A 72,089-nucleotide genomic window follows, 5' to 3' on the forward strand; every position below is an offset into this window, starting at 1 on the left:
TGGGTCCCTCATCATTCTCCTACCCAGAATCCACTGCAAACCTCAAATTTTGCAAAACAATTCGCTTTTTTCTCAAATTTCTGTGTGGTAAAGTTGTGGAATCTGCGTGGATCCTCAAATTTCCTCCCATCCAGCGTTCCCCCAGGTCTCCCGATAAAAATGGTACCTCACTTGTGTGGGTAGGCATAGTGGCTGCAACTGGAAAAGGCCCAAATCTTACGGTGGAGACTTAAAAATTACCTATAGCAAAACGACCTTATTTTTTGGGGGGGGCACCTGAGTTTTTTGCCCCGGGCTCGGCGGCCATCTTGGGAAACTACCAAACCCAAACAGTTCTGAAAACTAGACACCAGGGGGAGTCCAGCGAGGTATGGCATGCGTGGTTCCCCCAACGTTTCCCTACCCAGAATTCCCTGCAAACCTTAAATTTAGGTTAAAAAAACACTTTTCCATACATTTTTGCGTGGGATCTACGTGCCGACACAAATGTCCTACCACCCAGCGTTCCCCTTGTTCTCCCGAGTAAAATGATACCTCACTCGGGTAGGAGAATGATAAAGGAACCCACGCAAGCCATACCTTGCTGGACTCCTCCGGGTCTCTAGTTTCCAGAAATGTATGGGTTAGGTACGTTTCCCTACATGGCCGCCGAGCCCCAGGCCAAAAACTCATGGGAACCCCCTTGCAAAACCAGGTTGGTTTGTGATAGGTAATTTGGATGTCGCCTCATTAGGTTTTGGGCCCTTGCCTGTTGCGGGTCCTTGACCCACCCACATGAGTGAGGTATCATTTTTATCGGGAGACCTGGGGGAATGCTGGGTGGGATGAAATTTGTGGATCCATGTAGATTCCAGAACTTTCCCACATGGAAATTTGAGAAAAGAGTGATTTTTCAGCTAAATTTGAGGTTTGCAGGGGATTCTGGGTAGGAAAACATTAGGGGACCCACGCAAGTCATACCTCTCTGGACTCACCCGGGTGTCTAGTTTTCAGAAATGTGTGGGTTTGGTACGTTTCCCTGGATGGCCGCCAAGCCTGGGGCCAAAAACTCATGGGACCCCCCTTGTAAAACCAGGTTGTTTTGTGTTAGGTAATTTTGATGTCGCCTCAATAGGTTTTTGGCCCTTGCCTGTCGTGGGCACTAGGCCTACCCACACAAGTGAGGTACCATTTTTCTCGGAAGGCTTTGGGAACCATGGAGTGGGTGGAATTTTGTGGATCCACGCAGATTCCAGAACTTTCCAACACAGAAATGTGAGGAACATTTGTTTTTTTTGACATATTTTTAGGTTTGCAAGGGATTCTAGGTAAGAGAACCTGGTGATAGTCACCCCATTCTGGATTTTCCTCTGTGTCTAGTTTTAAAAAATGTACAGGTTTGCTAGGTTTCCCTATGTGGCGGCTGCACTAGGGCCTAAAATCCACAGGTAGGCATGTTGCTAAGAACAAATACGTACCTAGTCGGCTTTCTGCTGCCCTGGGGGGAAGATTTTGGGTGTGGGGTTGCCTCGATATGCCCCCAAGGGGGGCAGAAACATTATGTCTATATTTATGGGGGGTGGGGGCATTGGTATGCCCATTCTGGGCAGCCCCCACCCCCACACATAAAAAAGCCAGTGTAATTGTTGGCGTCAAGTGGGCTTCTTGCCCCCCCGGGGGGGGGCAGATTGTGGGCTACTGCCCTTATCCTCCCTCCAGGGGGGGCAGAAAAGCTGTCATTGTTGCGGGTGGGGGGTGGGGGCACTGGCAGGCCCGTTTTGGGCAGCCCCCAACCTAAGAAAAATGTGCCCAAAAATCCAGTGTGTCTGGTGGGTTTTTTGCCCGGGGGGGGGGTATATTGGGGCTAGTGCCCCATCTGTCCCCGGGAGGGGCAGGAAGGCTGTCATTTTAGTGGGGGAGGGGGTGGGGCATGGGCATGCCAGTTTTGGGCAGCCCCACCCTATTTCAAATGTGCCCCCCAAAAAAATCCCTGGCATCTAGTGGGCTTTTTGCCCCCCCGGCGGGGCAGATTGGGGGTAATGCACCCATCTGCCCCCAGGGGGTCAGAAAGTCCACTAGACGCCAGGGAGTTTTTTGGGCAAATTTTGATTAGGGTGGGGTCTGCCCAAAACGGGCATGCCAATGCCCCCACCCTAATAAAAATTTGCCAAAAAAAATCCGTGGTGTCTAGTGGGCTTTTTGCCCCCTCGGGGGGCAGATTGGAGGCTACTGCCCCATCTGCCCCCCCGGGGGGACAGGAAGGCTGTAATTGTTGAGGGGGTGGGGGCATGGGAATGCCCATTTTGGGCAGCCCCACCCTATTTCAAATTTGTCCCCCCAAAAAATCCCTGGCGTCTAGGGGGCTGTTTGCCCCCCCCGGCAGGGCAGATGGGGGGTAATGCCCCCATCTGCCCCCCAGGTGGGGCAGAAAGTCCTCTAGACGCCAGGGAGTTTTAATTAGGTTGGGGTCTGCCCAAAAAGGGCATGCCAATGCCACACCCTAATAAAAATTTGCCTAAAAAAATCCCTGGTATCTAGTGGGCATTACATTCCCCAATGTAGCTTAGATTGACGGGGGAATGTTAAATATGTTCCAAATAAGGTCCCTCACTTTCCCCAATGTACCTTAGAATGGAGCGGAAATACCAAGTCTTCTGCCTTCAATGTCCATCACTTTCTCCAATGTGCCAGAGGGCCTTATTATGAGTTTGGCAGTGCAGGTGCAAAATCGCCCTTACCCACACCTGCACGTCAATCCCATGTTTGAACTGCCTGCCAGATTATGAGTTTTCTCCCGTCTGGCGAGCTGTTCCTTGGTGTTCCCAGGGCATTGCATATGAAATAAGCACCACAATGGGAACATCAAAGTCAAAGTCAGTGCCTGCACGGCATGGACTTGTGCAGTCCATGTGGTGTAGGTACTGGTGTGCATGCACACCCCCTGTGTTTATGCACATGGCATGAGGCACACGGTGGCCCTGTAGGGCTGACTTTGATTCCTCACCGCCACACTTTTCATGGTGGTTGCACTGCCATAAAAAGTGTGTAGTGGAAACCTTGTTGCGGCCTCAGGACTGCCACGCAACTGCCAGGGAACGGCGGTACCCTGGTAGTTGCGGTGGTCCCAGGGCAACCCGACCACCCTAGATATAACAGAGCAGTTGGGAGACCACCACCGTGAGTCTGGTTGTCTGTGGACTGCCAGACTCATCATAAGGCCCTTAGACTGGGGTGGGAATACTAAATCTAGCCTCTTCAATAATCAATACCTTCCTCAATGTAGCTTAGATGGGAGTGGGAATAGTAGATCTAACCCCTTCGATATCAGGTGCTTTCCTCAATGTACCTTAGATTGGAGTGGAAATAGTAAATGACACCTCCTTGTGGCATAAAACTTTTATCTAAGTAGAGTAGGATGCAGTGTTGTTGTATTATCTAAAATGATTGTGCTGCAATTTTTTTACAGTAGAACTACATTTTTTTCACAAAACATTTTTTTACCATTTTAAGAAACACTAATTTTTAATATATTACTAAGTGCTGTAAATTAATACATATAATAATGTCAGTACATTTAATATTTTTTCTTAACTTTAGTACTTTTTAAACAATTTTTATAACATTTTCAAACATTTTTATTAAAAAAATGATAGCATAAAGTCTTTTAATGTTCATTTAGTGGCCATTTTTTTAATTGCCGTCTTTATTTCTTAGTCTGTTAACCTCATTTTGAGTTGTTTCATCTTCTCACGGTTCCCTGTTGCTGCTTTACTGATCAGATAAGAGCAATTTTAAGTTACTGTTTATGGATTTTGTAGCTGAGGAGTGTTTTTAGGGTTAGTATAAATAATAAACAGTGTTTTGTTGTAGTTTTAGTTTTGGTTGTGTACTGTAGTAGGTTTTAATGTATTATGTACGTTTTAATTTATTGTTTTCTGAAAGTATATTATATGTGAGTTATTTTACAATTCGTAGTATCTGATTTGTTCTTTTGAGGATTTTTTTTGTGCTGTGCCGGTTGATATTTTGTGATTTTAATAGTTTTTTTTGTCAGACTCATGGGTCTTTCCCAGTGTTTGGATTTCTTGTCATGAAGGAAATAAGATTGGTTATTTGAGATCAAAAATTATGTTAACTTTCCTTAATTCTTTTGTTTTTTCTGGAGAAGTTTTTATACGGAATGTTTTGGGATTAGTTTTTTTTGTGGATGTATTTTTGGGTGGATTACTTTGAGATCATGGATATCAATTAATAAACTGTAAGGGATATATTATTTTTATTTGAACGGGTGGGACATGTTAATTTCTTTGATAGTTGTTTCTCTCATTATAATGGTTTATGTATTTAATTTAGTTCTTGCTAATTGCTTTTCAGTCTTTTTGGAGTTTGTTCTTCGTAAATGTAAAAAAAGAGTAGTGTTCTTGCTATTGATTCTAGGTATGGTAGGCCTTCATCATTAGGAAATGTTTGCAATTTGCATTATAGTATTACATGCATTTGTTTGTTTTGTTTTGATACTTTAGGCTTTAGTTGGATTGTAGATTGTTCTCGTCTAAGTTCTTGGTAGCTTTGTTCTTATTCTAATACTTCTAGAAATTGGCAACGTGTAGGGTGCCTTTAGCCTCATGTCCCTTGGAAAGGATTGTGCCATGCTTCCATTTCGATGTTTGTTTAGGCTTTTTGTGCCATGGTATTGTCATATACTTTCCACCATCGTGTATGATACTTGGGTTGGCATCTGTGACCGGAACAGTGCAGTCTGTCAACCCAAGCATCTTCAAATAGTCCATTAGGGGTCATAGTTTGCCTTTGTGTGTTTAATAGTAAGGTGATTCAATTAATGTTACTCCACACTTAGGGCCTGATGTAGGTAATCTCATTTTACAGGTTCATAAATAACGAATCATACCGAATCGGTATTTATGAACCGGAAAACTGTATGTAGCTAAAAACTCGGTAAAAAATACTGAATCGGTAACATTCGGAATCCTGACTCGGTAAATACCGAATCGGTAATCTCCGAATCGGTAATCACCGAATCGGTATCACCCATTCAACCCTATGGGCCTCCTGGCCCATAGGAATGAATGGGAGATACCGAATCGGAGAATACAGAATCGGTAAATACCGCTTCGGTAAATACCGAATCGGTAAATACCGATCTCGAAAATTCGAATGGAAGACATGTCAGCCAGTCAACCAATCAGGGACACCAACCACACCCCACAACCAAGCAACTGTGAAATCAACCAATCAGATGCAAGTACCACACCCAGTACCTGGAGTTGGCCACACCCATACAGGTGCAGAGCCACAGATCTGTGTGGGGAGCTGGAGGGGAGACAGAGTAGCAGGCTGCACTGAGCCCAGAAGAGCATCACCATGGAGTCCCAGGAAGGCCAGAAGGATGGTGTGGACAGAAAAAGGGAGCTGAAATTCAGCACAACTGAGCTCCAGGGGCTGGTGGAGGAGGTAGTGCAGCATTACAGCCAGCTTTTTGGGAGCCAGTCCCTGCAAGTTGCAGAGTCTGTAAAGAGAAACACCTGGCTGGCAATCCAGAGCAAAGTAAATGCCCTAGGAGTCACACATCGTGAAATTGAGGACATCAAGAAAAGGTGGTATGATCTGAGGATCGCCACCAAGAAAAAGATCGCCACCCAGAGGAAGGAATCTGCAGCCACAGGTGGGGGAAAGAGCCGTGCACCAAGCCTCACTGAACTGGAGCAGCTTGTGGAATCCACCATGGAGCCTGAGAGCATACACGGGATTGGGGAAGCTGACAGCTCAGCCAGAGCTGCAAGAAAGAAAGGTAAGATGCAGGGACATGTACCCCACCCATTCCCTGGCCCCTTCCTCAATGTGGGTGACTCACTCACAATCCAGAACACATGACAGTAGTCACCAGCAATGCATCATGGTAGTCGAAGTCATAGGAAAATTCATCAAAGCAGCCAACACTGAACACTGCATGCCATGCCACACTCCCCATACACAAGCTGTTGATGCATATAAAAATGTGTGTTAGTAATTTGTGTGAAGAAAACACACAGCTGATCATTGTCCATGTCTGCCCACAGGAGAGTCATCGGGCAGTGCAGCGCAGGGAGGGGAGTCAAGTGCACCAACAACGGCTGCGAAGGAGAAGCCCACAGACACAGCAGGACCTAGCACTGTCCCTGAGGACACTTCCACAACGCACGCACCCACAGCAATGGAGCAAGACACCACTGCAAAGCCACTGTCACCCCTGCTGTTTAAGACACAGACTCCGGCAGCACCTGCAGGTGCCACAACACCAAGCTCAGGGTCCTCTGTGCATGTGCGGCCAAGGAGGCAGGACGTACCACCATTCAGGATCCTGGAAAGCTCTGATGAGAAAGAGGTGGAGGCTCACAGACCTAGCACTCCACCACTGGCTGGCAACGCAGGGCAACAGGGGTCATTAGCATCTGGCCGTGCAAGTGACCGTGGCCGTAGGGCACGTGAGCAAGACGAGGGGCAGAATAGGCAGGGGGTCTTTGCTGGTTTGGAAACCACTATGGTTAAGATCCAGCGCATGCAGGCCAAAGGGATCATGGCAGTGCACAGACAGGTGCGCATCCTGAACAGCAGGATGTCAAACATTGACCGGGGGATATGCGCCATGGCAAAAGGAATGGAGTCCATGGCCAAAGGAATGGAGTCCATGGCAGAGGGGGTGAGGGACATGGGTGTGCACATGGGTTCCCTCTGTGACAGGCTGGAGAGTGACCAGACAGAAAGGCGCAGGAATAGGCATGAAGTCAAGCAGCTGAATCAGTCAATCAACCGTCTGGCAACTGCAACCACACTGCTATGCTGTCAGTCAGTGAACATGCAGACTGACATTGTGCACTGCTGCAGTGACTTGTCCAGGGGGATGGGGAGGGTGACCTCTGCTATGAAGGTACTGCTGACACAGCAGACAGCCACTGCTGGTAACACGTGTGTTGGGGACACAAAGGAGTCCACAAGCAGGAGTGGTTCCAGCACGCCTGTACAGGACGTTCATCGGAGCAGCAGACTCCATGCAGATGACACTGGCAACACTGCGCAGGTTGACCCCCTGCCCCGTGGCTCCCAAAACATTATGCGTAAGCGCAAACATTAAAAAATCATCAAGAACACAGGACAGGTCAGAGTGAAGTGAACTTTGGCCACCCAGTGTGAAAAGTGAAATTTATTTAGTTGATGTGGTTTTGATCAGTGCAGTAGTGCATATTAAAGTGAGTGCTTCAAGAACTGAACATGCCTGTGTTTCATCACTCTATTAAAAGTATCTGTTAGTGATTTCTGCGCGTCGCAGTCTACCATCTGTTGCTGGCGCTGCTCCTGCTGCATTGTGATCGGCTTGTCCTGTCCCATCATCTATGTCCTCATGATATGTGAGTTCTATCTCTGTGCCCTCCTTGGTGGCAAGATTGTGCAGCATGGCGCAGGTCGCAATAATCTTGCAACAGATAATTGGCGTGTATTGCCGTGCACCTCCACTATTATGGAGGCACCTAAATCTACTTTTCAGCAGTCCAAAAGTGCGTTCCACCACGCAACTTGTTGTTCTGTGTGCCACGTTGTAACGCCTTTCGCTCCTGGTGGATGGATTCAGGTAGGGGGTGAGCACAAATGAACGCAGGGCATATGCACTGTCACCTGGGTGGAAAATGACATTTTGATTAGTCACATACTCATGATTGCTCCTTCTGCATAGACTATCAGGGTGTCTCACACATACTCACCTAGCAGGTTTCCATCACCAAAATCACCAGCCACAAGGCGTCTGTATATCCCACTGTTCTGGAATATGTAGGAGTCGTGGGTACTCCCAGGAAATTTGGCTACAATGTCCGTAATGATGTTGCCAGCATTGCAGATCACCTGCACATTGATTGAATGTGTGGACTTCCGGTTTCTATATATGTGTTCCGTTGCTGCAGGTGGGCATAGTGGGATGTGCGTCCCATCGATACAGCCTATGATGTGCGGGAACTGTGCAAGTTGGTAGAAATCGGTTTTAGTCTTTGCTAGTTCAGCAGGTGTGTCAGGGAACTCAATGTAGTGTTCCATCCTCTGCATCATGGCGTCAAGAAATTTTCTGAAAAACCGTGACAGGCAGCTCTGGGACGCCCCACCTACTGTAGCTTTCACATGCTGGTAGCTCCCAGAAGCAAGAAGGTGTAGACAGGACAACACCTGCACGTGGGGTGGGATGGCGTGTGTTGGGTGTTCCAGATATGGGTGGAGGTCCCTGATCAAGTCCAGGATGCTTCTGGTTTGGAGTCGGTACCTTTGCAGGATCTCAGCTTCAGTCAGTTGGAAGAGGGTGATCCTCTGCCTATACACCTGCTCCTCCCTTAGCCAGACCCTCTCTCCTGCTGCCTGTATCCATAGCCGCCTTGCCATAATGTAGAAAACCGCCATTGTGGTTGCACTGTTGCATTTTGGGGCCTTCTTTCATATCCTGTTCCTGGTTTTCACCTGCTTCCATTCCATGGTAAATACCGACTCTTAAATACCGAATTTCATGGTATTCGGTATTTTTTGGATTTGCTACATCTCGACAAGCCATTTTTACCATTTCTTATTTACAGACTCGGTAAATATGAATTCGGTATTTTCCGATTTGGAAAAATACAATTTCTTAACTACCGATTCGGTAATTATGAATTCGGTATATTCCGATTCGTGTAATACCGATTCGGTATTTTACCGACTAGTATTTCCCGATTCGGTAACTTTTTAGTCACATACATCTCGATGCTCTTATACCGGTCGGTAACGGCCGAAATTACCGATTTTTGGGCGTTACTGTCCGGTATTTGGCTACCTACATCGGACCCCTAGTACAGATTTTTGGAAATGTCATCATACATGCTAGTTAAAATTGTAGAAATAGTTCTGTTTAGCTGTATTTGAAAATATGTTTAAAAGGAAAGTGATCATAGCTCGTTCAAAGTCAATGTTTAATTATTAGGGATAGTAGTTGTTTTGGATTTTATTTGAGTTAGTAGTTTGTGGCATGTCGCACTTTATTTGTTAGTCAAAAGTGTGCAAGCTAAATGAATGTTTATGTTGTGGTATTCACCGTGAATTGTGTCTATTTGTCTAAATCGTGACGGGAACTATTTAACGGTGCCATTCATTATCCATGTGCTGCTTTATGTTAGCATTAGGAGTTTGTTTCCTTTAGTATAAATTCTTCTTCTTCTTCTTTCACTATTAGTGTTGTGATACATAAGGAAGAGTTCCTCGCTAAGTGCTCTAGTTAACTTATCAGGGATATTTAGGTCTTCATATTTTTTAGGGGAAGCGTTGCTTTCAGTTGTGGCATTTTTGGCCCTGGCTATGAGTCTTTCACGTTTGAGTCACCTGAGTGTTGTCCAATAATAAAGTCAGGCGTCTTTGGTATGATATTTTTTAACATAGTTCTGTAGGTTCTTGTGAACTGTTAGTTTTCCTAGGGTCTTGTAACATATTACTAACATTGATTTCTGCAACTTAGGTGGGTAACTATCGACTATAACATTTTGTACAATTTTGCTTCGTAACCCTCCCATAACATCCATTCAAATATTACTTGTAAAGTTACAATGTGTTTTATTTAGTGTATGATGATCAGGGCCAGGCTGGGAACCCAAAGCATTCTTGGCAATTTCGTTGAACCGGGACGCCCCCCACCCCCGGGGGCTCAATTGTCAAGCACTGCTACTTAACAAAACCAGCCCCAGCACTGCTGCTTTTGGTACTGGAGGCCAATATTGCAGCACCCCTGCAAAATTGACCCCAGGAACAAAACTGGCCCCCACCCTATGAGCCATCCAGGCAAACGCACAATGCCCGCTATGGCCAGTCTGGCCCTGATGATGATTTTATTTCTCTGAGCGTAAATACACATTGCATATGCAAAGGCAACTACAACAACTAGAATCAGACAGAGAGTAATAGTTTGACACATTGTAGAAAATTTGAATGCGTGGAAAATGCACTCACGTTCCATTGAAATTCAGTATTTAAACATGCAGCTAGGCATCAGAGAGGGTGGCCTATTAAATATACTACTGGTTTATGCAAAACATAATAGTCCCTTAGCTCCCAATTATCAGTCATAACAGATCTTGGAATAATAACCATATGGCCAAACCCGGAGAGTTGGATTGTAACATGTGTAGTACTGCATTAACTGAACTCTTAATTAATGCGATTGCTATTCGATTATGTTATCCAGGGCTGGGTGCATGGGAGGTCTGGTAGAATACATACGATATGTGTTTGTGTATTTGAGTAAATAGACAACACATCATTGCTCTTCACATTAATGGTTTCAAGATAAGTTCAAATTAAACCAACAAATGCTGGTTAGTGAATGTAATCATTAGTACACAAGTACCATTAAATAGTACCACATTTACAAGGTCTTTACTAATAATTAATCTAGGGCTTTGGTTTGAATAAAAAAGTATCAAACAGTTTAGAACAATTTAAGAACATGTTGGGTTCAGGAAAGTGGTCAACAATTTCAAGATATGTAGGAATTCTTATTTTGCCAACACTAGAGACTTGGAGAGTTTTGTGTAAAGAAATCTTATCTAAACATGGGTGCTAGTGGATTTAAATGAGTGCCCCTCAGGCTGATATTGTGACTCACATTTGTTCTCTGGAATAGTTATTTTGCCATTTACAGGAGAGAGTGAACTACTAGGTTGCAGGGGAGATACCTCTTGCGATGGAGCACCTCTGTAGGTAACTTATTTCTTAGAGTTCTGGATTCAAGATCACTAGGACTGTTTTGTTATAGATCTAATTTGGATGAGTTTTTCCTTCCCAGGACCACATGATTGGATTCCTGATTAGCTTGCTTAAATATTGGAAGAAACTCATAGTTATCAGAAATCAAAGCTTCATGTATGGCCGCTGAGGTGGATTTTCGCTATGCTTAGAATGTCTGTCACTGTCATCAAAGACCTGTCTAAGAGCATAGATTGGATCTTTCTTTTCAGTTTTTTTTACTAGTCCTCTTATTCTAGTTTTAGTTCAATACCTGAGAGTATAAGCATCAAAACAGCAGAGCACAGCAAGAGAAGATAGCACCGGCATGCTCACACTCGACCCAAGTATTGGGTTGGACTCAGCAGCCTCAAGGCGGTCCACAATCAAGGGCCACATTATGATGTTGGTAGGAGTTGCCTCCAACCAACATCGCCATAGATGCGGAACCGACCTCCGGTCGGCAGTCCCAACACCGCAATTATGATGCGACCACACATGGTGCCGTCGCAAATTTCCATTTTACAATGGGAGCCTGTGAGGAGTTCCGAAACCGGCCGCAGTACAATCTCCCATTGTAAAATAGGAGTTTTTGCACATCCTGCACCGTGTGGCAGGCACCTCACGGTGCCTGCTACATGGTGCAGGTATGTGAAGGGGCACCATGGGTGCCCCCCAGGACCACAACTGTCGTCCGTGGAGGAATGGGGCCCTGCTAGGGGCCCCCAAAGTCACTTTACGACAACCTTTCCATGTTGGAAAGGCCGACATGGAAAGACTGTCAGAAACTGACATCATAATCCCAACTCTGAAAGCGGCGTCCATAAGGGATTATGTGCGACTCCGACTGGCTGATGGGCTTCATGAGCCCGTAAGAACCCAGTCATTTTGACCGGCCTATTAACACTATGAACGCCGACATTGTAATTAGGCGTTCGGAATGTTAACCTACCATTTTAGTTGGTAACCCTCCGACGAGCGGTCGGAGGCTTACTGACAGACATCATAATGTGGCCCTGAATGTAAGACTGGAGCATTATAGGCTGACAAAATGGACTGTGTGTTGGTGGTGTGCAATTTGTAGGGTGAGGAGGAAAGGGGCTGAATAAGACTAGAACAGGGTGTCTTAAACAAATTCTGTAATAAGAGCTACATATTTTAAATGAAATTCCTCGAGAGCTACTAATATTATCAGTGTTGTTAATTGTGACCACATCAGACAAAATTACGTTTATGGACACTATATGCAAGATTACTAAAGCGATCACCTCAGTGCATAGTTGCCAGCAGTAATGTAAAAAAGGCTTTTTCAATATGAATTGCCTTTACATAGGTAATACATAGCAGGCATAGCTGCAACCCCCCTGACACCAAGGTAATAACATTTGAAAGAATTCTCTCCAATGCCACATAATTTATCTCTCAAATGTCAGCTTTAAATATATTTTGGAAATTCAGCAAGTTTTATCTAAACATCAGCTTATGAGTACTGAAAATAAACACATTTTGATCTCTAATATGCGCTTCTCATTTTTCGTATACCTATATTTATTTAACCAAAGAAAAGCTTTTAATTTTTTAGACTAGCCTGCACTAAAGGATTGACTACGAGGGATTGGAAGAGGTTCAGGAGAGGTCGAGTGAGCGGCCCAGGCATCTTCATTTGCTGGGTTGGTTTTCAAGGGACGTTTGTGTGGGTAATTGAAGGTTTTTGCCTTAAATGTTTCACGATGAACGGCTGGCCTCCTCATGGTCTATTGGCAATCACGTTTGCCAGAATAACAGACATGCAGCCGAAGGTTCGACTACCTGCCCTCTTCTCCTTTGGCCAATCGATTTGGGCCAACCTCGAAATCAACAGAAAATCGAAATACTGACATGAATTATCATAACTGAAGTGACTCTAAAGGCTTTGTGAACTTCAACAATCCGCGGTATTTTGTTAAAAAAAAAACTATTTTGTTCCAACCCACTGGAACAAACATATACATACACCCTTTATCGTTAATGACACGATATAATAAAATCCGAGAAAAGCAAGTCAACTTTTCTAATGAAACCACTAGATGGCAGGATATGCACATCAAGTGAGTCTGTTGCACAGTTAGACTACAAATCCTGGACGCGAGCGCTACAGCGCAGCAAAAATACACCGAGCAACATGTTTCTGAATTCTGTTCAGAGAGCAAATGAGGACAGGCGTTCATTTTCGTCCAGAGAAGGAAAAGAAGAACAAAGGGACATATTACCAACAACTAGCGATATTTATCGCTAAATGCGCTTAGAGACTTTTTTTTTTATCGCTGCCTATCGCTGGATATTTTAGCGGAGAAAACATGCTATTAGCAACGTTTTTCTCCATAGCGCTAAAATACCCAGCGATAGCGGCGTAATGCGAGAATATCGCTGAGAATATAGCGATATTCTCGCATTAGCGACGAATTGCTCTTAGCCATGTTATCCACCTCCCATTGGATGACATGGCTAAGAACTGGTCAGAGCAGGCGTTAGTTTTTGGAGATAGCGGGAATATTTCCTTCGCTACGCCAGCCTTGTGAATAGGCGATAGCGACGTTATCGACTGCTTTCAGTCGCTAACGGGTTGGGTACGCCCACTTTGCATGTCATTAGCGATAAATATCGCTGACATGCAAAGCGGGCCCCAAACCGCTCGTTATCACCTTCAAGCTGTCGCTAACTGCTGTTAGCGACAGCTTGATAATAGGGCGATAGAATTTTCGGCGCTTAGCGGCCGAAAACGGCCGCTAAACCGGCGAAAACTGCCTATCGCCCCCTTAATAATATGCCCCAAAGTAATTTACCCGTAGAGCACTCTCTGTCACCCTTTCTATAATAAAGTCACAAATCTCCCCTTGTCAAGCTGGGAAGCCCTCCATAAAAACACATCATATTTGAAGAGTCCTTAGAGCTATTTTTGCGTTCAATTTAGCTTATATTCGGCCACACAGCCCTACTTTAAGCACTGAGGGGCATATTATCAAGGACAAGTGATAAAATTATCACCGTTTTATCGGCAGGAAACTGCCGATAAAACGGCGATAATGGGCTTGATAATACGCCCTTGTTAATTCTCATAGAAGCCCAGGTTAACACCATAACATGGGCTTCTATGGGAATTAACAAGGGCGTATTATCAAGCCCATTTTTGCCGTTCTATCGTCAGTTTCCTGCCGATAAAACAGCAATAATTTTATCACTTGTCCTTGATAATATGCCCCTATATTTAGTCAGAGTCTGAGCGCATAAAAAACACCTCGTGGGAATGTATGAGATGCATTTCTAACCGGTATTGCAGCCAGAGAAAGTGGCAGAGAGTGCGGTACAAAAGATGATTTAAACAGTTTTCAACACTGTCGGGCCCAGTAGGGCTTCTCCGTTTGGCCTCAAAATCAATAATATTTTTTTGCACATGTACATTAAAAACCATGGGCCTGATTGGCAAAGGAAAAGTTACACTTTTTTAGGGAAAACTTTCTTTAATGGTTTTACAAAGGTACATTATAGCACATCCAGAACGGGCCCCTGTTTGTATGTGATACATAGTATCTATTATTAGTTTCAGTTGCTGCTTTCCTAGGAACTCTCATTTTACACTCCGTAAGCATGTGCTATGCTCTGTAAAGAAGTATAGCATAAACGTGCCTGTACCCCAGTACCCTCCTCCCCTCACCCTCACCCACAAATACACAGGTGGTGCACGGGTATAACATCTGGTGAATACGGGGAATGGTATCAGATAATATGTCGCTGAAGACGGTAGGGGTTATGTAAGTAGACGGGGTTCATCACCTCTCGGGTCTCAAATAGAGAAAATCCCTCAAAACTAGAAAAGGAGGAGTGCTCTTATGCGCGTTGGGCATGCCAGCATCGGAAGTCCCCTGGAGAGATACGTTACCAACAGGCACCAGATAGATTCAAAATTCTTAAAGTTGTTGCTAAAGCTACCTGCCATACGCTCTATCATGAGGGCCTGCCACAATCTAGCATGCCCTTGAGTTATGGAAGGGGCTTCCTTCTTCTTCAAGGTGAGTGCTACCGCCATCTTGGAAGCCTCCAGACATAACCAGAGTATGGAGCAGCCCCCCACAGTTTGATATTTAAGGGAGTCATCTCGGAGCTCTAGAAGCATAAATCCAGGAGGGTCTGGTATGGGATATCCCGGGATATCTTTAATCTGGGAAGATATCAACCATATACAACCTTATAGTGAGCCTCCTGGATTCCCATGGAATGGTTAAACCTAGGAATGTCCCACCAAAGCTTTCTCCATTGCATCTCCGGGATATGGATGCCTAGTATATCTTCCCAGAAAGCACATGTCGTGGTTGAGGAGATGTAATTGTTGAGAGCCGTATGGAATACAGAAAAGAAACATATCCCTTTGAACCTGCACCACTCCTGACAAAGTATTCATTGAGTCGTAGATTCCTAGTAGCGGCTTCCCGCATCCCCCTGTCTAAGTTGGGTGTAGTGAAAGTGCTTCGACACTGTAGGTGGAAGTCCCTCTGGCAATTCTCGAATGTTAAGATGTCTCGATTGTGAAAGAGGTCTGACACCGTGAGGCATCCTCCCTCCCTCCATGCGTTGAAGGGGCCTGAATGTAAAGCTGGGGGGAACGCTGGCTTAAAATAAATCAGTGTGAAGGGGAAGGAAATGCTGTCCACTCTGCCCTTCCAGTAACTGTATCCCATAGCCGCAGAGTAGTCCTGGTGGGAGTACTGAGATACACATTTTGCGGACGATCTGCTTTGGGTTTCCAAAGAAGGTCCCAAATGTACCTGCCCAACACTGCTCTGTCCATATGGAGCCAATGTTTGTCAAACTCCTGTGCTGACCACTCCGCAATTTCTCTTAACTGGGCCACTTTGTAGTAAAGCTCTAGGTCCGGCAGTGTTAGCCCTGCAGCGCTCCTCAGGAGTCAGAGTTGTCTATAAGGAAGACAAGCTCTCTTCCTCTGCTAGATGGAGCATATAATCAGAGATCAAAAAGCGAAAGAAGGTATCCACGGTCCAAGTCAATTGGTAGCCCTTGGAAGAGATACAATAATATGGGTAAGACATTTATTTTAATGACCTTTTTATGCCCTAACAATGTGATATACATGGAGGCCCATCTGTAAAGATCCTCCTTGAATCTTTGGAGGAGTGGTGGGTAATTAGACCTAAAGAGATTCGAAATTCGCAGTGTAATCTTGATGCCAAGATAAGGTATTTTCTTCTTGGCTCTACTGAAGGGTGTGGATGCCATTAGGGAGTCCATCTCCCCCCTCTGCAGAGTGAAGTTAAGGAGGTAAGATTTGGATAGATTGACTCAGAAGCCTGACACCCCCTTGAAGGCATGAAGATCTGATTGTACCACGACTAGGGTCGAGGTAGTGGAGTTGAACGTCATTAGCACATGGCCTGCAAACATGGAGATCTTGTAGTCATCCGTGCCAAAAGGAATGCCCTGGATGGATGGGGACGCGCCCACCTTAACTGCAAAATGTTCAATATTAAGGGCAAACAATAAGGGTGAGAGGGGGGAACCCTGTCTCATTCCTATTCCCAAGCGGATGGATTCCAAGCCCACTCCGCACACCAAGACACGGGCGAGAGACTGTGCATAGTTGGCTTTAATCATGGCTATAAATGTATTGAAAAAACACAAAATGTTGTAAAGTGTGGAATAAGAAATCCCAGTCCACCTGGTTGAATGCTTTTTCTGCATCTAACGCAAGCAGAACTGATGAAACAGATTTTTTTAACTGCCTTTACGACCAGGAGGACTACATTCCGTAGATTTGTCATGGGTTTGCCTGCCACTTATAAAGCCCGAATGGTCCGGGTGGATCAGTTTGGGCATAAGGACGATATGATCCACGTTGTTGTGGGTCCTTTCCCGGTTTGTGTATCACTGAAATAAGAACCTCACTCATTAAGAACATTGATACTTGTGTAAATTTATGACTGTTTGTTATTCACAAAGGGATTTTACAATTAGGGTCTTTACAACTACAGGGTCTCTGCACATAAAAAGATAGGACTATCCTATATATTTATGTGCGGAGACTACACAGTCGTAAAGATACTTTTACTAAAATATATTTATGAATAGCAAGCAATCGTAAACTTACACAAAAGGATACGTTTACCCTTGTGAATCAGGCCCACTGTTGGTGCCTTATAGGTTAAATTAGTTTCTCTCCCATGAGAAAATACATCAGCTGGACATTTAGGACCTGAGTTATTGTTTGGCGAACGGGTTACCCTTATAACATGATGGATTTTCCGTGCCTCAATACAAGCTCAATAGGATAATTTAGCGCTCCCAGTTTTATGGTATTTATATTTTTTTAACATTTCCGTCTGTATTTATCCATATTTATTTTTGGGCCAACTTGTTGGCTTTTATCCATATTTATTTTGTGTTTTGAGAATAAATGGAGCCATAAAATGGTATATTTCCATGTTTATTTAACTTTTGAACGTGCACTCATATCTTGATGTCTGTCATGATTTAGCAATTAGGCAGCCACGCATAACAAAACACTACACTCACAGGTACATCTTAGCGATATACTACAAATATATGTTAACATTTGCCTGTATTTAAAGAAATCACATTCTGTTTTTTAACTCTCCTTGCTGTCTATCTGCTTAGCTGTTGCCTGGAATTCATGAAAGACAGCGTGAAGAGTCTCTCACAACAAGCCTCATTTTCAGTATTTTTCCGCTTTTAAAAATGAATACAGACAGGAAACACATTGTTTTCTGTCTGTATTTAACTGTAAAAATCAGTGAAAATGGAAAACCGGAAGTCTTTGATAGAGTGGACAGATATCCATCATGTTAAGTAAGTCCCTTAACATTTTATGTTTGTCATATTTCTGATATCCAATTGATGAGTCTCTGTTAGTGATAGTGGCCACTACTTGGAATCAATGTAATTGAATTAATGGAACTTTAGACAGGGCATACTTGTTGGTTTTGAGAGCTAACGGAGAGGGTTCCGGTCTGCAGAAGGAGACTGCAAAATGTGTGTGACTACCAGATTTTCTATGGTGCCCCCATCAAAAAGTTTTTCCGAATCTACTTGAAAGGAGCAGGGATGGGGCAAGATGGCCGCTGATGAGTTGTGCTGAGAGGTCGCACATCTCCCTCTCTCCAGCATAAGCCGATTACAGGACTTGTATGCTGTGAATAGCTATATGGCTAGATGGATGGTCTCCACTGGTGTAAGATAAGCATAAAAGAATATACCCGCTGATAAGGTGGCTAGCTGGATATAAGTGGACTTGGACCCGATATTGGCCAGAAGTGAAGTGGCCGCGCTGGTTCAGTGGATTGGAGTACAGACGCCTGGGCTCGCTCTCCAAGATGCCCCTACGGAGTGACAAACCAGATAAAAAAAAGGAAACGCCGGCTCAGACGGTGACAGCGATGAAGAAAACGGCCCTCCCGGACACCCCAAGTGTAGATCCTGGCATGGGCAAAACTGGGAGATCGACAGGGGCGACATGGAAGAATCCGGTACCCCCACCTCCCGCTGTCAGAAGAAAGATGGAGTTACGGGAGAAACCGGGAGTGACAGCGGGAAGCGCGGCTTCGAAGACCGCTGAAATCCGTGCTCAGAAAGGGGCCAGAGCTGAAAACGCCATGAAGGGAGCAGAAACCCAGAAGGGTAAAGATCCAACAATGCGGCAACCTACCTTAAACAAGGTCTTCTCTGCGAAAGTCTCTGAGCAGATTGTAGACGCGAAGATCCAGCAGGCACAGCAGAAGGTAGCGTGAGCGCCCTCGAGGACGCAGCGCTGAACGCCGAGAGTTTGGTTGCTAGGTGGTGCTCGAGTCCCGAGCAAGGCGAGCAAGGCGAGCAGCGAGGCGCAGAGAGCAACCAGCCGCCCAAGCAGCCGCCTAACGAAGGTAATGGACAAGATCTAGCCTCCGAGGGGGTGCCAGAAGTACTAATTGTAGTTCCAGAGAAGTATACTGGAGTCCCAAGAACCGAAGTGAGTGAATTGGGAGAGGGTGGCAGTAATATGGCGCCAGGCTGTAAAGAACAGGGAAACAATGACATGCTGGAAGCGCTACTATCAGTTGAAGCTGAAATGAATATGGAAAAGCGTACACTTCAGATGAACAATACAGGGCGGAGCAGAGATAGCCTGAGCATTAAAGAAGGGGGTGAATGCGTTTCCTTGGAGGGTGAGTGCTTTTTTTCCGTGAATGAAGGTTCAGAGACAGAGTCAGAGCCAGAGTCGGTAGTATCAGAGAGGCCAGAGGAGGAGGAGGAGGATGGCTCAGGCTCTGGGTCAGATACTTCTGGAAAAGACTCCACCCAAAGGAAAAAAATCCCTAGATTAAGAAGACGTGGTACGGGGTCCTCCTTTCAGACTGAAAGACGCTTGGAGTGGGACTATACAGCTACCTCGCAGGAATATCAGGAGGATGGTGGAACAGGAGTAGCAGGGGGGTCCGCCCATAGCGATTCTTTTGGGATTTTATTCTCAACACTAAAACAAATGCAAGCTGAAGCGAGGGCCGATAGTCGCAGAGCAAGGCAGGACACAAAGAAAATTCAAGGGTCCCTTAGGAAAATCAATAAACAGTATAAAGAAGTAGTGGACAGAGTGACGGAGGTGGAAGAACGCACTGGGAAGCTGGAGGATGATGTCGGGACATGGCAATCCTTTAAAACCGAGCATGAGAAAATGACGGAAGACCTACGCTGGAAAATGGAAGACTTTGAGAATAGACAGAGACGGAATAATGTCAGAATTTTGGGTGTGGCTGAAGGGTTGGAAGGGCAGGATATAAGACAATTTGTGGTGGACTTTATTAAAGGGGGCCTTTCCAGAATCCCAGTGGCAGTGGGAAAGAGAGGTCCAGAGGGCGCACCGGTTCCCGTTCACTATAAGGAAAAGACAGGCTAATGAAGCAAGAGAGGTCTTACCTAGGGCAATTCTAGTCAACATCGGGAACTATTTGTTAAGACAGGAACTCATAGACAAAGCAAGGCCCAACAAAAAACGCTCATTCAAAGATGTTACTTTCTTTACAAGACCTGATTTTTGCCACATGACGGTTTTTATTTATTTTATTTTAGTAATTTATAAAGCGCGCAGCTACCTTCGACGGAGGTGTCCCGGCGCTGAAGACATTAATCTCAGAAGGGGTCGAGGGGAAGAGAGGGTGGATAAGGTCTAGATCTGGGAGAAAAGCCAGGTCTTTACTTTTTTTCTGAAGAGGGGTTCTGAAGTCATGAATCTCAACTCTGTGGGTAGGTCGTTCCAGAGTTTAGAGGTGACCACTGCGAGAGCCCTTCCTCCTGTACGTGCAAGACGAAACCGAGGGGATATCATTAGGCGTAGATGATTGGATCTGAGGTTACGTTGCGACTGTGAGAACCTCATTCTGCGGTGGAGATATGTCGGACCTCGGTCATTAAGGGCTCTGAAAGCCAAGGTCAAGGCTTTAAATTGGATCCGTAGTTTTATTGGGAGCCAGTGGAGTTTGATAAGATGAGGAGAGATGGAGTGACGGAAAGGGATATTGTTGATTAACCTGGCAGCCGCGTTCTGAACTCTCTGTAGCTGGTTAATAAGATAGGATGGGGCACCTACATATAGGCTATTCGCGTAGTCTAGGTGGGAGGTTATTAGGGCATGGACTACTGTTTTCCGGGAGTCAGGCGGTAGGTAGGGAATGATTTTTTTTAGCATGCGTAATTTCCCAAAGCAAGCGGAGGTGACTTTGCTGATTTGGGATTTACAGGAGAGGGCGGTGTCAAATTGAAATCCTAGGTTTCGGGCAGTTAGGACAGGCACTGGGGGAGGGTGTAGTTCGGTGGGCCACCAGATATTAGGAGGAGGGGGAGATTTCTGATTAAAGAATAAGACTTCTGTCTTATCAGTGTTGAGTTTTAAGTTGTTCTCAGACATCCATGAGGCGATCTTTAGCATGCAATGGCGAAAGTTGTCAAAGGTTTTTTCAGCGTGGTCTTTGAAGGAGAACACCAGCTGGGTGTCGTCGGCATAGAAAGTCACTTTGACGCCACATGATTCGACAATCTTTGCCAATGGTTTGAGATACACGTTGAAGAGAAGCGGGCTTAGGGCAGAGCCCTGTGGGACACCCCAAGTCAGTGGCTTTTTAGCAGAGAGAAAGGATTCTAGCATCACTTGTTGAGTTCTGTTTTTTAGAAATGATTTTATACACAGGAGGGGAGGACCGCTGATCCCTACCTCTTGTACGCGAGTAATTAGTTTGTCGTGCGAGATGGTATCGAATGCAGCGGACAGGTCGAGGAGGACCAGCATGGCCTCCTCTCCCCTATCCGTGCATTCTCTAATTGATTCGGAAACTTCAAGTAGTGCTGATTCAGTACTAAAGTCCGGTCTGAAGCCAGACTGGGTGTCATGGAACAAGAAGTTGGATTCCAGATAGCTTGATAGTTGTAGTTGGACAGCTTTCTCAAGTACTTTAGCGGGTTTGGGTAGGAGTGAAATTGGGCGGTAATTACTTAGACAGAGTGGGTCTATGCCAGCTTTTTTTTGGATTGGGATAAGTAATGCATGTTTCCAGGCATCAGGGACAACACTGGTGGATAAGGAGGAGTTCCAGATTTCAAGTAGGGAGTTGATGATTAGGGGGGCAATATCATTTAGGATTAAGGCTGGGGCAGGGTCTAAAGGTGAGCCTGATTTACAATCCAGAAATAATTTCGTAGCTTGTTCCTTGGTAAGAGGTTGAAAGGCTGTAAAGGCAGGGTTATGGTTTGTATCGGGGACTTCATTATTGACGATACCGCTTTGATGGATAGATGCTGTGATCTTAATAATTTTCTCTTCAAAGAAATTTGATAAATTGTTGCACAATGTTTGAGACATGGGGATTGGGGCAGCAAGTACTTTGGGCTGCGTGAAGTCTTTCACTATATTGAAGAGAGTCTTAGAGGAGTTCTTTGCTTTTGCAATGGTGTCAGAGAAACAGGTGCTCATGTAATGGTGTTTAAGTTTACGAAACTCTTTAAGGCCTTGTCTGTAGAGGGCCTTGGCTGCAGGGTCATAGTTCAGTCTCCAAAGTCGCTCTAACTTTTTACACTTACTTCTATGTGCCCTGAGTTCTTGTGTGAACCATGGAGCAGAAGGTTTTTGTCTGTGGGAGGTGAGAGGATGCAATGGGGCGATTTTTTCTATTGCAGAAGTGAGGTCATTGTTCAGTGTGCATACTGCTGTGTTCAGGTCGTCGGGAAGTGGGTTGAGCCTGTTGAGATAAGTTTGCTCTAAGGCAGTTAGAGAGAGTTTATGCCAGTTTCTGCCTTGAGTTCTTATGGTGGATTCTTGTTTTTTGATTTGAGATAGGAAAATCTCAAAAGGTATAAAATAGTGATCCGACCATGTAAGGGGTAAAAGGGGGAGGATTTTAAGATTCTCATGATTTGAGAATATGAGGTCGAGGGTGTGCCCAGCGGTATGAGTGGGGCCTGTTACCCTTTGTGATAGATTTAGGTTTTGCATAGATTCCAGGAGTTGGGCAGCGCGGTTGCAGCTGCTAACATCCACATGGTGATTAAAGTCTCCCAATACCATAAAGTTAGGGTGTTTTAGGGATAGATCTGCTGTCACTGCCAGTAGCTCTTGAGTGGCAGAATGGGGAGAGTTAGGGGGAACGTAGGTCAGCATCCCGGAGAAGACGGCTGTGTTGGAGTCTAGGATAGAGAAATATAAGGCTTCGATAGGTTTGATGTTGGTAATTTTTCTGGTGGTAATTTTTAGGTGCTTCCTTAGGATTACCCCTATTCCTCCTCCTGATTTGGAGCCTTCGCGGTTAAGGCCGGTAAATGTATAACCTGTAGGGATAGCTAGGGCGATGTCAGGGTTGGAGGAGACTTTGATCCAGGTCTCCGTTAGGAATACTATGTCCCAGGGTGAAGAGGACAGTAGAAGCCAGATGTCATTGGCGTGGCTGGGTAGTGAGCGGCAATTCACTAGTCCCAGGGAGTAGGTTTTTGGGGGAGGGGGATTGATGTTAACGGGTTTGTGAGGGCAAGCCCAGACGGGGAGAAGCGAGAAAGAGCAGTTAGGGCATTTGTGCGAGAAGGGGATGGGCAAGGGAAGGCAACCGGGCAGAGGTGACGAGCAGGATGCCTTACCAATGTCCATGAGTTGAGATCTGGTCCAAGTTAGTCTCTGGGCAGTAGGAGGGCTAACAGCATGGCGGGCCCTAGGCACGGAGCTGGCGCGGACGGGCGCAGACGGGCTTGCCTTAGGCGCGCCCGCTGCGCCCGTCCGCTGCGCGTACGGTAAATGCACATACTGATAAGAGAGTGGAGAGGGTGGGGGGCGTGGCCTCAGAGTGGGCGTGGCCTCTCGGATCGCCAGAGATGGCGGCGGGAAAAGTTTGTTTAGCTGGGGTCCACGAGCAGCGTTTACTCGGCTATGCGGTGTGCAAGGTCCTGATCAGTAAGTGCTTTTAAAATCAGCAAATAATTTTGTGACAAGTAAATTTTAAAATTAAACAACAGAAAAAACTCCCGGCTGCGCCTCAGGAGACAATGTGCATCTAATCGTGGCGCTGAAGGTCTGCGCTTTAAATAGATTCAGGGTGGGGGGCGTGGCCTCGGAGTGGGCGTGGCCTCTCGGATCGCCAGAGATGGCGGCGGGAAAAGTTTGTTTAGCTGGGGTCCGCGAGCAGCGTTTACTCGGCTGTGCGGTGTGCAAGGTCCTGATCAGTAAGTGCTTTTAAAATCAGCAAATAATTTTGTGACAAGTAAATTTTAAAATTAAACAACAGAAAAAACTCCCGGCTGCGCCTCAGGAGACAATGTGCATCTAATCGTGGCGCTGAAGGTCTGCGCTTTAAATAGATTCAGGGCGGGGGGCGTGGCCTCAGAGTGGGCGTGGCCTCTCGGATCGCCAGAGATGGCGGCGGGAAAAGTTTGTTTAGCTGGGGTCCGCGAGCAGCGTTTACTCGGCTGTGCGGTGTGCAAGGTCCTGATCAGTAAGTGCTTTTAAAATCAGCAAATAATTTTGTGACAAGTAAATTTTAAAATTAAACAACAGAAAAAACTCCCGGCTGCGCCTCAGGAGACAATGTGCATGTGTGACGGTACAGCGCAGATGGAAATTGAGGCAGATGATAGCTCCATTCCAGGCTCTAGGGCCAGAAGCATATCTTCTTTATCCCTCTAGACTCAAGGTGGTGATAAAATGGAAAGTCTGGATGTTCGATTCAGAGATTAAAGCCCAGCATTTCTTGGAACAACTGAAGGATAAGAAAGTAGACTAGAGAAAGGGGTTGATGTAATTGACTCAATAATTGGTTATGTATGGTTATTAATGATATGAAAGACGGATCAGTCGCAACCTCTTAGGGAATTCTTTTTGTTTTGGGCGGCTTGCAAGGGGGGAATTTAAGTTTAAGTTTAAGCTAAAGCAGCATAGCATGAGGATAGTAGGAATAAGCTGGAGGGGGAGGCGACGAGCAGAACTCAACGCGGTCACATATAGGTCGGACGACCTATTTGCCTGTAAAGGGGGGGAAGGGAGGGGGAGAGATAAAGGGGGAGGGAGGGAAGGATAGGGGGGGTAAAGGGGGGAAGAAAAGAGGCACGAAGGTTGGAAGTTTCAAATTTGGCACAGCACACTGGGACAGGAGGAGGTATGATGAAATACATGTATGACATACAAGTTGAACAAAATATACATAATACACAGATATACTCAACAGTTATAAGTGCAGCATTTCCACGGTTAAGCAAAGATATAGAGGTACTCACTGGGAATCGTAATGAAACTAAACTCCAATGTCATGTAGGATAGTCTCAATAAATGTTTGTGGGTTGAATGACATAAATAAAAGACACAGAGTAGCTGCACTATTAAATACTTTGAAATTAGATCTGGTTTGTTTTCAAGAAACACACATAGAAGGCAAAAATGCCCCACTCATGGAACAGCTGGGGTTTGCGGTGTTGGCAAAAACTAATCAAGGGACACAAACTAGAGGGGTGGTAGTGATGGGCAGAAAGAAGGACACAGAGGTAAAGAGGAAAAAGGAAGATCAATGGGGGAGATGGGTAATCTTGGAGCTAGCATTTAAAGGGGAGACAATAACGTTGGTCTCAGTATACGGGTCTACTGATGACGATCCGGATATTTTTCAATACCTGGATGTAGAATTGGCACAATGGCAGGAACCAATTATATGTTGTGGTGATTTTAACTTACATGATCCAGGTAGTTCGTTTATACAACCAGGGTTTCAGTACCAAGGAAGAAAGAAAAAAACTTACAAAGCCCTGTCAGAAATGGTGATAAACAATGCATTGAGGGACCCATGGATAAAATGGCATCCGAACTTGGATGGAAGGGTATACACCCGTTACAACGCATCTTTTACTCCGCACTACCATTACAACGCAACTTTTACTCCGCATACCATTACAACGCATTGCGCTGGGGGGCGCTCTAGGATAGGGAATAAGTATAATTTACTATCCAACACCTTCCCTAGGGTCCACGGGGACTGGAGTTAGAATAGTAAATTATACTTACCACTATCCAGCGCCCCAAGGCGCTATGCGTTGTAACGGTATGCGGAGTAAAAGTCGCGTTGTAATGGTATGCGGAGTAATAGTATGCGTTATAACGTCATACATCCGGATGGAAGTACCTTCTTTTCAGCCCGACATCAGGTCTTAGTCAGGCTAGATTACTTCCTTATTTCAAATAGTTTGGTAACAAGGTCGAAAATAGAAAAACACCCACGTATCGTATCAGACCGCAGTCCACTAGTACTAACAATTAAACTAGGGCAAACCCAGAGAAAAGAGTCACACTGGACCTTCGAAAGAGCTCTGCTGCAGGATCATGAATATAGAATAGCCATGACAAATTGGATGACGAGCTTCTGGGATATAAATAGGAATACCGCACCCCCAGGCATAGTCTGGGATACATTTAAGGCGGGAGTAAGGGGGGAGACAATGAGCTATGTCTTCTCGAGACAAAAAAGGGAAAAACTGAAAATAGAAGAAATGAATAGAAATATCTTGAGAGTAGAGGGTGAGCTAGAGCTGGCCATTAGACAACAATCCCCACTAGACCGGATACTATTAAAAGGAATAGCACTAAAGGCAGAGGCAGCTGAAGGGATTGCTAAAAGGACAGTAGAGAAATATCTGGCAAGAAAGGAGAGTGTTTATGAACTTAGTGAACGGGTCGGACACATTTTGGCTGTTCGAACTAGGCAGAGAGGGGCCACATCAGATATCAGGGAGATCAAAGACGCACAAGGGAATATGGTACAAGAATCAGACCAGATAAGAGAGGTATTTAGGCATTATTACTCAGGCCTTTACGACACAGGCGATGCAGTAGGAACAGAGGAGGTAGAAAGATATCTGAGCGATATATCCCCTCCAGAGTTATCGACGGAGGATAAGGCTTATCTTGAGGAAGTTTTCCACCTAGAGGAGTTTGGGGTAGCATTAGGAGACCTCCCGGCGGGGAAAGCCGCTGGCCCAGACCAGATACCGTTGGAGTTTTACAAAACATTTAAAGAAACTCTAGAGGGGGACATGTTCAGTATAATGCTGCAGGCACAGAAAGGAGATTCGATACCGGAATCATGGGGAGGGGCAGCCATTATTGTAATTGCAAAGAAAGGAAAACCTACGATTAACACAGACTCATATCGGTCAATCACTCTGATGAATTCAGATGTGAAAATGTATTCAAAAATATTGGCCAAAAGGTTATCAAGGGTGATAGAAAGTATGGTCTGCCCCTTCCAGCATGGTTTTATTCCAGGGAAAGGCTCAACACAACACATAAGGCAGGTTATAACGATGCTGGATGCAGCAAATACCCTAGGAGACCCTATGGCCGCGTTATTTCTAGATGCTGAAAAGGCATTTGATAGGGTCTCCTGGGAGTTTCTATGGTCAGTTATGAGGTGGGGTGGAATAGGAGTCAGCTTCATAAAGGCCATGCAAACTCTCTACAGGAATCCATCAGCTAAGATAAAAGTTAATAGAGGGTACTCGGAAGAGGTTACAATAAAGAGAGGAACAAGACAGGGCTGCCCCTCATCTCCCTTGCTATTTGCCCTATATCTGGACCCCTATCTGCGTAGGTTAGAGCGTAATCCTGATATTCTGGCAATGAACTTAAACAGCAGCAACGTTAAAACATTGGCGTATGCGGATGACGTAGCCATATTAACACCTGATCCCGGAGCAGTTATTAAGAAGGTGGAGGAGGAAGCGCAGTGTTTTGGGTTGGTCTCAGGATATAGCTTGAATAAAAGTAAAACCCAGATCGTCGTGAATAGTTGCGTCACTTGCAATGATAATAGAGTTGTCAACTCCGCAATATACCTGGGGGTTGCAATAATGGCAAATCTAGATTTGGTGGTGGGTAACAATATGACTCCGTTAATTACAAAAGTAAAAGGGGATTTGGAAAGAATGAATAACCTGCATTTGTCATTGGTGGGGTGTACAAACGTCATAAAAATTTTAATTTTACCTAAGTTTCTCTACCTTTTTAGATCAATTCCTTTATTTTTTGAGGCTACTTAGTTCAATACCCTGGAGACAATTTGTAATAAGTTTATTTGGGCACATGGTAAGACACGTAGAGCCTACAGATTTATGACCTTACCTAGAGAGAGGGGGGGGATGGGGCGCTCCGGACTTCAGATTGTATTACATGGCTGCGGCGCTCCAATACATGCAGGGATTAATTGGTGGTAATGATGGCGACCCGAGGGTCGGTTGCTTTTCTACAAAAATATATATAACGGTAGCAGGGGCGGAAGCGGGAAACTGTTTATTAAATTGTATAAATTATGGATATTTTAAAAGAACGAGATTCAAGACACTACTGGCTGCTGTTAAAATATGGAATGCATTTCTTAAAAAGTGTAAATTGGGAAGATACAATCGATACGTAAGACTGTACAAAAACAAGTCATTCCCCCCGGAGATATTTGGGGATCAAACTATGTTGAATTGGGCGGAAAAGGGCATTGTACAACTTGGTGATGTATTGAATTCGGAGGGAATGGTACAATTTGAGGATTTAAGAAAGAAATTTGATTTGAGTAACAGAGATTTTTTTAAGTACCTCCAGATTAGAAGTTATCTAGGTAGTAAACAAGGAGGACCGGGAGGATTCAACAAGAATGAAATCTTAGAAAAAATAAGATTAGCAGGGGATCGCTCGATTCGCTCAATATATGCGAGTTTGATAAAAGAGAAATCTGATGATTTAGAATAATATAGCAATAAATGGGAGGCAAAACTACAGGGAGAAACAGGATGGTTTCAGGAGTCACTGGACTTAGGCCGATCATTATTGTGCGCATCCTCCCTTCAATCCCAACACTATAAAACGATCTATTCGCTTTACATTACTCCTGCCAGGATTGCACAATGGGGAGGCACTGAGGGAACGTCCTGTTCGAGATGTAATGCCGCCGAGGCAGATAGCATACACATATTTGCTACATGTCCGCAACTCCACACGCTACTCAGAGATATTGAACGGTTTATGGACAACACATTAGGGATTCGGATAAAGCTTACCCCGTCCTGGATTCTATTAGGAGTAGGCAGGGTTAATGGTGGGATACAGCAGGAATTTATATTTGTGGCGATGGCGGTTTACAGATTAATGATAGCTATGGCCTGGATAGATAAGAACCCACCAACGTTACAGTGTTGGCTGGCCAACCTATTAGCATCTTACAACATAGAGAAAAATATCTACGCTCGTAAAGGTAAGAGAGGGAGACTGCTGGGATTGAGGATTTGGGATCCTATCTTAAGATGGAAGGAGGGAATAGGCTGACCAAATAATTTGCTTGGTTTTGTTTTGTTCAAACCCGGGGATTAATAATAATAATGAAATATAAGGAATTGAATCGCTGGTTATAGTATATCTTTGGTTTATAGCTAATATAAGATACTAATTGAATGTGGAATAATGTATAATGTATAATGTATAATGTACAAAGTGCGACTAATTCTTGAAAATAAAAAAATATTTAAAAAATGAAAGTAGCAGGGAGGAAAATGAGTGAGAAGAAAGTTGTTGTATACATTTCGATAAACAATTCACCATGTGAAATTGCGTAAGTAGTTTTTTAGCTGCCTGTAATACATACAGCTCTTCAGCAAATTATTAGGGTAATTGTGCTGAACAATCCGATCTTTTACCACCATTTTCAAAGGTTTCTTTGGATGGGCAAGCCCAAATATTCCCTGGAGGTATGAGGCTCTACTGGCATGCTACAAAATTACCTGAACATTTCATCATTGCCACTTCAGAACTTTGGGATTTTTTGTCCATTTATGTGAAAACCGTGTTGTAAAATTACTTTTTGAGGCTGTTTTCTTCCAATTTTTCTCAGTGCCGAAAGAACCCTCCTGCAAAAAGTGGATATTGCACGCTTTCCTTTCCAAGGTGAGCATTTATGCCCAAACACTTTAAATATTCCCCATCCTTCTTCACTTTTAGGTAGGAATGATGCTAGTGCCAATGACAGTGCCAATGAGCAGCCCATGATGCATTGATCTGCGCTAGTGGTGGAAGTGACCCTTGCCAGTAGTTGGAATATGGCGTAGCCTCCTAAGAAATGGGCACCAGCACTTATGTCTTTTTTTAAACAATAAATTAAGCAGGACGAGGTGTTTTTTGCTACTTGTTTCAATTTAAAATGGCCGAACAAGGACTCTGTTCCAAGCATACCTACTTTCAAGGTCACAGTACATCTCTGGTCCAAAGGAACAAAGTAGCCATAAAAGCTATTCCTTTTGATGGGAACCATAGGTTGCAACATAAAGTTAGAGGAAAACAAGCTTCCAATTTCCGATATGAGTTTTTGTGCCAAATCCTTCTTTTGGTGCTACTTCATCTTGTGCACTCTATGAAGCACACAGACAAATGCAGAAGGGAGAAAAGAAAAGCAGGCCTAGAAGACCATGTTACTTACCTTATCTATCATACCGCAGATTCTTCACCTTGTGAATAAAAATTTGAATATATCAGTGTGCATACCTCTAGTTTGGGATCTTAGTGGACTGTATGAGCCCATTCCAGACACACGGGGAGGTGGGTGGATTAGTGAAGAATCTGAGGTTAGATAGAGTCTCCACCAGAAAAGGCATTACTGGAGGTAAGCAACTTGGTCTTCTGATAGTGACTTCTAACCACAGACTAGTTATCTTGTACATACATATCAAAGCAGTGCCCAAAGTAGTGCCTCTCAAAGTGGAGGGTCTGTGGAATTATTCAAACTAGGAAATCCTGCAGGACAGATTGGGTGAAGTGCCTGACTTACCAGACCTTGCTGTCCAGGCAAGAGTGCTTCATGAACGTGTGGATTGATGCCCATGTTTGAGCTTGACAGATGTCCAAGACTCACACCACACACCAGTGCTGTGGTAGCCTTTGCTCTGGTGTAATGAGTGTGCAAACCTTCGGGGGCTGCTTTTTGGTATTTTTATGCATAATGCAATCCATCGGGAAATAGTTCTCTTTTGTACTGATTTCTCCTTTTCTGGCTCCAGAGAGGTCCACAAAAAGTGGATTGTCTAATCATTTGGTTTCTGGTCCGATCGATGTAAAAACTGAAGGGTCTCTCAAGATCGAGAAGGTGGAGCCGGCCATCCTCCCTGAAGAGAAGATGAGGTGGAGTATAGTAAGACAGCAAGGTGATGGATTGCCCTACGTAAAAGGACATTGACTACCATCAGCAGGAATGTCATTTTGTCAAGAGAAACAGATTGTCCGGAAATGTGTACAGCTGCTATCAGACAAGGCCTAGAGTTCATTCACTTGCTGGGTAGAGGTTATGGCAATGAGGAATACATATTATATGGTGCACACTCGTAGAAAGCAGCTGTGCATGGGCTCAAAGGGGGTTCACTTCATCTAGGTGTGAACTATATTAAGGTCCCACTACGGCATTACAAACGGCATTGGCTAGAGCATGTGGGGGAGCACCTTATAGAAACACATTAGAACAAGTTATTTGAAAAGAGATGGCTAATCTGGCAAATGCAAAAAGACCAAAAGGTAACCCTTAACTAGGTTTGCTGGACTAAGGAGAGACAAAATAATATGATGTCTGGATACTTTGCCTGTAAAGGCTGAATGTCATAAGAACAAAATTCAACATATTTCTTCCAGTGTTCTGCATATACAGTTTTGAGGGAAGGAGGCCTGGCTACCAGAATGACAGGAACCACTTCAAAAGAGAGATCCAAAGCCATCAACTGTTGCAGCTCAATCTCCAGGCATGGAGGTGTAAGTTGTGCAGGTTCGAGTGCAGGACCCGACCCTGCTGCTGTGACAGGAGGTCCTCCTAAAGGGGAAGCCCAAGTGGAGGAAAGATGCTCATGGCTAGAAGTTCCAGGTACCATATTCTCCTCACCCGTCCTTCACCCGGTCCAGGGCCACTAGGACGACTGGGTCCCAGCCTTTGTTGACCTTTTTCGGCAGTCTGGACAGGAGAGGTAGGGACCGAAAGCCATCCAGGAGCCCAGAGCCCCAGTTGAGATGAAAGGCATGCTCAAGGGAAAGGTTACACTGTGCACTCTCTATATTGGTGAATAGATCAAGCCAGGATTGTCCCCATTGTTAGAAGATGCCATGTGCCTCCTCTGAGTGTAACTGTCATTCATGATCCACTAGGCAACGTTGGTTGAGTTAATCTTGCAAGTTACTGGGTAGCCAGTGAGATGTCTTAAGTATTCAGCCACTTCGAGACATAGAGCCTCTTGACACAGGATCCACAACCCCACATCACCCTGTTTGTTGCAGTACAACATGGCGGTCGTGTTGTCCATGAGAATCTGCAGCTATTCCCACTTGATGGTCAGGAGGTTCACCTTTAATGCCAAGTGAATTGCTTGCAACTTCAGCAAGTTGATGTAGAGGTGAGCCTCCTCTGGTGACAAGAGTTCTCTGCTCCCCATCTCTCCCAGATGACCGTCCCAACCAAGCAACAATGCATCCGTCATGACTGTCAACTAAGGGTGGGGTGGGGAGAAGTGTCTGCTGCCGGTCCAGTTGCGGTTGAGCAGCAACCACTGCAGGTTTATTGCAGTCTCATTCGACACCTGAATTGAATCCAAGAGTTTCTGTTGGTTCAGAACTCACTGAGGCTGTAGATTCAAATGCAGGGGCCTCATGTGCCACCTGGCGTGATCCACAAGGAGGATGCGGAGGCCAAAAGGCCAAAATGCTTCAGAGCTTTCTCACTGAGACTGAGGGTTGAAATTAGGGGTGGGCGGAAGTCGCGTAATGGACTTCCGCGGGGAGGCACGGAAATTGAACCAATTTCCGTGCCTCTCCGCAAATTTCCATTACGTGGCACCCGCCCGCCTCCCGCCCGCCTCCCGCCCGCAATATTAAAAAGAATAAAGCTGGAATAAGAGGTAAAACACTTACCTTATTGCGGGGACATCTCTTCATGTTTATCGTGCCTTCTTCTTTAAAACTGCGCATTCGCTGGAGCCTGCGCATGCGCATTCCTGGCAGGCGGGAGGCGGGCGGGCGGTGGGCGGGCGGAGGGCGGGAGGCAGGCAGTCGGTGGGCGGACATTTCCGTTCTGCCCTTGAGTGTGTGGAAATTTGCCCAGTTTTTCCGCCTTCTTTGCAGAAGGCGGAAAGGGCAAATTTCCGCACATTCCATGGGCGGAACGGAAATGTCCGCCCAACCCTAGTTGAAATATTGGAATCATAGCACAAATGTCCTAGACTCGACATGGCAAAACAACGGCTTGGAAGAGCACCATATACAGCATGGCTCAAATTAAATTTGAGCCGCTGAAGGAGTCAGGTGTGACTTTGGCACGTTGATGGAAAATACCAATAATGTCAAAAGGTTGGCTATCATCTGGAGGTGGTTTACAACTGTTTGGCGAGTTCACCTTAAGTAGTCACTGAAGGCATCTGATTTTGACTGACCTAAGAGCAAGGCTGGCAGATGAAAACATTTGCTTGCCAAATGTTTCCACATGTTTGGACTTCCTATCATGGGATGGTCAGGAACACATGTGAACTATTTGTGCCCATGGACACCTGCACTACCAGGGTTTCTGAGGTCGGATGCTGCAAGAGGAATTCCAGATCCCCGGGGACAGGCCTATGTTGCCTTGCTACCTGATTGCGGGACAACAACCTCGTTTTGTCCAGGTGCTCATCAGCGCATCATTAAGAGCCACTTTAAATGGGGGAAGAGTTTCTTGGATCTTCTATCCTGGGTTGAGGACCTCAGTCAGGGCATTTGTTTTGACCTAATATTTATACTAATACTTCTGCTGCTCTCCTGATCTCGCTTGCGAAAGAGGCAGATTCCTCCATTGCCATGGCAGGATAATGGGAGGAAAGGCCAATGTTTGGAGAAGTATCCAGTCTACTGGCATCTTGTAAAGTGTGAAAAAGGTTTTCATCATCATAAATGTTATCATCGGCATTATGGTCATCCAATTGGTGGAATTTTTCAAGGTCTGAAAATGAGTAAAGGCATGTTGTTTAGGACCTCAGTGATGGTGGAGTTGAAAATGAGTCTCTAAGCCAGACAAATTTATGGGCTCCACCTCTGGCATCGGTGTCAGAGATGCTAGTGTCGAGGCTTGGAATGGTTGCATTAGTTGTGGTGGCAATGGCTGTGTAAGATGTTGCGCCGTGGACAGATTAGGTGCAGCTGAGCTACGGTAAAGGACCATATTCTGGCCAAGGTTGAGTGGCACAGAGCATGAGGGATGGATCTGGCGGAGGTAATATGACTGGAGGCCACCTCAGATCTTTATGGCCCAAAGAAGCTCCATAAGGATCAAGATGGGATACCAAGATCTGCTCCATGTGAGGTCTCAGTTCATGGAGCTGTTATGGCATTGCAGATGGTTGAGGCACAAAGGGAAAAAGTTTGAAATTGATTCTGAATTTGAGGAATGACTCCAAGGCTTAGATGTACCCTGGGTGTCGCATGACTGTGAACGAATGAGAGCCATGTTAAGATTTCTTGTGTTTTTCAGATTTCTTGGACTTGCCAGAGCTTTGTGACTTTAATGAATATCTCTCACGAGATGGGCCTCAGTAGTGAAATCAAGTCTAAACTCTCAGCCTCGATCAGGACCTGGTCTTCCTCGACTTCCTTCAGAGTTCTGCGACTGTAAATGTGACTTTGTGGTTGTGGATAGCGTTTTGGTTCATCATAGCATAGCAGTCTCATTACGCCAAGACGTTCTTGAAGGTGAGACAACAGAGACAGACATTGTGGGTGTCGGTCACCAACATCTAGCAATGGCAGTCCATGCACGTCTTAAACCCTATAGGTTTGAACACTGTAGTATTAGGTAGGAACATGTCCCTTAGACACTGATGACATTTTGACGGAAAGGAATTCTGTCAAGCTGCCAGGATTGGATAAAGCTCTTGATCTGCGGTGGAAGGCATGGAAAGAAAGGAACTGACGTCAACTCGCAGAGGTAGTGTAGATATAGTGGCCCAACATCACATCCGGAGAGGGACAGATCCGATACATAGCCGCACAACGCCACCTATCGATGTGTGAGGGAATTGCTCATGAAAATTCTCCAGATCCAGTGTGGCTGCTGGGGATATTTACAGGTTAGGAATCTGCCGTTAGAATTCTCAATTAGAAAAGGGTGTTCTCTCAAGGGACAGGTGTAATTATTTCCAAATGTCAATACATTTTACTTTTAGTGAGGCAGCTGTTTATGTGCAAGTCCCTTGGGCAGCTGCATAGAGCAGACGTATATTGGAAAAGAGAGTTAAGAATTAATCCAGGGAAAAATGTCAATTTTGTTGGCTTCATTTGCAGAATTTTGGGAATATTTTGCATTACTCTTTTTACGGGAAATTCTAGAAATTACCTCATTACGCCATTGCCTGTAAAGCATGAATAGACAAGAACAGCACAAAATGTGCATCTGTTGTTTGTGGTTCTTTTGCTTTTTTACCCTAGTCATTCAGACAGTCATCTCAGCGTGAATCAAATTTTCCATTAAAAATCAAAAAAGCATGCAAGTAACATACAAAAGACATCATCACAAAGCAACTGATATAAAATACATGACAAACAAGATAAAAAGAAAAAAATGTCATCAAGAAATACTAATGTTTTTCTTTTATTGTATCACAGACCATAAAAAGCTAGACACCTTACAAGAAATCGCCAGGGAATTCAGTTGTTGGAGAAACAACAGAGCAGGCTGACATTGCTTGAAATTGTTCTCACGGAAAATAGGCCAAATAAACCGGTTATGTGGTACGGCAAAATAAGGGTGAAAAAACATAAAGTGCAAGGTGCATTGTGTCGACGGGCCATTGCAGGGGCAGTTAATCAAGGCTAATGACCAATAGTTAATGGCTGGAAAAGTGATGTAACTGTAAAAAATGTCAAGCCTAAATATCGATGCCATCGGTTATGAACAGCAGTAAGTTATGGCTGAGTCAGTAACCAATGTCAATGATTCTTAATAACACTGAGTTTGGCCATTTCCTTAAAGAATCTTTAGTCATGGAGAAAGGACAAACTGTTACTTTTTAGGTATCTTCTGCTCACTTTAGATAAGACATTGGGTGAATAAAAGTATTTAGGATGACCCAGATTCATGCAAAACAATTTGATAGACTTAGCCACGTTAAAGAGCGATAATAATTTATATTTAAACAGTCATTCAGAATCATATGATTTGAAATAGTAAAATCACTAGTCCAAACCTTGCGCCACAATTAAAGGCCTGGGGCTTCATTTATGAGAATTGACGCATCGCTGCGTGAAAGCGGCGATGCGTCACTTCTCAGCGCACACTCCTTGCGACATACCTGATGCGTCATATTTACTGTATGACGCATCATGTCGCAAGGAGTTACAGATACGTCAGTATTTCTGCTATGATTACGTACAGTAATCCCCATTACTCTTAGTCCTACTCGTCCTCGACCCAGTCATACTTCATGAGTGATGACTGGGTCGAGGACGAGGGACGTAGAGGTAATGCTATGATTACGTACGGTAATCCCCATTACTCTTAGTCCTACTCGTCCTCGACCCAGTCATCACTCATGAAGTATGACTGGGTCGAGGACGAGGGACGTAGAGGTAATGACGTAACTGTATAGCGCAAAAGTGATGCATTGCTGGAGTGTGTCACAAAAGTGACACAACTCCAGCAATGCGTCCTTTCACATGGGGCAAGCCCCATGTAAAAAGGGCCTGCGTCAGTCTTACGCCTGCTGTGAGGCAGGCGCAAGATTTTGACGCAACAGCATCCTAGAAGTGACGCAGTGAAATTTCATAGATTTCACTGCGTCACTTCTACGAGGCTTTTTGAGGAGGAACGCCCCCCCCGCATACATTATAACTGACGCAGGTATAATGTAGCGCAGGGGTTTACAAAGTGACCCATCTGCTTAGATGCGTCACTTTGTAAATAGTGCGCAACAGAAGGCATGTTTTACGCTGCCGATGCGTCACAAAAAGTGACGCATCAGAAGCGCAAAACTGACGCAAGGCCTCATAAATGAGGCCCCTGGGCGGTGAACTCCGCTTCCGTTCGCAGAGTTTTCTGCACTCCGCAGAGCTCGTAGAGTGCAGGAAACTGCCCTTCGCGTAGCGCAGCCGAGGTTTTCCCCGGTCAGGTAGGTTTTCTACCTGAGCAGCAGGAAGACCAGCGCGAATGGCAGTTCACACTGCACTCCGCCTCTTGCGGAGTCTTTTGTCACTTCGCAGAGTTCTGCATAGTATAACTGCACCCAGGCTGGCTGTATAAAGATTAAGTCAGTTAAAAAAAGGGTCCCTAGTTCATTCTCAAGTGTCTACACTTATTCTCAAGTGTCTACGCTATTTTTACAATACAAATTGACATAAGGCTCAATTTTGTACTAAAATAACAAAACAAAATGAAAGATATGCTTTTTTTGCGAACCTATGTTTAATTTTGAGGAAATTTCATGTAATCACACATAAGCAAATTACGTGAAGTTCACACACCCCTATTAAGAAGATGTTTGTCACAACTGCTTCTAAAACATTGCATGGGATTCCATGGCATGTGTTTTGTGGTACCCTCTGTTGCAGGACAGATCCCTTGGAGTATCAATTGTAATATGGCATTTAATTCGCTACATTTGATTAAAAAATACTGTCAATGCCAGATCTACAGATAACGTAGATAACATAGACCAGAAAAAGCTAGTGGTAACGCTAGATACCATTACAGCAGTAACGAGTTATGAACTGTATTCTTCCTCAGCAGACATTTCAATGACATGCACAATTCTGTATGGAATCACCCTCACTTTCCACCATGTGATGAACCTGCTCTGTAACTGAAACTTCAAAGAATTTGTTGGCCAATGTCAAAGATGAAAGTGATGAGTTACCATAGGCCTGTCAAATGGGTCGTCTTTGTTTGAATATAATTTGTAGCATCTTACTCAATTCAAAACTAAGGCCTAGATGATTCCATGAAGCCATGACCTGTGTTGGCTGAGGGGATAAGATTTCTTTTGAACTTCAGGGGTGTAGTGTGAGGGTCAGAAGTGGAGTTGAAAGTCACTAGAAAGCTTTGCACAGATGACACATACATTCGAAGTTGTGGATTTTTGTGCAGGAAACTCTGAGTTCGTTCTGGTGCAACAAAGCGTGTATCCAGCGTAGGAAGTGCATCACCTTGATGCACATCTAGGAATAGGAAGCCCTGTAATGCTATTAGTGTTGGCTAGATCTCACTACAAATGGCTGACTGGTTTACCTTTCAAAATACCATGCTTAACCCATTGCAAAGAGACAATCCACATGGAACTGATGCGTCAATAAGGCTTCTCTGCTGGCTGCAACAAAGAATTCCAGCCAGCAATTCAGAGACCACCTGTCTGTTAGCATTTACCTAACTCGTGGTGCCCATCTCTTCTTACCCAGAGGGCTAAATTAGGTCAAGTTCCTGCCAATGAAACTTGCTGATCCCGGTAGGATTCGATCCTCAAGCTGGAGGGAACAGATGGTCCTGAGACAGAGGAAAGTACTGCCCACCTGACGGGATTCCATTTGACAAGCTGTATTGTGGCATTTCTTGCAGATCTGGAAGAATTGGGTTAGACCCCGCGATGCCAGTCTTGAAAATGTGTTTTATTCAAGGTAGAACCTGTTGAAATTGTTTGGAGTTTGTGAAAAGCATCCATTGCAGGACAGGGGGTAATCTGCAAAGTCTCCTTAAAAAAGACAGAGCCCTAGTAGTGTAAAATTTGCCATTTTTCAACTCTAAGATCTGAGTGCTTCTCCCAGCCTGCTAGTGGAGCCATTGCAACACATCATCCTCGGCCCTCGCCCACCATACTGCCACAGGTGACGCTGAGGTTGCACTCCAATGCATTGATATTGCGCATCACGATATGTACCTTCTCCACGTCTTGTTCGTCCTTGGGGAGGGGGGGGGGGGCATCAAGCCCAATAGGCACATCTTGGGCATATAAATGTGTTGTCTCCTTGTTACGTATATGAGGAATGTGCAGACATCAAAACTAAAAGGGTGCAGTGCTGGACACTGCCACGTCATGTGATAAAAATCAGCATGCTCTGTGCCACATCTGGGGCATTTGTGTGGCACCTTGCCAAACTTCCTGTGCAGTCCTGTGGCGGTGAGGTACATGCGTCTTTGGGCGCTACCCATAACTTGGAATTTGCATATCTCCGGTTCTACTGATTGGATTTTTGTTGGTTTGGTATCAAATTATTAATGACATTTTACTCTATTTTTCTAAATTGTGAGAATGTTTTGTGCTGTGTTTTCACTTTGCCACTGGATTCAAGCTAGCCTGGCTGATGACGGCTGATTAGCCAGAAACCGGTCCCAGGATGCTTGTTTCCTGTCCAGGGAAGACTTGGCTTGGCAGTTCGGGATGGACTGTTCCCATGAGGCACAGGGTCAGACTGATTTGCATATGGCCATGTCTGAACTGGGGTGGTGGAGTGAGCTAAAGAATGATGATGGATTAAACCCAGGTCAGTTGACTGGGGGTGAGTGTTTGATTTGCTCAACCACTCCGTCCATCATCCCCTTTGGTATAGCTGTGTTTTCACTTTATCACTGTGCGCTGCATAAGTACTTAACACGTTCCCTCTAAGTTAAGCCTGACTGCTTTTGTGCTAAGCTACAAGAAGGATTAAGCACAGGTTAAATTAGTGACTTTTGTGGTACACCTGGACAGTGATTGTAGTTGTTGCTTGAAGACGGTATTCAACCCCCTCAATCAAAAATCCAGTTTTCTAAACTACCCCTGTGAGAATCATGTTGTGAACCTCGGGATGGGGAGAGGTAAGCTGTTTTCCAGGGACCACTGCCTGCTCCTCCAAGATGTTCTGCTTAATTAATGTTGTTTAGACAGGTCCTCTTGCGAACCCTATGACTGGAGATTTTGGGGGAGATTTATCCAAATCTCAACGCAATGCAGCGCAGCCTCCCGCGAGGCTGTGCTGCATTGCGCGACTGGGAAGGAGCAGGAGATCGCCATATTTTCAAAGATATGGCTCTCTCCTCCCCTTTCCCTTGTGCCGGAGCTGATTACAGCTGCCTTGCGCCACGCACCACCTTAGCGCCACAGCGCTAGGGTGTGTGAGTATGTGTGTGAGTCTAGCATAGGTTTTTTACAGGAAGGGTACCCTTCCTGTACAAAATACTATGCCTAGACACGAGGCAAAGATTTTCTCACTTTGTATGCATGCTCCACAGTGCAGCACGCATGCAAATTCGGAAAAGGATGGAGAAATGAAAGCATTTCACCTGCCTTGCGCTTAGTTTAAAACGAAACAGTTTTCTCATGCTAAACACAATCTAATGTATTTAGTAAAGTGGGTTTAGCATGAGAAACCTTGGGGGGTTGCAGGGGAATGCCCATACACCACCCTTGTGACGCCACTATGGTGTAAAGTAATGCGACCGTGTGTTTACACCATAAGATCTCTATCCACTAAATTGTGCTCATGATATTCTTTAATAACTTCCGAGTGTAACAAACAAGTTTCTTTGGTGTACATTTAAATTCCTAATTTTTGACATTGGAATTGTAAATATTGAATTGTATGTTTGTGTTGTGTGTGAGTGCGAGAATGGAATGCTGATGTTGATCAACCACGTCTGACTGATTGTTTTGTCATTTATGCATAATTTTTAGGCTAATGTCATTTTTACCAAAACTGTTGTATGTAATGTTTGCTTTGTAATTTTCTCTGTGTATTTTTGGTGAATAATAACCAACAAAAGTTTCAAAAAAATGTATATGATAAATAAACAGTGATCCATTCTAAAAAATAGTTTTTTTCGCACTCAGTTTAATTCTCTGTGTGAAACAATTTAGTTTTGTTTAGCAGTGTTCACGGTACTGGCATCTATTTTGTTGTTTTATGATTGAGAGGCTTGGCCTTACTGTGGGAAGCCCACACCCAGTGTTGTTTTCCCGTAAAGTAATGCGAAGCAGCGATGTGCTCTGCTTCGCATTACTTTTACCTTTTTTCCAGCGCTAAAATTCGGAAAAAAAATATATTGTGCTGTTTTGAGTCACGTTTGTGATGCAAACACAGCGCAAAATCTTAATAAATCTCCCCCTCTGTGTAATGACCTATTGGTACATAGGTCACATTGCAAAATCAAAGACATCAAAAAAAGCGAATGTGTAATATGCGGCCACTTTTTGGAACCTCTCTTCGTACCATGCCCCAGGATGGGGAAGTCTCCAATAGGGGAGAACCAGATGGGACTAATGCCTAGACCATAGTGAGTAACCCAGATGCTAGATGCAGTACTCAATCTCTTCATGTAACCATGTTAAATTACACAGACTAGAGGGGGAATGGGGGGAGGGCAGGGAAGTTGGGGAGCTATTTCCATATGATGTTTTTCTATGTACCAAGATATGCAGAGTTGTGTGAGCCAGGATGTGGTAAATATGCGAAATCCGAGAGTAAGCAAGGCGCACGCATCCAGATGTAATGTTTGTACTCACAAATATCAATAAAAACAATTAAAAAAATCTCTTCGTACATCTGGCACTAAATGAAGTGTGTGTTAAAACAAATCAAATAATTAGTTTATATACTTTGAGAATCTTAGCGACTGATTCTTTGAACATCAACATAAAAACACTAAAGTATTTGTTTAATTTACAATGACAATATGTCAATGTTATATACTTAACTATGAGTGTTATATCAAGTTAAGTACCGTAGAAATGTATGATCAGAGCATTTTATTCGTATGCTTCCTAATAAAAGGATCAAGAGTACCATTGTATTAAGGCAAATTAAAAAATATATTTACAATTGGTGAAAGAGTGCACTATAAGTATTATTAGACAAGCCAGTAAATTCTCAAAGCTAGCTGTAAAAAATACAATAACTCTAGAGCTGTCCGGAAAAGTTCAAACCAGAGTTATGGTTATTGCTGATCTTGATACATGGAAGAATATTTGTATATATTCAGCAGGAGTAAGTAATATAGTTAGAATGTATTTTTTACAGATGGCATTACCGGAGTGGCTTCAATGAAGGGGTTTAAACAGTTCTGAGTAAGAATACATTCAAGACATTCAGTAGCACTAGTTGAGGAGTGTCAAAGTGTCGAGCGAAAAGTGTCATGCATTAATGCTCTTTTAGGGAAGGTGAATACGAAAATCCTAAACCAATGACTGATCTGAGGATAATCTGCGAATGCACTAGCTATAGGTGATCCTCTGTCGCACAGTGAGCAAGTCGAAGTTTGCCACATGAATTTACAATCCTGTAGAGTCATTTTGTCTCTGGATTTCCCGTCTCTTTTTGAAACTCAGGAGCAGCAACATCGTTTGAAGTTTCACCAGGGCTTTAAGTGGAAGCTTTTTCAATATTATATACAATCCATTGTTGCTGCTTATTTATCTTATGCAACTAACAACCAACAATTGACAAAGCCAATAGTCCTGACTTGCAGGTATGATGTTACTTATTGTATCATATATCTGGATGCAATGACAGAAACAGCAAAATACAGATCGGGTGGCACACTGTGTTAAATACAGATTTTTAACTAACTGTTTTTCAGCCACGCCCTCAATTACATTGGCCACGCCCCTTTGGGAGCCCCCCCCCCCAGTTTTTTCACCCCACTTAAAGCCCTGTGCATACCAATCAGGGGTGTAGCTTAATCAAAGCTTTGGGGGGAGGGGTAACATTTTGAGGGTTTGGGGTGGAGCCATTTTCAAAGTTGAAGTCACAATTACTGTCAGGTTGTCCATTCACTGTTAAATGTTTGATTTTTAATATCCAATTTGATGCAGAATTTAGTGTTTAAGCTTCTGGGACAATCACTAACAAAATGAACCTTTATAAGTACATTGAGGGTAGTTGATTAGGGCTTAAAACATCTGTTCAAGATATTTGGAATCCCTCTGCTTGTCCCCCCAGATGTTTTTGAAAAGTACATGACAGTGGTGTATTTTAGATGCATTTATTAAGTTATTTTCTAAATTCTTTTCTAAGTTATTTTCTACTCATACACCATTTATCAGCATACAATTCATTTACAGTATTCATAGGATGGGATGTTAGTACAAAAGATGATTGCCTTGCTCTCAGGAACAATGTGCCTCATGACTAGTCTCGCAAACCCATGGAATCCAGAAAATGGACTTCCTGGTACTTCGTGGTAACCTAAAGTACTTGCCCTTCGACAAGCAGAGCGCAAATGGAGGGCTCAGTACTGCCCCGACAAAAAGCTGGCTTCATTATGGCCCTGAAAGAATACAAATCCGCCATTCTTGTGGCCAAAACTGAGTATTTTTCCCAGAAATTGTTTAATTCCTCTAATAAATCAAGGGAGAACCTTACGATAGTCAATGAGCTTGCAAAACTGGCCCGGGTTACAATGCCCCCTCCCCTTCCCCAAACTCTTTGCGACTCGCTTAATAACTACTTCGTTGAGAAGATAGAGCTCATCAAAGCAAGTATCCCTAGTTCGGACCCGGGACCTGACTTAGGTGACCCTCCAACCAATCCTGTCCTTCTGTTGAATTGCCCCCCAGTCACCACTGACACTTTTCCTCCGCTTCTCTGCAAAGTTCGTTCTGGTTCTCTTTCCGACAGCTGCCCAGCTCATGTCGCTCGGAAGGTTTTCCTCGACCTCCCTGAGGCCCCCCTCTCCCTGCTTAACAATTCCCTCAACCTGGGTATGGTTCCCAGTTCCTTTAAATCCGCCATTGTTGCACCTATCCTGAAAAAACCTCGGGCGGACCCGGCCTCCCTCAGCAACTTTCGACCTATATCCTTGCTTCCATTTCTGGGTAAACTACTGGAGGCCCATGTCTCCAGCTGTCTCGGTTCATTCATTGAGAGTTCCAAGTTTCTGGATCAGCACCAGGCAGGATTTAGACCTCAGCACTCCACGGAGACTGTCATGGTGGCTGTCCATGATGAACTCAGACAGGGAGCGGATCGGAATATCTCTCAGGCCCTGGTGCTCCTTGATTTGTCGGCGGCTTTCGACACCGTTGATCATTCCATCCTTATTCAGCGGGTCGAGAACGCCGGCATCAGGGGCACCGCACTTAGGTGGCTCACCTCCTTTCTGAAAGACCGTAAGCAAGCAGTTCGCCTAGTCCCTTTTATGTCCGAAACTAAGGACTTCACTTGCGGGGTCCCTCAGGGCTCTTCCCTGTCGCCCCTACTGTTCAATCTTTACATCCTCCCGTTGATCGCCGAACTTAGAAAGAAACCAGTGGTCATTTTCAATTATGCAGATGACATGCAGCTCATCTTCAATATTGACACTTCTCCTTCCTCAATAGAGAACTTTCAAAGTACCATGATGTTCATCAGCAGCTGGATGCGCGCGAACCAGCTCAAGCTCAATCCAGACAAGACTGAGCTGGTGCTTACTGGACCACTGAATAACCCATGGAATCCCAGTTTCTGGCCATCCTCGCTGGGCGAAGCTCCTTGCCCAGCGAGCTCGGTCAAGAGTCTCGGAGTCACTATCAGTAAGGATCTGTCCTTGAAACCTCAAATTAAAACTGTGGTGTCGGCTTGCTTTTTCCATCTGCGCCGCATCAGGAAGATTAGCAGATTCCTTACCCATGAAGCCCTGGTTCACATCGTGTTGGGCTTAGTAGTGTCCCGCATTGACTATGCGAATTCCCTCTACATCGGGATTCCTCTCTATCAGACCCACCAACTCCAACTTATTCAAAACCAGGCGGCCAGATTGATCTTTCGACAGCCTAAACATTGCTCTGTGAAACCTCTCCTGAAAAGTCTGCACTGGCTCCCAATAATCCAGTGCAGTCTCTTCAAGGTCGCCTGTCTCACCTATCTAGCCCTCGCCAATCAAGGTCCTTCCTTTATTGGCATCCTACTTCACCGTTATACCCCCTCCCGAACACTCCGGTCGACTGGCCTTAACCTCCTTGCCACCTGCACGTTTAAGCGCAAAAGGCTCGGGGGTCTAAGATTTGCCTCACAAGCTCCCCGCTTGTGGAATTCCCTTCCTCCTGAACTCCGTCACATCCCCTCCTACCAGGGGTTCAGAAGAGCCCTGAAGACATGGCTGTTTGTACAGGCGTTCGATTAAACCCTCTCCTGCTCTGTTCTCTGCTAGTCCGTCCCTAAGCGCCAAGAAGCCGCTGGTGAACGTGCGATCTATAAATTTCTTTTTCATTCATTCATTTATTCATTCATTCATTCAAAGTTCCTTTTAATATAAAATATTCATGAATTTTATATGCTTAGGACTTCCAAAAATATTAAATGCAATCCCAGTTAGAAAAAAATGTTGGCTGTAAAACAACACAAAGCACAGAAACCAAGTTCAAGGTGTGGGTATATATGGTTCCCACAGAGCAAAGGATAGATACACAAATTTGCAACATACCCATGAATAGTGACAGCTGCAATATATTAACTCGTAGTAGTAGTTGTGAAAATATGTTACGGTGCATGAACAATACCTCATCTACAACTTAACTCTTTGAAATGTTTACATGTTTTACTGATGGAACTGTGAGTGTATTCCAATAGGATTTTTCTTAACATAAAAGGATCATGCAGTAGTAGAAAATCTGTACCCTGCACTACAGGAGGGCCCTCATTTAGATTGATCCACCTTCAGGTTGCTAGGAAAGGAAAAAGTGGCCCACTCCTATCCTCTGATAAGTTGGGGGTACCTTGATGACCCCACCCCCTTACCCCTGCGGTGCTCCAAGCTCTTGCTCCTGCACTGGCAGGAAAGATCACTGTATTGTTTAAACTCTTACTTTACATCTTTCTTGAATTATTCAGGCCTCATACAGGCACGATGCATTCACCACACTACTGACAAAAAATCAAATTGGATGTATCTGAGGTAAAATAATTCTCTCCTGACACCCCTTCTAAAAGGCTTACGAAAACTTTTAGTAAAGCTGGGAGATAAAAAAAACTATGCATGATTCTAGAAGAAGACAACCTGTTGGAAAACTAATAGATGGGTTTTGACAACAGAGGGACACAGAGATGGTTTTTATTCCTATGACAGATGGCATCAGTGTCATATTAATCCGGATGATGCAGTTAGAATGATACTCCCCAATCTTTCTGCTGACTTTGGTATGGAACATCAAAAGGTGCTGTTGAGAAGACTTGCAGACTGTTATGTATGTTATGGAGTATTTGTACACTGGTGCTGATCAGGTGTGTGTCCCTAGCCCTGCCTATAGTAGGTTGTTTAAAGGAAAAAACAGGACTTCAGCTTCCTGCGTATTTCGAGAAGAGAAGAAGAGGAGGCTCTAATGTTAAGTGTAAGGGTGTTCCATGCCTTAGGAAGGATGTAAGAGAATACCTATCCTCCTGATCTGAATCTATATGTGGTATATGTGTGAATAGGAGTCCTGTGATGGGGAGGTGTCTGAGTGGTTGGTGTAAAGAGATGCGACGGATCACTGACCATATCAAAAACAAAAATATTTTAAGGAAAGAATATCAGGTCAAAAATATTGAGGACCAAAATATCAAGAAGGTAAGGGCAAGTAGCTAAGTATAGATTTACTATTCTTAATTCCACATCTACGGATATACGTATTGTCAATGTACATAAATGTGGAGCTATATATAGTAAAACTTTGCTTACCTATAGAAATGTATCTTCTTGATGTTTTTTGCCTCAATATTTTTGGCACAATATTTTGTCCCATGATATTTTTGTTTCTGGTATTCTACCTACCCATCGATGTGACTGTTCAGGTAAGTGCGGCCTGAGTTCTCTAGTGCCTTGAATGTCTGTGTGTGGAGTTTGAATTGTGTTCATTTGTGTATCGGGAGCCAGTGTAGTTACCTGAGGTGTGGTGTGATGTGAGTTCTGTTTGGGAGGTTGAAGATGTCTGGCTGCTGAGTTGTAGATGGTTTGTAGTCTACTAATGAGGTTCCTGGTGATCCTGACATAAAGGGTGTTCCCATAGTCTGATTTTCTGGTGACTAAGGCGTGAGTGACAATTATTTTAGTGTTGCTTGGCAGCCATTTGAAAATTGGCCTCAGCAACTTCAGGGTGTGGAAGCAGGATGCGGTGACGGCGTTGACTTCTACGGTCATGTCCAGTTTGCTATTGATTATTCTGAGGTTTCTGATGAGGGTTCTCATTGTAGGTCCACGTTTTGCCAGTCACCAGTAAGGAGTGCCATGGTGAGGTATTCTTGCCAAAGATCACTACTTCTGGCTTGTTGGTGTTGAGCTTGAGACAGTATGATCTGCATTTGGTGTGGGTCCTTACTGATGACGTTCTCTCAGGTTGGCAACCTTTTGGTTGCCATGTGACATGATTAACTGTGGTGTGCTGCACGGCTCCTCCTTTTCCCTGATGCAATTTAATCTCTGCATTCAACTTCTGCTACACCTTAGCTACTCATTTGTACGACAAGCATTTTCATATATAGATAACGCATAGATCATGGTTAAGCGGATTCACAAAGCACCAGATTTTTTACCCAACTTGAATGATTGCTTGGACAGTGTGCAGCAATGGATGGACCACAATCTCCTAAATCTTAACACTGAGAAACCAGAGCTCTTACTTCTTAGTAGAGAAACTTTGCCAGAGCAACAGTTTACTGGCTTCTTCCATGAGTGACCCACCAATCCCCGCGGTAAAGGTCAAATCAATTAGTGTGATTCTTCATAAAAATCATCTGTCCATTGCCCCTCTGTTGCTATTCCCTGCTTTGGGTTACTGAAGGCACATAGGACAATTCTACCATTCCTTCCAAGTGAGACTTGAGCTACGGTTATGCTCATCTTTAGAGCGAGGTTGGCTACTTTTATTCCCTGAATTAATGCCTCCCAGTAGCCCAAACTGCTAGGCCCCAGAATATCCAGAATTATGAGGTAAGAATAGTCTGCAAACTAAAGAAAAATGATTGTGATTGTTTGAAGGTGTAGGCGTCACTGACTGTCCTTGGACCAAAGAATCCGGTTTAAACCCCTCTGCCTTAGTCATAAAATCTGCTACAATAAAATGCCATCTTGGATCATCCTCTTCTTCTGGTTCCCGGATAAATAAACCTTGCAGTGGGGGATGGCCATTCCACTTTGAGGACGCAAATTTTTGGAATGAGCTTCAGTTCTCTTTCAGATAAATCAAAAATGATCTGGTCTTTCAGAAATCAATCAAACTTGTCCTGTTTCTTCAACTGAGGCGCTGGCCATTTACCATGCTCTCCGTAATATTTGTCTTTGCGCCAAAGGTTTAGGATATTTTAGTGTCAAAAGATGTTATTTGAAGTTTGGACTATAGTGGATATCTTGAGTGAGGTGTGTGAATTTAGAACCATATGATGAAAGCAAGGTGTGGCAAGTGTTTCTGCGCATGAGCATGGGTTGTAGTAGAGAGGGGAGAATAGACACCATTGTGCATGCAGTTAAATATCAACTTTTGCTTAAAAGAAGATCACATGTATAGTTGCATAGTGTCCACCCATTGGAGACAAAGTTTAATCACCATGGAAATATTGTGCAGAGGGACATTTCACGTTCGCCTTTGGGGAGGAAGCTTACCTGTAAGTGAGGCACTTTGTTTTACGTATTAGCATAGACTTCAGGCATATTTTTGTAGCACACATTCACCCTGAGTACCTCTGTCGAGTCTCATAACTGTGAAGGTAAGCAGAATCCTGGGTGCAAGATGCACAAGCATAAAACATTATAGGGACACTACTCTGAGTAGCCCATAAAGCCTTATCCCTGGTGTTTAACTGCATCACCTTGCAATGCCTATGATGAGAAATATTTGAATTAGAAACAAAGAAAACATATCCTTCAACCACACAAATTCCAACTACTCATACATGTTCCAGCTCGCAACTCTTAGGACAAGACAGGAGGTCTCCAACCTGTAACTATTTGGACAAGGCATGCAAGCAAGGCAACAAAGGGAAGGTTGGTGCCAGAGTACATCAGCGGTAGAGGCACGCAATACAAATAACATAGGATACATGAAAGACTGCCCCTTGTCCTTTGCCACGCCTATGAGTCTGAGCTGCCTTTACCTTAATGCACATAACAAGGAAAAGCATAAATGTCACACTTACTCCCACTCCTTACGCCTGGCCTGTGGCGTGCTCTGGATCTTGTGCGCTTGGTGAGCCAAGATGACATCTCGTTGGTCCACCAGACCTCCGCGCCGCTTCAGGGTGGTGGACTCCTGGCTCTCGCTGGTCTGGTGGTAGCGCATATCTAGGAAGCCATTGGTGGGAACCAGTATTGAGGCATCCTGACACTCGAGGCCATCTTTCAATGCATCGTAATAACTGGGCAGGAGCAAGGCAGTGGCATTGCCGGGGATCTGACCCACAGGACCCATCTCCAATCATGCGTTCCACTCAGAAGATCCAGAGCCTTCAGGTCCTAGGAAGGGTGCCAAGGAATAACTGTGGACAGAGAGCATAGGGCACATTAGAATGCTTTACAAACCCCTGGGAAGAATTCATAAAGATTCGAGCATTCTTGAACTAAAACATTTATTTGGAAGTACATTCACTTCTGTCATTCAGTTCTGTATCAATCACATATACATTGAAAAGTCATAAAGAAACTGTGCTTAGAAATTAGATTACCTAATAAGAAAGTGATTGACCAAAATGTCAGATGGGCCCACTCTTTGCTACAGACTCCTGCGAGGGCTCAAACGGCCCCCACGGAGTGACACCATCGAACAAGGAGAGCCAATCAAAGCACCCTAAAGCCAAGATTCAAGTCTGATTTTCAGGTCACCGCGGGATACCACAAATGAGAGGTAATTAACGAGAAAGAGCAAAAAAATGGCAGAAGAAATAGGGAATTGAGGGGCATATTACCAACCAATAGAGATAATTTTTGTCTCTAACTTGTTTAGAGACAAAAATTATCGCCGCAAATCGGCGATTTTTATCGCAGATAAACCTTGCTATTAGCAAGGTTTATCGCAAATGCGATAAAAAACGGCCGCAATGCATGAATATAGCTGAAAAGTCAGCGATATTCATGCATTATCGAGCAAATGCTCTTAGCCATGTTATCCACCTCCCATTGGATAACATGGCTAAGAACTGCTCAGGGCAGGTGTTAGCTTTTGGAGATATTCGCGCTTAGCGCGAATATCTCCAAAAGTTGGTAATAGGAGATAGCGATGTTAGCGACTGTTTCCAGTCGCTAACATCTTGGCACGCCCACTTTGCATGTCATTAGTGATAAATATCACTGACATGCAAAGCGGGGCCCAAGATGGTCGCTATCTCCTATTAGCTGTCGCTAACTGGTGTTAGCGACAGCTTGGTAATAGGGAGATAATTTTATCTCCGCTTTCTTGGCTTTTAAAGTCAAAAAAAGCGGAGATAAACCCCCTTGATAATATGCCCCTGAAAGTTTAAGCTACAAGAGCAAAAGTAAATAGTAAGGGAAGCGTGTTATGGCTAATGTAAGGTGAAAGGTTAAGGGAAGGGTTTACATTAAAAAAAGGGAAAGGTTAGGATTAACGGATCTGGGTACAGAAAGGGCAAAGGAAAAAAAGGGTGAAGGGGAAAAGGGTAAATGTGAATGTTAGGTGAAGGAGACTCAAGTATTACTTCGAAACAAATTGTGAAGTTTTACAAAATAAATTAACACAAAGCTATAATCGATTAATCCAAATTAGATATTCACGTCCACCACAGTCTTGTTCACTACTTCTGGGCACATTTGGTTGCCATTGGCTTGCAGGTCAGCTATTTCAACACTTTCATAAATCCCCCACCTGAGCTTGCATAACTGTGAGGGCCCAAGGGGCAGAACTGGTGTGAGGGTGGATATGGTTGTGTTGACAGGACTGCCTCTGGCCAGAGTAATGGCTCGTCACAAACCTGCCCTTTGCCCTTTCTGCATGTTTTCCTTTCACCAGATGCTTAAAGAGGGACAAGGAGGACATTGGGAGCTACTCACCGATTCAAGACATTGGAATGTTTTCTTCTCCTGTAACATTTTTGTGATGTTATAAGTCATAGAAGCTTGAAAGTAACTTGAACCTTGGGAATGTGAGATTCATGACGATGGCAGGTACCAGAGGGGAGTGGTGCACGAGGTCTGTTGAATAGAGATCCTACCTGGTAATCGATTGTGGACAGTGCTTTAAATGGGCCGATACTCACCAGTACTAAGTACCTGCACTTTTTATTTTTAACCTCCTGAGTACCCGCACTTTTTTATTGCCATGGAGCGTACCGGTACTCATGACTGGTAGGCTTAGTGGTACTGGTGCTGCTGAGGATGAGGCTGTCTGAACGCCACTCTCAGCCAACGCGCCACCATAGCCCTGTGTCGAGACACTGCTCAATCATTCAGCACGGCTCATTACATTTTGTTAGTGTGGCAGGGGAGCAAGCTCAGTATCACGCTGCGAGTGACAGGGTCTAATCAGACCCTGCACTGTAAATCATAGGTGTGAAATTGTGCGGGCACTGAAAGTCCAGACAACTGGCTGAGAGTCTGCAAGAAGAAAGCCGTGGGAGGTAGGAATTGCAAACAATGCTTTTAATTCTGTTGTGAGCCTTTTGTGCCAGTGAATGTCTGCTTTTGCGTGTGAGTGCGGAAGGGACAGAGAGAACAGCGGGACATTATGTGTGGGTATTTTAAAGAAAATGTGAGAAATGTTTTGTGTGTGCATGTCTGCTTGTTCTTGTGCCTGTGGGTGGGCGTGTGCTTATGGGTGAGAGAATGTATGAATGTTGTACCTAATAAAACAAATAAGAACTGAAGCTGCAAATATAAAAAAGTACAACCTAAAGCATAACACATTGTTGTGCCTTCATTTATTTTTTGTAAGGAGTTAACCACTTTATGTTCATACATTTATCATGTGTTTTGGTGCGTGCTGAAACTGCTGTAACTAACATGTCCCTTTAAATGCAATGGGCGACTTACACAGTTGAATGGGGCATAGTAGGAGACAGGTTATTAATGGTCTACATATGCGATGCCCACATGTGCAGAGGTAATTTGCCCATGCAGACAATTTGAGACTTTTGATAAGTGTAATTCAAGGGCAAAATGATTACTTGACAGATGGCAGTAGTGTTGGTAAATAATCATGCCCCCCCTCAGCTCTGCCCTTTGCCCCGTCCCCTAGTTCAATTTGATGAGAACCTGCACTTATTTTTTCCCATTTTAAGCACTGATTGTGGATTTATTCAATTTCACCCTTACCCTTACCCTTCTGCACCGGTTTACATGACCTGCTTTGTGTGTCCCCCCTCTGTTACCTTCATTCCGGGCAGGAGTGTCTGCTTTGGTCTGGCTATTAGGGACACTCTGCTTTTTCCTGAGCCCGTTTAGTGCTTATGAGGTCAGTGCGGTGCGTCCATTGGGGGCGTTGGGGCATTGCCCCACTAGCCATGTCGACGACCGTCATGCTGCTCATACACACTAATTTCATTTTAAAACTTATTTCTGACTGAGAGCGCACTCGTGACTTGCCTGGAGAGAGCTCTGCCGACTGCCGGGAAAAGCCCGACTGAACCGGGGACATCGTGCTGCGGAAGGAGTGTGGGGGCGGGGCTGCGGCAGTGAATGACAGCGCAGAAGAATGGAGATTTAGCAATATCCAGCAGCTGCAGCAGTGAGTGTGCGCATGTCAATTTTAGGCATAGTATTTTTTAGTACTGGCCCGCGCATGTGCACACGCAGTACTGCCAGTGTCCTCCCTAAATTGTAACTCGGAGACTGGCAGGGACCCGGGCCCCCGGGTCCTATTATGGGCAGGAATCACCCTACTCTTAGCCAATCCTGGCGCAGTAGCGCTGCTAATGCTGTGCCAGGATTGGCTGGAGTCACCGCGCTGACTGTAGATGGTGCCCCCGCGCGTGGGTGACTGCTCATGCCGCACTGCATGGCCAATCACACCATGGCGTATGCGAAGCCATGCAGTGGATTGGCCATTTCCTCTAGTGTTGTTGGTACTAGTGGCTAAGCTAATCCTTGCGCTGCTGGCAGCGCCAGGATTGGCTGAGAGAGGCTGCCAGTCGGACTCCACTCCAGGGCCGTTTGTAAAGGCGCCAAGAAAGGGTAGCAGAGGTGGCGCAGACCGGCTAATGTAAATTTGATTTTTTATTTTCATATTTAATTCCCTGGCACCCACCCCAGCGCAACTCGTCCCCCCCAACCCCTGACGCCCTTACCCCCCCACCGTGCCGCGACTGCTTGTCTACACGGATGTGATGCTGTTTTCGACTGTGGGGTTAGGCAATGCATGTTCCCTAGTAAACATTATAACGTGGTCTTTAATTTACACATTTCCTACTCCCACGATATATTTTTGTTTATTTTGTTACTTATGGTACAGTTACAAGATGCCACTAGTCCTGGGCTTCATATTACAATTGCCTGTGTAACCCTTTAGGTTTGCCTGGTTGAGTCAATTGTGGACGAGAACCACAACTCCCATAATGCACCAGCCTGCTACCTGATAATGCATTTTGTTCTCCTTGATACGGAGTAATTTGCTAACTCAGTACTCGCACCTCTTCCGTGTGCTGCCACAGTTGTGGTCCTCGCCCCGCACCCTGCTTAGTTGATATATAAGAATGCCGCCTACATCACGTAGGTGAGCCCCAAACAAGATGACCTGTGTCTGTGATAATTGAACATCCATGAGTAGGGTCCGGCGGACGGCCACGTTTAGATTGCCTTGGTTTGAGTGTATTCTAGTGAGATGTGGCTTATATCCTATGAAATAAGTCTGCTGACAGCTTGAATTTGCGCCTTTAACCTGTGGTAAAGCTGGTTGTTTGTGTGTAAGGGGGAGGATGCAAACAACTTGTTGTCCTAAAATCAGGGAGCTCTGTAGTGCTTGACTGAGTTAGTGGAAACCGTAAAGAAGCGCTCCAACCTCAATAAACAGCCTCTTGGCGCTGGAGTGAGGTTGCTCCCTCAAATCAGAGTTCTTTGAAATTCAACAGACGGTGGTCATCCACAGTGGAAAATATTAATGTTTCCATTTTGAAGGTACAGCTTGAACAATTTTGCAATGTTGAATTGTTAAATGAAAGATATTCTGCTACTGATCGTAGTTTTGGTGAAGCCTCACACATTTCCTCCCTTAGGAAGCTTTTGAGTTCGCAAATATTTATTTGAAAAAACTAATTTGATTTTTATAGTTACATTTTTTTGACTGGTATCCATCCACTCTCTTTGCCCAAAGGACTTCTTTCTCTCTGTCCCCTCGCTATCTAAGTCTAACCGGGTGGTGTTGTGGTAGAGCTTGGAGACCTTCTCAAAGAGATTTTGGAGTGAGTTAAGGAGCACTTCTGTACTCTTATATCCCGAATCCTCTCCAAAACATCTAAAAATTAGAATATTTAAGCAGTTAAAATAGAAAGGACTGTGTCCTATGTTCACTTTTACTAACATATAGTTATTTCAGGGCTGATTCACTAGGCATGTAAAAGTGCTTGAAAGGGTACTCCTTTATTACTGCTCCCCAAACTCATAAATGCTTTTGTGAACCAGCCCCATAGATTCCAATCCCAGCTTCAACACCTGACTGACATTGTGAGATGAGTCGGATAACCTGGGTCAGGAGGCCCCCTCACCAGAAGTATGCTCTGGCACGTCAGAGACAGATGCAGATGTGTTGAGTGCCTAGTGGGGCAGAAATAGCACCGGGTGCTGGTGCACTCAGCCCACCTGCTGCACCAACAGGTCCTGTACGCAAGTTGCAGGAGCTGCGATAAGTGTTTTGCACTCTTGTGTGAGTGACAGTCACAGGACAAGGCAGACAGACATACTGGCTAGTGTGTGCATAGATGATAGATCACATCGGTGGGTATGTGCAAGCAGCAGCCGCCAGCTGTGCACTGCAGGCTTGCGCAGTCTCACACCCCTGGGTGGGCACCAGCGCAGTACTGCAGTCTGTGCCCATACCTCGTGTTCGTGTCTCCCTGCGCTGTTTGCTGCAAGGCCCGTCTCTGGCAGTCACAGCCACTTCAGGAGAGGCGAATGATTCCAGTGGGTGAGCTAGACCATAGCGCTTAGAGGTCGCTTTTTAAAGAGTGTGTGCAGCATGGTTCTTTAGACCCCAGCAGTTTGACTGGTCGCGTGTGCTTTCCTCAACACACCTGGATGGGAGGTGATTGTTTATTATCTGGTGGAGGTGGCTGTAGGAAAAAACCCAACCAGATCTGATTAAATAGTAACTTGCAAATAAGCGAAGCGCGCCTTGTCAGCTCTTCTACTCTACTTTGGACCTTCCAGTCACTGAATATATTGATTCCTTGTTTTCCTAAAAATGATAACGCTCATTAAGAAAAGTGTGCGGTTGCGAAATCGATGAATCATGGAACTTTTGTGTTGAAAGTACCCTTGCCTAGTTTAACCCATTTACTTTTCTGAGAATGCGTTTTTATGCATACAATGGAGAAGTCGAGCTAAAAGACAGAGTTAATAAGAAAGACACCATATGCAATTCATGCAGCAGTGCTCTGAGCACCACAGAGGTAATATCTTTGGAGAGCTGTAATCTTTCTTGTGTCATTTTAGTTTAACTGGATGCGGAAGCTAATCACTCTATTCTGGACCCCATGCTGATTGCTGACCATGGTGTTACTGAAAGCCCGATAGGGGTAGTCAGCGTGAAGCCATAAACAACTTAAAAAACAGTGTCTCAGTTAAAATTGCAATTAATATGTTCAAACCTTTGTCGTGTTTTATTAAAAACATAGACACAGCCAGGAAGTTGTTTCACTGCCGTGCTTTTGCATTTTTTCCTCATTGAAGCAAACAATGTTATTTACAGCTTGACACTTCTAGTCAGCATCTACCTCTTTAAAGAGCCCCAGTGGGGAATTCATTCACGTTCCCTTTTTAATGCAAACAGCACACTGTGTTGTTATGGCATCTGCCGAGGTGGCATAAATGATAAAAACGAAATCTGTGAGGTACTCAGCAAAGTCTGTTATGAAGTTCTGTGGTTATGATGAATAAGTAGCTAACTACATCATTATCATCGGAAATCTCTTTATTGATGTCATAACTACTCTTTCACAATTGTCTTATTAACCTTCTCGATTTCTCAAATTTGCTTAAAAATGCACTATTTGCCCACAATTTGTAAAAATTTTCTCAGAGGAGAACCCTCCCCCAAAGCCCCATTTTAAGGGTCAGGCTCACTTGCCACAGGTCACTCATTCCCAACTTTTACGCCCCACAACTTTCAAATGTCACCAGCCTCCAATCCTTTGTCTCAATAGATTTGGAAGGTCTCCGTTTGTGTTTAGAGCGCTAGGGTATCTTATGTTGTTGGTGTAACTATTCTCTCCCTACGCCCACAGCTCTCCTTGACATCTTTGTGAGTGTCCCTCTTATATTGAGGTATTTTTTCTATCAACCTAGTCTTTATCCCTGACAGTTATACATATTTCTTTTTGTCTTCTAGAGTGTTTTGGACATCAGTGACTCGTTACCATTCTGTTGCCCTCTGACATGGGCAGATTGAAATCAATTTCTCCATGCACCTTCGACATCTTTGGCTTAAATTTCCCTTCAGTGTCATTTATTTGGTGCTCCGTATCCATCCCTAGAGGTTTGTTAAGTCCTTTCATCCTCTCATTTGGGGACTATATCCAGTTTAGCCCATGTAATGGTTGTTCTGTTCTAATGTCAGCGTACCCCTATATTTCTTATTAAGTTAGCCTCACTTTCAGAAGTTCATTCAGCAAAAGGAGGTCTCTCTTGCCGTGATCGTCGAGTTCGTGCCAGCCCAGGTAGCATTTATTCCTGCACTAGTACCTCCGGTGTGCTCATGTACCTCTGTGGGCATTTTCTGGTTCTTTTTACTTGAACTACTTTATTCAATCACTTCTCGGCCTGCATGTCCCACGCTATTTACTGATGTACGGGTTCATCACTTACTTTCCTCTGCATGTCTCTGCTCCGTTGCTATTATGTGGCATTCTTTGTCACCGCACCCTTAGCATTAGTGTGCTAATCCTTTTTAGTAGTTTAGGTACCCATATTTAGTCATGCCCTTTATTATTGTTTTAGGTTCCCGAGGGGTGTGCTACCTTTGCATCCTAACGTTTAGCGCCCTGAAGAAGATGTGACCTGCACCAAGGGTCTCCCACCGAAACGTGCGTCGGTGCATGTCCCCAGCTAATCAGCACAACCTTCCTACAACAATTAAAATTTCATGCTTCAGTTTTGTCTGTACAAAAGATATAAAAAATATGCATCAAATACCTATTGGATAGAAATTGTAAAACTGTTGAAATTGCCTATAACAAAGCAACAGTAATAGTTCCTGCATAAATTAATTTTTATTATATTTTGGACCATCTCTCATTAAGATCATCGTGTCTGATGGGGTGGGGTTTCATTTTGCAGTGTGATGAGTGAGTGAACGAGTGCGGTGTTGAATGGATAGCATGGTTTAGTTGGTTGCATTGTGTATTTTACCTGTTTGTGCTTGCGCCTGGGTATTAAGAGTTTGGGTAACTGTTTACCTATTTTCTGTCATTGTATTTATTGTAATATTTATTAATGTAATTTTGATATTTCAGTACATTATTGATTTGTAAAATAAACTCTGGATATACGTTCCAAAATAATTGCTATATGGAATGTCCGTGGCCTCAATGACCATCGTAAGTCTAGACTGGTGCATGCCTACCTTGCCAGACAGGGAGTGGATGTGTGTTTTATGCAAGAGACACATTTGACCCACGAGACGGAAGCCCGCCACCGTCCCCGGTGGTGTGGTGAGACTTACTCATCAACACACTCCAATTAAAGCAGAGGGGTTGCTGTGCTATTTAGGAAGGGACTGCAATGGACCACTACCCAGACAGAAATAGACAAGGAAGGGAGGTATGTCATTATAGCGGGGAGACTGTATCAACGGCCGTTGACACTGGTGGCAATATACAGCCCCAACCAAGATGACCCACATTTCTTCCCGCAGATCTGGATGCTGGTGGTGGGCATGCTCCCCGGGCCATGGTGTGGGGCGGAGACTTCAATGTCGTACCAGATACTCAGCTTGATAATTCCGGAGCTAGACAGCACCACCCACAAGCAGCAGGCACAGTTAAGGCCATTATAGAGGACAACATGTTAGTGGACATATGGAGGCACACACATGAAGGGCAGATATGCCGCACCTGTAGCTCCACCCATTATGGTTCTTGGTCGCACGTTGACTACTGGCTGCTGATGAAGGATGCTGCGACTTGGGTGGTAGCGACTGATCATCTGACTCGGACGCTCTCCGACCACTCCCCTGTGCAGCTGGCGATACTGCAGACTCCACTGCATGCTTTTTCCTAATGCCTGTCCCCCCACGAGCTGTGAAACGCTGAGTTCCAGGCATAAATCCGCACTGCTATCACTGATTATTTTGCTAATAATGTGGGGTCGGTGGCGTCGCCTTCCACACTTTGGGAGGCATTCAAGGAGGTGACCCGGGGAGAGTGTATTGAGAAACAGGCTGGGGTACTGCGAGCAGTACAAGGCACGTTAAGTAGAATAAAAGCCGATATCGATAAATTAGAAATCACGCAGGCTGCTGACCCCAGTCCAACTACGCTGTCAGAAATCCGAAAAAAGATATCGAAATATACGCAAGAGGCTGAGAAAGAATTAAAATACCTGAGAGAAGAAGCAACGGCGAGAATATATGGGGAGGGTGACCGACCCGGCAAGACCTTGGCAGGGCACCTGCGCAAATCTCATGCTGCGTCCTACATTATGAAACTACGGGACAGCAGCAGTCTTATGGTCACCACCCCGGAAGCTTTACCAGACGTGATGTCCTTTTTTTACACCACACTTTACACGTCCGGGTACACCGCTGGTGAAGCTGAACTGCAAACCTATTTGGACACTATAGAACTATTGTGGCTTGACGCGGGTCACAGAGAATACTTAGATGACCTGATCTCCCCTGAGGAGGTAGCGCAAGTCATTTCTGCTCTGCCAGCCAGTAAGGCACCGGGCCTGGATGGCCTTACCCCCGGCTTTTATAAGGAGTAGGCTGACCTGCGTACCCCTCACCTAATAGAAATTTATCATGAATCCCTGGAGGCTGGCTTGCTCCCACTGTTGCTCCGAAAGGCCTTAATTGTAACAATCCTGAAGCCGGACAAACCATCTGAACTTTGCGACTCATATTGGCCCTTATCCCTTATAAATACTGATGCAAAAATATGCACAAAACGTTTAGCTAACCGAATGCAGCCGCTTATGCCCTTTATAGCTCATCTGGACCAGTCAGGCTTTATTCCGGGACGGGGGACCTTGCACAACTTGCGTACTATTTTTTCGGTCATGCACTACCTCCACCCTGATGTGAAGGCATTGGCAGCGCTCCTTGATGCCACAAAGGTGTTTGATACGCTGGAATGGCCATTCCTATTTACCCTACTGGCTAGACTCGGATTCAGTCCCAGCTTTATACACAAGATTCATCTCTTCTACTCCCTCCCGGTGACCCAGGTGAGTCTTAATGGACAGATATCAGAGAAATTTGCAATAACTAGAGGCACCAGACAAGGATGCCCCCTCTCCCCCCTCCTGTTTGCCACAGCCATGGAGCCACTTGCTGCCAGGCTGAGGCAGCACCACGCGGAGCGTGGGATTGGGTTCACCACAAGGGGCTTGGTGGTATCGCTCTAGGCGGATGATATAAAATTATATATTCATGATCCCAACACCAATATATCTCCCATGATGCATGAGGTTATCTGTTTTGGTGGACACACTGGTGTGCAAATTAACTGGAATAAGTCGATCCTTTTCCCAATTACTGAATCAACTGCCCCTTGCCCCACGGACTACCCCTACAGATGGGCCACTGAGCCTACCAAATATTTGGGACACTGGCTGATCCGGGATGTGGATGGGGTCTAGAGGGCTAACTTTGGCCGTGCCGTTGAATGGTTTGAATCAGGCATAAAAGTATGAAGCGGGCTGCCGTAGTCCCTTGCAGGCCGTATCGCAATAGCAAAGATGGTGGTCCTGCCTAAATTTGATATCTTTTCATAAATATCCCGATCCCCCTCATGTCACGTTTAAAAAAAAGATTACAGTCTAATCTAGTGGTGCTGGCTAGGGCGTGTCGCCAGCCCAGAGTCAGATACGAGATTTTGAGTCGCCGACTGGCGCGGGGTGGAATGGATGCCCCGGACTTGCAGGCGTACGCCCTTTGCACACAGGTTAGCTACCTACATCACTGGCTGTACCCCACCCTATTTCAGGCTCACGTGGCAGTGGAAAAGGATAGAGCTGCACTGCTGCTACTGATGACAGCGGTGATTGACAAATACGGGGCGCCGCGGAACAAAATTGATCTGTTGAGTGTGAGAAGTGGGCGTGGGGTGGACTCTGAAGCCAAGCGGGCCTCTGAATTCTGCATGCCCTGTCTGCCCAGTTTTTGGAAACCCACTTTTCCCACCTCTGTGGGACAGAGGGGCCATGGACAGAGCCACGGAGCTGGGACTAACAACTGTTGCGGACCAGTTTCCTGTCGGAGGTTTCTTGCCTCAATGCCCAGTCCGGCTGCGCGTAGGCTGACGGCACTCAATACTCTGCTCTATTATCAGCTGCACGGGACTTGCAAGGCACTGTATGTACCTTCCCAGAGCCCCCCGTGCTCGAGGCGCTAGAGCATCTGTACATTACTGCGTCCCCGAAGAAATAAATCATTAGACTCTACTTGATCACAATCTGCACTCCCTCACAGGAGGTTTCCTTTGCCAGGGTGGTATGGAAAAAGGAACTGAGTGAGGAGCTCCCTGAAGAAACATGGTTGTACTGCTGCGGCCAGACAGAGAGATTATCCCACAATTACAGGCTACAGTTAATCCATTTCAAGTACCTTAACAAAATATATTGCACGCCTTTACAGCTGCACAAAATGAGGCTATGCGAGACCTCAAACTGCATCCGCTGCACAGTGCCGGGTGCCTCGTTCCTTCATTTGGCATGAGACTGCCGAGGGCGGCAAAGTTCTGGAGTGAGGTGTGCGTGACAATTGGTGTCATGGGGGTCCCCCCATGAGCCACATCCAGTGTCTTGTTTGCTGGGTACGTGGAAAAGATACATGTGGGGAGCCATAGGCTCGTGGCGATATTGCTGGTGATGTCAATGCTCACAGTGGCAATGTACTTGGGGCGCTGTCTGGCTGCGGGACGCCATATACTTCCAGGAGCAGCTTAATACATATTGGGAGTTTATGCCCGAGCGCATCAGGCCTGTGGACATTTGGGAACAACCCTGTGCTGCATATTTCAGGAAGGAGGCTGGGGCTGAGCCGGTGGCACAGGAATAAGACATATTGATGCAACAGTAGTATTGATGGCAGGAGGTCTATGCCGATTACTGAATTGTGTTGAGCGATGGAGGTACCCGAATCATTGGGGACTGCTGGGGGTGGGGGCGGCGGAACAGGAACACTTGAAGATTTTGTACTATGTATGAATATTTCAGAAAATGTGCATCTAACACTTAAAGATTTGTCATATGTTTACTGCAAGCCTTGATGTTGTTGTATTGAAAAAGCTAATAAATAAAAAAATAAAAAATAAAGTTACTCCTGTCTTCTTTATGGTACAGCTACTAAGGTTTGAACTTGGGTTTAAATTACTGAGACCTAACTGGACCTTGGACAGAATAGTGACATTATTACTTGGTGTGGACTCATATCCCATTCAACTAATAATCCACTTTTCTACAATATGCTTATATGTTCAGTAACAAAAAAAAAAGGTTAAGGTGAATTAGAGTTAGGTATAGATAAAAAAACTTAAATTACATGAAAAAATAGACTTTCATAAAAAAAACACAAAGTTTAAAGGGACATTATAATTAGGTGACAATGTCAGCATGACGTGATGTTTTAAACCTGAAAAAACGTATGCCTAACTATAACGTCACTTTAACCTTCGTTTTTTTTTTTTACTGAATTGCAAGGGTTTTGGTAATGCAAAGAAAGTTTTTTTTTTAAAAAGCGAGAGAGCTGGATCTATCACATGTTGTACAGCTTATGTTTTATTTTAATGCCTTGTATTTAATACCTCATCCAAGTTCACTTATATGGTCAAAGCGTTCTGTTTCCTACATGTTGAATGTGATTCTTTAGTAGACCAAATGGAGGCTCATGCCAAATATGTTAATGTCATGTCTGCCAAGTGGAGCCTTCTTGGCCCTGACCGTCAGGATGCACCCATAAGAAATAGTCATTACACCTCAGCATCAATTTAGACCATGGTTAATTACTACTAACAGATCATATTAAAAACAGCAAGGGCCTAATGTCAACAATTTTCAGCATGATCTGGTTTTTGTTTAGTTTTTCCGAGAGTCTTTAGTAGTGTCTTATAATTCCACAATTTCATGGCAAATACTATATTTTTTTTTAACCTACCTCAGGTATTGCTGTACTCCTGCTGCACTCATAGTATCAATGGAAGGGTCCTATAGGAGTACCATTTGGGGTTTACTTTCTAGTAGGGTCCCTTGAGACCAGTGGAAAATTTTAAAGACTTGTGCTTCATATGAAGGGTGATTGTAATTTAACTTTGGACCTACAGCTTTACTCATAGGTACAACTAAATGGATGCTTTGCATATTGTTTTCATACTTTCAGCATTTTGGGGTGTGGCGGAACCTTGGCATCTGAAAAAGATACTGTGGTACCTTTGACAGAGAAGAAAGATATCTGATTGGTAGAAAACAATAGTGTACTGTCAAGTGAGCTTATAAGTTTCTGGTCCACACCAAGGCTGACCAAGCAGAATGGTAGAGTAAAGAATGCCTGTGGGTAGTATGATAAGGAGTGTAGGCTTTCCATGTCAAAGATTTTCAAAGCATATAGAGATCGGCATCATTCATTAGTCAACAATCAAACGTTTAAGAGTGGAATGAGCAAATACAATTCCCTACTAAGGAAAAAGTTAATCTATCAACAAGGAGTATAGAATGACCTGATCAAGGAAGCAGAAATCACCAACCATAGGCCAACTTGAGAATTAAATACTACACCCCTGGAGGTACAAAGTGTAATTATAGACCAAAAGGCATCCTCGTTGTTGTGTGGAGCGGACCCGTCGCATCGCCTTCAGAACCAGCACATCGCATAATGTTGGAGCAGCAGCCGCACATTGCATTCGGAACCAGCGCTTCCCACTTCGAACAGGCGCATCACCACAGTTGCATGGAGAAAATCGATGCATCTTGTCCATTGCACTTCTCAACACCAATGCATCGCTTCATCGACAAAGATGCATCCTGGATTGAGGTACTTTGGTTCAACGAGCTCAAATGGGTCCCTGTATCCGGCTTGCACTCCATTGCAGTTGGCCTGAACTTTTGACTATGACATGGTCCAGCACGACCAGATAAACCATTTAAGTGCTTATTGCTTCTAAGCACTATTTTACATTTATTCTTTAAAAATGTATATATTGACTTCTACTTGTTAGATTTTTGTCATTTTGATTTTGTTTTATTTATAGCATTACGCTCTAGTTTTCTACACTTTTTGTCAGCAGGGGCCCGTGCAGGTAAGAACGGTGGGGTGGTTGGGGCTGGGTGTGGGGGGATTTCGTCCGACGAGGGAAAATTAATTATTTATTTAATTTTTGATTGTTGTCGTCTGTCAAACCCCCCTAACCCGGCTCCACCACCCCACCGCTCTTACTTTTTTGGGGTATTTTCACTGCATTACTGTTTGAAGTGTTGCACACATACTTTACACCTTGCCTCTTATGATAAGCCTGCTGCTCTGTGCCAAGCTACCAGATGATGAGCACAGGATAATTTAGGGTGTGTTGTGACTTACCCTGACTAGAATTGTGGTTCCTGCTTGGACAGGGTGTATACCTCTACAACCAGAAACCCAGTTTCTAACAGTTACTTTACCCTTTGTTTTTTCAGTTAATTTCTAAGGTTTAAAAAAAAAAACTGATCTTTTTATCACACATAACTAACACGTTACTTAAACCTTTGTTTTTTTTTATATATATATATATATATATAAAAAAAAATATATATATATATTTATTTATTTACCTATTTATGTCTATGTTTACAACCAGGGGAATCAATTATGTATTGAATCTGCTAGTCTCTCCATATATACTTGCTTAGTTGCACATGCCAATATTTGCACTCAGTGTTCATACTAGTACAGGGGTGCTCCAATAGTAAGGTCAAAGACAGTATGTCAATACAAATTGGAGCCCATAAGCATAGGACACGAAAACTTCAGAAAATATAAAAAGGTTTTTTAGCACTAGCACTTTTCTTATTCCTTACTTTTTAATGCATCACTTAGGTAATGTATTAGCTTCTAAACAGGGTATAATCATGTATTAGGTTTGATTTGTCAGATAATGAAAATGTGAAATGGATTTATGATCACTGGTTTTGAACAGCATTGATGCAAGAAATGTATGACCGATGGAAACGATATAAAAAAGGCCATTCACAATAAGTATGGTATTAAAGCAAAACAGTAACAAGTATTATCTTGATGGAACTTTGAAAAAGCATCTAAGCAAACTATCACAATGACAGTGACGTTTATACAACTTGTAAGATACTTTTTTGTATTATTTACTTTGACTTCACTAGCACTTTAAATATGGTGATTTGAATCCCTTACGCTGTCATGTGATCAAGGCAGGCGACTGCCGAAACGAGTAATGGCGAGACTTGTTGAGCGGTGAATAAATATTATTGCACTTACCTTGAGACCACTCTCGTTTGTTGGCGGAAAAGAGAAGAGGCGACGAAACAAAAGTGAACAGCTGACATATATATATATATATATAAATATAAATGACTGGAAACTTTTCAGAAGAAAAGAAGAGAGGCCACACGGGGATTCAGGAGCAGGTAGCCGTTTATTTCAAAGTCCAGGTAATGGCGGATGCATTTCGGCTTAAGAGCCTTCCTCAGCGCCTTCCTCCTAAACGAAACAGCCCCAAATGTTCATCCTCCTGTGACTAGATGTCTATGTAGGCACTGAGTTCCCTCCCCCTAATGCAATCGGCACAGCTGTTGTAGTCCGTGTTGAGTGTTGCGGACTCCAAATCCCAGCATGCACTGTCTTGGCATGACTGGGTCGCTGGTGTGGGGGGGGTGGAAAAATGTAGTTTAGTGTCCATGCAGGAGGGCGGGGTGATCGATGGTCTCCGAAAATCACAGCGCCAGCCCTGTGTCCCCGTTGACTGCAGCGCCTGTCCTCCCAGGTCAGTGTAGGAAGCAGGGGCGGTCAAATGTGAGACTGTTTGCCCATCGAAGTGAAATACCTCAGTCTGCTTCCATTGGTCTGGGGCTCTTGGCGGACTCCCGGTCTTATCGATTACTCGATTGTAGAAATTGCTGCAAGCAGCGTGGTGCCAGTAAATAGCCGGAGTCACTTGATCTGCAGGGCCATCCCAAACTGCGCGTCTGGCTGCGCAGGAAAAAATGCCTGGAAACTTTTCAGAAGAAAAGAAGAGAGGCCACACGGGGATTCAGGAGCAGGTAGCCGTTTATTTCAAAGTCCAGGTAATGGCGGATGCATTTCGGCTTAAGAGCCTTCCTCAGCGCCTTCCTCCTAAATGAAACAGCCCCAAATGTTCATCCTCCTGTGACTAGATGTCTATGTAGGCACTGAGTTCCCTCCCCCTAATGCAATCGGCACAGCTGTTGTAGTCCGTGTTGAGTGTTGCGGACTCCAAATCCCAGCATGCACTGTCTTGGCATGACTGGGTCGCTGGTGTGGGGGGGGTGGAAAAATGTAGTTTAGTGTCCATGCAGGAGGGCGGGGTGATCGATGGTCTCCGAAAATCACAGCGCCAGCCCTGTGTCCCCGTTGACTGCAGCGCCTGTCCTCCCAGGTCAGTGTAGGAAGCAGGGGCGGTCAAATGTGAGACTGTTTGCCCATCGAAGTGAAATACCTCAGTCTGCTTCCATTGGTCTGGGGCTCTTGGCGGACTCCCGGTCTTATCGATTACTCGATTGTAGAAATTGCTGCAAGCAGCGTGGTGCCAGTAAATAGCCGGAGTCACTTGATCTGCAGGGCCATCCCAAACTGCGCGTCTGGCTGCGCAGGAAAAAATGACTGGAAACTTTTCAGAAGAAAAGAAGACAGGCCACACGGGGATTCAGGAGCAGGTAGCCGTTTATTTCAAAGTCCAGGTAATGGCGGATGCATTTCGGCTTAAGAGCCTTCCTCAGCGCCTTCCTCCTAAACGAAACAGCCCCAAATGTTCATCCTCCTGTGACTAGATGTCTATGTAGGCACTGAGTTCCCTCCCCCTAATGCAATCGGCACAGCTGTTGTAGTCCGTGTTGAGTGTTGCGGACTCCAAATCCCAGCATGCACTGTCTTGGCATGACTGGGTCGCTGGTGTGGGGGGGGTGGAAAAATGTAGTTTAGTGTCCATGCAGGAGGGCGGGGTGATCGATGGTCTCCGAAAATCACAGCGCCAGCCCTGTGTCCCCGTTGACTGCAGCGCCTGTCCTCCCAGGTCAGTGTAGGAAGCAGGGGCGGTCAAATGTGAGACTGTTTGCCCATCGAAGTGAAATACCTCAGTCTGCTTCCATTGGTCTGGGGCTCTTGGCGGACTCCCGGTCTTATCGATTACTCGATTGTAGAAATTGCTGCAAGCAGCGTGGTGCCAGTAAATAGCCGGAGTCACTTGATCTGCAGGGCCATCCCAAACTGCGCGTCTGGCTGCGCAGGAAAAAATGACTGGAAACTTTTCAGAAGAAAAGAAGACAGGCCACACGGGGATTCAGGAGCAGGTAGCCGTTTATTTCAAAGTCCAGGTAATGGCGGATGCATTTCGGCTTAAGAGCCTTCCTCAGCGCCTTCCTCCTAAACGAAACAGCCCCAAATGTTCATCCTCCTGTGACTAGATGTCTATGTAGGCACTGAGTTCCCTCCCCCTAATGCAATCGGCACAGCTGTTGTAGTCCGTGTTGAGTGTTGCGGACTCCAAATCCCAGCATGCACTGTCTTGGCATGACTGGGTCGCTGGTGTGGGGGGGGTGGAAAAATGTAGTTTAGTGTCCATGCAGGAGGGCGGGGTGATCGATGGTCTCCGAAAATCACAGCGCCAGCCCTGTGTCCCCGTTGACTGCAGCGCCTGTCCTCCCAGGTCAGTGTAGGAAGCAGGGGCGGTCAAATGTGAGACTGTTTGCCCATCGAAGTGAAATACCTCAGTCTGCTTCCATTGGTCTGGGGCTCTTGGCGGACTCCCGGTCTTATCGATTACTCGATTGTAGAAATTGCTGCAAGCAGCGTGGTGCCAGTAAATAGCCGGAGTCACTTGATCTGCAGGGCCATCCCAAACTGCGCGTCTGGCTGCGCAGGAAAAAATGACTGGAAACTTTTCAGAAGAAAAGAAGAGAGGCCACACGGGGATTCAGGAGCAGGTAGCCGTTTATTTCAAAGTCCAGGTAATGGCGGATGCATTTCGGCTTAAGAGCCTTCCTCAGCGCCTTCCTCCTAAACGAAACAGCCCCAAATGTTCATCCTCCTGTGACTAGATGTCTATGTAGGCACTGAGTTCCCTCCCCCTAATGCAATCGGCACAGCTGTTGTAGTCCGTGTTGAGTGTTGCGGACTCCAAATCCCAGCATGCACTGTCTTGGCATGACTGGGTCGCTGGTGTGGGGGGGTGGAAAAATGTAGTTTAGTGTCCATGCAGGAGGGCGGGGTGATCGATGGTCTCCGAAAATCACAGCGCCAGCCCTGTGTCCCCGTTGACTGCAGCGCCTGTCCTCCCAGGTCAGTGTAGGAAGCAGGGGCGGTCAAATGTGAGACTGTTTGCCCATCGAAGTGAAATACCTCAGTCTGCTTCCATTGGTCTGGGGCTCTTGGCGGACTCCCGGTCTTATCGATTACTCGATTGTAGAAATTGCTGCAAGCAGCGTGGTGCCAGTAAATAGCCGGAGTCACTTGATCTGCAGGGCCATCCCAAACTGCGCGTCTGGCTGCGCAGGAAAAAATGACTGGAAACTTTTCAGAAGAAAAGAAGAGAGGCCACACGGGGATTCAGGAGCAGGTAGCCGTTTATTTCAAAGTCCAGGTAATGGCGGATGCATTTCGGCTTAAGAGCCTTCCTCAGCGCCTTCCTCCTAAACGAAACAGCCCCAAATGTTCATCCTCCTGTGACTAGATGTCTATGTAGGCACTGAGTTCCCTCCCCCTAATGCAATCGGCACAGCTGTTGTAGTCCGTGTTGAGTGTTGCGGACTCCAAATCCCAGCATGCACTGTCTTGGCATGACTGGGTCGCTGGTGTGGGGGGGGTGGAAAAATGTAGTTTAGTGTCCATGCAGGAGGGCGGGGTGATCGATGGTCTCCGAAAATCACAGCGCCAGCCCTGTGTCCCCGTTGACTGCAGCGCCTGTCCTCCCAGGTCAGTGTAGGAAGCAGGGGCGGTCAAATGTGAGACTGTTTGCCCATCGAAGTGAAATACCTCAGTCTGCTTCCATTGGTCTGGGGCTCTTGGCGGACTCCCGGTCTTATCGATTACTCGATTGTAGAAATTGCTGCAAGCAGCGTGGTGCCAGTAAATAGCCGGAGTCACTTGATCTGCAGGGCCATCCCAAACTGCGCGTCTGGCTGCGCAGGAAAAAATGACTGGAAACTTTTCAGAAGAAAAGAAGAGAGGCCACACGGGGATTCAGGAGCAGGTAGCCGTTTATTTCAAAGTCCAGGTAATGGCGGATGCATTTCGGCTTAAGAGCCTTCCTCAGCGCCTTCCTCCTAAACATAAATATATATATATATTCACTGAAAAAACCATAGGTTATAGATCATATATAGTTAGGAATTAGCATTTACAAAACCTTGAAAATTCACTGAAAAAACCATAGGTTATAGACCATATATAGTTAGGAATTAGCATTTAAAAAACCTTATTTTACTCACACAAAACCATTGAAATTCCATATATAGTTAGTTGCAGTAACTATATATCGCACACCCGCAATCCACTGCTGATGATGTCACATATTACATCATTCATGACATGGTCAGTGACATCACTGATGACATCACTGATGACATCTCAAATGACATCACTGATGACATCACTGATAACAACATCCAGTGATTTTATGTTTCTGTAAAGTTTAAATATGTCTTACATATTGAAGAATGAGTGGATGTATAAGTGTCTGGACGAAGGATTTAGTAGGTGCATGACTGACTGTATGAGTGAGTGATTAAATGTGTCTCACTGAGTGCATGGGTTAGTGACTAAACTGTCTTAATTTGTGCATCATTATGTCTGTTGTTCTGTAAACTGTTGCATGTGTTGATCAATAGCTATATGAGTAACTATATGGGTTATTGATTGATTGTCCAAGTATTTGTATGGGAGACTGAGTGTGTGTGTGGCTGGCTGGGAGGTGTGTGACTCTGTGCAGATCAATGTGTACTTATATCAATGATTGTATAACAAGGTAAGTATGTGTTAGTATATGTTTGAAAATATAAGGTGCTCTATGTTTAACTGTATAGACAAGAAAATGGAAGTGTGATTGATTCTTTACAGGACTGACTAGGTGTGTGAGTAACTCCATGGATGAGTGGCAGAGTGTGAGTGTCTGTATAGGTGTATGAGTGCATATGATAGTGTTGTAAAGATGAGTGATTGTATGTATGAATGATTGTATGGGTGAATGAGTGAATGTGTGTGTAGACGTAGGAATTAGTGAGTACATATGTAGTAACTAGTATTGGTGTGTCAATGGTTTCAAAAATTATACTCTGTATTTAACACTGGGTGAAACAGAGGTTATATTAAAATATGAGGAGATGCATTGTATTGTCACATGAATGATATCATCAGTGATGTGGTCATTGATGTCAAATGAGATGTCATCAGTGATGTCATCAGTGATGTCATTTGAGATGTCATCAGTGATGTCATCAGTGATGTCACTGACCATGTCATGAATGATGTAATATGTGACATCATCAGGAGTGGATTGCGGGTGCGCGATATATAGTTACTGCAACTAACTATATATGGAATTTCAATGGTTTTGTGTGAGTAAAATAAGGTTTTTTAAATGCTAATTCCTAACTATATATGGTCTATAACCTATGATTTTTTCAGTGAATTTTCAAGGTTTTGTAAATGCTAATTCCTAACTATATATGATCTATAACCTATGGTTTTTTCAGTGAATTTCAATGGTTTTTTAATAGCAAATATCATAAGCTGTCGAATGTCAAGTACGTGGTAAGTGAAAACATTTTCGTGTTTATGCACACTGATCTGCTTTGAATGGTGCCCCCCCCCCCTCATTTCTATTAGGAGTACTCTCTCTTTGCACATAGTTAAGGGTAGTTAACGCAGGCCTTTGCCCCCGTTGTAATACGTCGTGCCTGCTTCTCTCTCCATTTGATTGATTGTTATCCAAGTATTTACTGTTTTAGAATTGGTTCTCTTTGGTTCATTCTCTATTTACAAACAAACACAGAGTCGCAATACTCTGTTTAGTCTTTGCAGATAACGAAAAATTGTGTAAAAAAAAAAGAAAAGGAATCGAGCAAAATCAGTAGGCCACTAACGGGATCTCTTTTTGACCTCGCTAAAATAGAAACATTAGGAACAACCCCTCATGACAAATACAAAACTAGTGAAATGAACTGAACTCCACACAATGATGGCTGCAAAACAGCTCGGCTCCGCCACCCACCCCGCCCAAAATAACGATAAAGAGCGGCTGCCATGATTGGTTGCGGAATGGCCACGACGGAGCTACGAAATGGTACTGCTCTCATGCTAACCCCAGCTTCAGTCTGAAACATCCAGAAACACTGTAGACTACCAATTCGATCAGTTCCGGTAGCGCCCCAATGTAACCCGGTAGAGAAGAACTAGCCCTCCCCTCTTTGACTGATGGTTCTTGTTGCCTGTCCCTTCTGTTGTCATTTAACAGAACTATTTAGCCTGCTGAAAGGGGTTGTGTTCCGACCGCTGGTTGGTGGAGACATTTTGACTATATTCTGGACCTGCGTTGTCGCGTAATGCGTCATATGACGCGCCGCGTTAGCGCATCCGGAAGTCATCCGGGGCGCGCAGCGCGTAACGTAAGCATAACAAGTCATGTGACTTGTTAATAAAACTTTTCATTGGTTCATTTTACTTTTCTTATTCTAATGATGAAAGGCTTGGTCATATGACCTAAAAATTACGCTTTTTATTACTTCCGAACATTATTTTTTCTTAAATATATGTTATAATGTTCCAGGCTAATGTACTTTCCCGGAAAATTTACAACTGTCCTGCAAGTAAAATATATTCTTTTTTCGAGAAAAAGAGCGTTTCTTCGTCCCATGACGGAGCCGTTGAGCAAAAGAGGGTCGACCTGCTGTCTTAGTCGCCGATACGCCTGAATATGAGATTCTTATCGATCACTTTATGTTGCAGGAATAGAAAACACAACAGCCCTTGACCATTTATCTTTACTGCGTTCCTTCGTATTATACCTTTTACCCTTCATGTAATTGGTCTGCTTTATTTCACTTGCCTTTTAATGATTCTAAAACAGTGACTATTATTAAAAACTTTACCAATGTATATACTACTACCATGTTTTCTTTTAAAAACCTTTATTGTGAAAATTTCATTATACAAATACGAGCCTATAACCACGTGGGCCGGCCGCGGAGCAAACTGTAATCGTATATGATGAGTAGACATTTACACTGTAGAGGAACGTAACGGGCGGGCCATTAGGTTGCAAGAACTAAGGTGTCTAACAGTTACGGAATCGGTGGACGTACATTTTATAATTAAAATACGACAGGGCCAGTTACAATAAAATTATCTAGATATACATTTGCGGGCAAGTACCATGGGTGACGTTAATTCGAACTTTCAATAGTACAGTAATCAATAACACATCAGAACTTAATATCAATAGGGATGTCGAAATATTCAATCAATTCTCGTCCCCGCCCGCCATGTGCTTCAAAACTGCATACGTATCTCGTGATTTCAAGGTTCTGCAACCAGTACACAACAAGGAGTTACGAGTCCCATTTATTCCGGCGCCATTTTGGGCGAGGACGGGCAGGTCCAGGATATAGTCAAAATGTCTCTACCAACCATCGACTATGATGATGTTCATATGCTGTATTTATTAGAGTAACACTCATCTGTCCACATGAAATTAATTTGCCACAATCTAAACATGTCATTTTAATCTTTCCAAAGTTCTTCTAAATATTTGGGACCGTTTCCCTTGCCTCTGATGCTGTCAGTGCCACTTCTTTGATGAATGTACTAGCAGGTCAGGGGTTCTCCTCCAAATCTCTCTTTTATGCAGCACTATAATTAATTGGTGCCACCTCTCCATATGACGATGCATGGTATAGTTACCATAACTATATTTTTTTTCGGTTCCTCTGGAGAGTTCATCGTGGCAGATGAAGCGTGTAACGTACCGGGCATTTACCTTTTTTTGCATGTACAGGAAAGGAAAAAAAAAATCGAGCGTCCGAGTTCTAAGGTGTCCCAGGGCCATTTTAGTGGACCAGGCCCAAATCCAAAGAACAGGCCGCCATTTTGAGAGTCCTGTTGCAGCCGCCTGTCTCTGTAGCATCAAGAGCAGCCGAAACTCAGCTGAATGGCAACTGAAACGGTAAAGGGGCGCCCCACTACAGCAGACGAGCCTCCACCTAGGAAGGCCCGTTCACGCCGCCTCCCCCCCCCCCCCTTCGGGCACCCCACGCCGTTATTCGGAGCAGTATTGTAGGATGGCCACACCAGTG

This window comes from Lissotriton helveticus, chromosome 1_1 (assembly GCF_964261635.1).
Source record: "Lissotriton helveticus chromosome 1_1, aLisHel1.1, whole genome shotgun sequence".
Lineage (NCBI taxonomy): Eukaryota > Metazoa > Chordata > Amphibia > Caudata > Salamandridae > Lissotriton > Lissotriton helveticus.